General features: G+C 49.8%; 1 protein-coding gene across 1 annotated transcript; it reads right to left on the bottom strand.

Moving 5' to 3' along the window:
* Positions 1-19,817: 19,817 nt before the first annotated feature.
* On the bottom strand, positions 19,818-51,337 carry CDH5 (cadherin 5). Its single transcript, XM_059383944.1, has 12 exons — positions 51,207-51,337; positions 40,692-40,910; positions 36,171-36,459; positions 35,113-35,229; positions 34,045-34,209; positions 32,777-32,964; positions 31,152-31,402; positions 27,706-27,848; positions 26,020-26,144; positions 25,545-25,653; positions 23,339-23,584; positions 19,818-21,965 (listed from the first exon to the last, which is right to left on the bottom strand). The coding sequence occupies exons 2-12, from the start codon at positions 40,890-40,892 to the stop codon at positions 21,448-21,450; spliced, it is 2,352 nt and encodes a 783-aa protein (XP_059239927.1). The 5' UTR covers positions 40,893-40,910; positions 51,207-51,337; the 3' UTR covers positions 19,818-21,447.
* Positions 51,338-70,597: the final 19,260 nt, after the last annotated feature.

Here is a 70,597-nt window from a genome sequence, read left to right as displayed (position 1 = left end):
TCTCTGCTGAGAGCTTGGAGGAGTCTGTACTGTAGCCCCACTTTACAGATGAGGAAACTGAGGGTTCTGAATTCAAGTGACTTTCCAGAGTTCCACATCCCAAACCCAGTGAGATGCTGAAGCAGTTTAAAATAGGCCAAAAAAGATTACCAGGTATCTTTTATTATTTTTTTACATATATATATATATATATATATATTTTTTTTTTTAACCAGGTATCTTTCAAATTAAATATTAGGCATTGCCTCACCAGTGGTTGTCTGTTTCTGTGGGAATTTGTGCCTTTCATGGTCTGAAGTATATTCCTGTTTCATCATTTGAAGAAAGCTGATTGAAATGCAGAGTATTTCTGGCTACTGAGAAGCACATGAATATTTTCAGGTGGGGTCAATTGTGGGGTCAATTGATATCTTAGCGGTGGCCTAAAAGCTATACACGTGGCTGTCTTTGGATTCATCTTTGAATTATAGTATAACATCTTATTCGTTCCCTCACTGATTAATGCGTTCAAGTCTTTGATGAGCGTTCATTTATATTTGTATAACAGTCATGATTTTATCCTTTAAAAAAATGTATCCTTTATCTGTAGTGAGCTTGGAATTGTATCCAGATGGGTCTTACACCAGTGCTTTGTCCTTAATTGGAGGCACCAGGGCCTTGGGCTTCATAAGAGAGGGAAATCAGTGTAGGCTGGGGCAATCCTAGGGAGCTTTCTGGAAAAGAGACTTTCAAAGAGGGAAAAGGATTTATAGAGGAAGGTTTTCCAGGATGGAGGGCAGGGCCTGGGATCAGAAAGGAGTAAGAAGTCTGGTCTCTGGGTTTGTAAGCTCTTCTGGGGATTTAATAAGGCTTGAACACCCTTTCTCCTGGCTGGAGGGGCTGGGGTAGGCTGTCCCTTTCTGTCTCCCCTTAGGAAGAAAGTCATCCTTCTGGGCCCCTGAGAGAGGTCACCAGGTGCTGACGTATAAAAGGCAGCTCCCCCTCTGGGCCACCTCCTCCTCATTCTGGGCCTGCTTGAAGATTTGTCTTCAAGGTAGAGCTTACTTCGGGGTAAACTGGCTGAGGAGTGAGCAGGGTCTGCATACAGACCTTTCTGCTGCAGCTCGCAGCCCCATCACGACGTGCCTTCACGGAGACCAGCCCCTCTGTTAGCCACACTGCATGCATGATTTCATTTCATTCCAATGTTCTGTAGAGGGGGAAAATATCTTCTTATTTTTCAAGCACAGCAAAGAGGTTTATGGAGGTCAAGTAACTTGCTCAATGTCACATAACTCATTAGGGGTAGAACTCAGATTTGCTCCCTAGCCTGTCTGTCCCAAAACAAGTACAGCCAAAATAATCATGGTCTCTCCTTTGTAGGGCTCACTGCCTAGAGATGGTGACCGACATGAACCACTGAATCCCAGAGACAGATGTAAAGTTGCAGTGATGGGACATGCCACAAGGAACCATGAGAGAGTGTTACAGGAGGTAAGACCTTGTGAGGGTGTGGGATGAGGCAGGAGAAATGGGCAGAGGTCAGGATTACTTTTGATCCTAAGAGTAATGGAAGGCATTCGAATGACTTGAACAATACTGGAGGAGTGGTGGTGGCAAAACCAGACTTGCATTTTGAAATGCCAGCTTTATTGGCAGTGTGGAGGTTGTTGCAAGGGAGGGGGTCAAGACAGAATGGAGGTGGGACAGCTGGAGACATGGTGATCACCCTGGCCCAGGAGAGAAGTGACCCTGGAGTGGCCCTGGAGATGGAGGGAGATGGACCAGCTGGCAAGAGTTGCCAGAGGTAAAATCAACAGGACTTGGTGATGTCTTGAGTATAGGGGTTGAGGGAGTAGATAGAGTCAAGGATCATCCCCGGATTTCTAGTTGTACAGCTGGGTGGTGGTGGTGCCAGTCACTGAGGAGCAGAATACTGGAAGTTTGGGGAAGACGAACACGCATTTGATTTTATATATGTTTATTTCAAGAGTTGTTGGCAGGCGGCGGAACTCTGAGAAGAGTCTAGGCCACAAAGACAACCCAAGGACTGAACCCTAGGCTTAGACATGCAGGCTTGAAATTGATCGACACATCCATCCCTTGGCTCACTCATGTCTCCATCTTCTTCCCATGAATCCATGTGTCCTTTGTCCTACCCTCTTACCGTCTACCCATTTATCCACTCCTTCACTCCTCTGTCCCCTCACGTAGCCACCCATCCTTCCTCCTACCTTCCTGACCACCCATCTGTCCATCACCCAGCCAACCTTCCTCTCATCGGTCCACCTCCCTATCGTCCCACCTCCCTCTTCTCCTGCCTTTCTGTCCATCCTTCCATCCATCCACCGTCTGATTTTCCTCTGATCTGTCCACCTCGCTGTCGTCTCAGAGATCCATTTATTTTTCCTCCTCCCCATGTGGCCACCCATCTACTCCCCTCTACCCACCCACTCACCCCGCTCTCTTCCCCATCCCCATCTAAACACCCATACGTCCCATACGTACTTATTGATGCCTACTACAGGCCCGGCACTCTGCTGTATACTGGTAGGAAAAAAGAATGATGTCGAAAAACCAAGGCCTGGCTCTTAAGGAGCCCGCAGTCTGTGAGGAGAGGCAGATGTATAAACCCATGGTCACAGAGCAGTATAATTTCTGTGCCAGAAGTGCACAAAGGGGAAGGACCCTTAACCCAATCTGGGGAGGTTTGAATCGGCTGTTTTTAAACTCCTTGAATTGAGTTTAAAGTTCACTTAAACTCTCAGGGATGCAGCGACTTGGAATATTGGGAGCGAAGTTGAGTGTGAGTGAGCAAAGACAGTGTGTTATGAGCGAAGACAGAAAACGACAGGTCCACAGTGTTTTCTAACACCAATAACCAATTCTCCAACTCCCCAGATACCAACTCGGTGTCCAAAAATTCAACTCAATTCTGATACTAACTACCTGATGATTGTATAGACACTTACGGGCTCAATACCACAAGATTGCTCATGACTCTTGATCCCAATCACAAAGCTACAATTCTGTCTCTAAAATAGAGGTTTCCCTTGATTGCTTCCTTGGATTCAATAATTTCACGGAACTCAGGGAGACATTTTGTTTATGTTTATCAGTTTATTACAAAGCATACAACTTAGGAACAGCTGGGTGGAAGAGAGGCAAGCTTTTGGGGGTTAGTGTGTAGTGTTTCTGTGACCTCTCTGGGATCATCTCCCTCCCAACACTTTGACATGTTCACCTACCAGGAAGCTCATCAATCTCATTGTTCAAGAGTTTTTATTTATTTTTATTTTTTAAAGATTATTTATTTATTTATTTGATAGAGATCACAAGCAGGCAGAGAGGCAGGCAGAGAGAGAAGAAGGGGAAGCAGGCTCCCTGCTGAGCAGAGAGCCCAATGTGGGGCTTGATCCCAGGACCCCGGGACAATGACCTGAAGAGAAGGCAGAGGCTTAACCCACTGAGCCACCCAGGTGCCCCTGTTTAAGAGTTTTTATATGGCTTAATTTCCACCCCCTCCCCTTGCCCTGCACCCACTTGCCCGGCTCCTCTTCCTGTAGATCACTGGGTGGAGCTGAAAGTTCCACCACTTGGTCTTTCTGATGACCATACCCATTCTGAGGCTATGTAAGGGCCCCATCTGAAATCACCTCCTTAGCATAAACTTAGGTGTGACCAAAAGGGCTCTTAATGAATAACAGAAGAGTCTCCTACCACTAGAAAATTCCAAGATTCTTAGGAGCTCTGCACAAGACCCACGATAACAAAAAGATGCTCTTAGCAACCTTAAGACCCTTCAGATTACATGGCTTTTAGGAGATTTGTGCCAGGAACCTGGCCAAAGACCAAATCTATTTCTCACTGTACCATAGCAGGTCATAAAGGCCTTGTTGGGGGCCACATGAGGATTTTGTGGAAGGGGTAACCTGATCAGTTTGGTGTTCCAGAAGATCTCTCTGGCTACCTTGTAGAAGATGGGGTAGAGTAAGTGTGTGCAGAGGGGATCAGATGGTCCAGTCTCTGCAGAATGTGGACTCTGGCCAGTGATGTGCTCTGAGTTCAGCCCCTGGGGTTGGCCAGGCCCCCACATTTGGCCTGAACCCAAACCCAATTCTCAGTTCATTTATTTGGCCAAGAGTGAACATAAGGCGGCCAGACTGAGGTTTGTGGCACGAGGAGGATTTAGGTAGTGTCTGTATTCCAGGGTGGCGTACTGTACCCTCACGCCGTCTTCAGCTGTGGCTGCAATGGACTTGCATCAGTTGCTTGCTGGCTTCTTTGTCAAAGTCATTAGGAGGTGCCTAAGTTCCATGCCCCACTTTGCTCCCTCTATAAACTATATTCACAAAACCCATTAACTTCCCATCAGTTACGCCATGATGTTTCCTTTGGCCTCGTGAAATCTCCATCCTGGTGGCTGGCCACTGACACCTGACAGTGTTCAGTCCAGGTAGAGATGCCACAATGAGTCAGATGGGGCCCTGGCCTACAAAAAGCTTCCAACAGGGATGAAAGATTGATCTGGGGGCGTGGTCGTCCCGGTGATTTGGACCAAGGAACATCAGTGTGTGGAAGAGGAAACAGCTCACTGGATTGTGAGTCTGGGCAAGTCATTTTACTTCCCCTGAGCTTCAGTTTATTCATATGTGGAAAGAGAAAGAGAATATTTACCTATCAAAATCTGGGCTTTTTGAGGTCCTAGAGTGGGGAACAGAGAAGGAGGTGGGAACCCAGCAGGACTTTGCCTCTAGTCTCTGCACCTCTCTCCTCTTTCTCTATTATTCTATAAAAAGTCCACACTCCAGCTTGGGCGTGAGTTCATAGCACCTCAATTCTGGCCATAAGAGAAACTGACCGACCATCTTTCAATGCCAAGTCCACATTCCCTAGAGAGAATCTGGTTGGCTGAGCTGCATTAGGTGTCTACGTCTGGTCCAATCAATTGTAACCAGAGGGTTGGGGTCATACGGCATTAATGTGGCAGCTAGTGGATGTGTGCATGAGCAGCGGGCAGTTCTCAGAGAAAGTGGGGGGATTTGTGAGGTGTGTCTCCTATGTTATTTCAGTTTTTTTGGAAGATTGAATAAGATAATGAATGTAAACTTTGGGCACAGTTTTTGGCATATACTATGGGCTGTATAAATGGTAGCTGTTATCATTCATTCACTGCCTTGCTTAATAAGCACTTACTGAGTGTCTGGTTTGTACTAGATCCTACGCTTAGTGCTGAGGACAAAGCTTGAAAAATGACAGTAATAAAAGTGAAACTATTCCACAGGGTTGTTGTCAGAGTTGAAAGGAATAATACAAGCCAAATGTTTAGCAGAGTTCCTGACACAAGTGAAGTCTCAGTAAATGTTGCCTACAAATTTTGAATGTCTAATTGCAAAAGAGCAAAAAAAAAAAAAAAATTGTGTGGCTTTTCTATATGTTTTTTTGGTTCCCTGGCCACAGGACTGAGACATCTTTGGTTATAAAAATAGACTTCAGTGATCAAAATAATGACAGCTGCCAGACTGACAGTTTTCAGATGGTGCATTTGAGTCTAATTTAAAAGTTTAGAAAAATAACATTGGCATCTTCTGAACTCAAGTACTTAAATTATTAACTAATTATGAACTTAATTAAAAATAGCCACGTGCAACCTGTGATTGTCTTAATTTTCCTGACCAAGAATGGATGAACCTGTCCATCAACAGGAGGATAAATTGTAGATAACTGCATGACAGAATATAGCAATGAGGATAAACATACTAGAGCTACAAGAAATGTATGGGCAACTGACAAACAGGGTTGAACGGGAGAAGCCAGACACTGAATGGTTCTATTTATATAATGCTCCAAAATGAGAAAAGCACATCTATGGTGTTAGAAGTCCAAGCACTTTGCCCTTGGTGAGGTATTGGCTGGGAGGGGGCTTTAGGTGTGCTGGTAATGCTGTTTCTTGCTGGGTACACGGGCATATTTTGTTTGCGAAAATTCACTGAACTGTACACTGATGTGCATTTTATTTATTTATTTATCTGACAGACAGAGATCACAAGTAGGCAGAGAGGCAGGCAGAGAGAGAAGGAGGGAAGCATGCTCCCTGCTGAGCAAAGAGCCTGATGCGGGGTTTGATCCTAGGACCCTGGGCTCATGACCTGAGCTGAAGGCAGAGGCTTTAACCCATTGAGCCATCCAGGGGCCCCACTAATGTGCATTTTAATGTATGTATATTATTCCATAAGAAAAAGGTCTTTAAAAAAGCAAAAGAGAGCCCCATTTTTGTGTGCATCTGCCCAGTTGAGGCTCCCAGCTGGAAGGCAGAGGAGAGACTGGGATTTCAGGCAGAGGGGCAAAGCGAAGGACCTAGCATCTCCCCAGCCCATCAGTCAACTTTCTTTCCGTGCTTAGTAACAAATACAGCTCCGCTTCTACTTAATAACACTTTCCCCTTTATTTTTCCTTTATTTCCTTTATTTTTAGACATCCCTTGAATATTGCAAATCTTGCAACAGAGGGTGCTTCCCTGCAGTGGTTGTTACTTATTTTTGGGGGGTCCACCTCTGGAAAATGGAGAGATTGTGTCTCTCAGTGCCACCCTGAGCTTTTCGTTTTACTTCTTATCCTTATTTTTCCTTTGTCCCAATTCACCCACTTATTTTAAAAAAATAGTGTAATGCGTGTGTTTCTCTTGTCCTGATTCACTCACTTATTTAAAAAAATTGAGATGTGTGTATGTTTCCTTTGCTCCTAGTTACTCACTTGTTAGAGAAAACATTATACGTAGTATGTGTGTGTTTTTAAGTGGCTTTGATTCTCTTTGGAAGAAGATGGAGTATGAATAAACCAGTGGAGCAGAAAACATTTATAGAAAACCTGCCTATGTGTCAGGCATTTCTACCACCCTTTTTAGAGGAAAGTTCCAGGGGAGAGAAGTGGTGCTGGAGGGCCTGGCCTGGCACGGAGTAGGTGCCTGCTGCATTTGTGAGGCATTCGGCCCTGGGAGGTTGGGTGGAATCCTCATGGAGGATTGCATGAGCCTTTGCTCTAAGCTCTGGAAAGCATGGAGAAATTCACTCTGGACTGGGTCAGGAGCTCTGGGTTTGGAGCCAGAAAACCGGGTTCCGTTCCCACTCTGCCCTTGACCTGCTGTGCTTCCTGTAGCAAATTACTTGCTCTTTCAGTACCTCCATCCCTCAGAAAGGTCTTATGCAGGCACTGCTTAGGACCTGGGTCTCTGGCATTTTCTGCTTATGGCCCCCTCCTCTGGGGCACCTAACCAGTGTGAAGGGAACTCTTAATCCTGCTTCTCTTTTCTGTTCTGGTCCTCTCCATCAAGAATTCTGGTGACCCACACACATCTACAAGACTCAGAAGAACAGGGAATCCTAAACCCTATCTGACAGCTCTGGGAGGCTTTGCTGACCCCCGCCCCTGTTCCTCCTGAGATGGCACAGCAGCTTGGCAACTGAGGAGGGCTGAGACGGCTAGAAGCCCGGATGGTCAGAAAGAGATTGGGGCCCCTTATTTTCCCTCCCTTAGGAAACAGTCTGGCTGCTCTTGGTTTTGAGCTGACGGGGATGGATTTGAAATGCTGCCAGGAGAGCTCGTGCCCTTGAAGTATAGTAAGCGTGCTGTCTGAATGCAACACAGAGCACGGACCATTCACACCCCAGCATGGAACAGCTGAGCCTTTACACACGGGGAAGGGCAGGGCAGCCTGGTGGACAGCAGATTCTTGTGAATTCAGCCCTCTGGGGAAGGAGCTGTTTCTCAGCATCTCTGTTTGGACTATCGCCTTGTTCATTTTTCACCCTCACCCAGCATGCTGCAGGCATTCCGCCCCCAAAACAGGGCACACAGTGCCTTGATATAACTTCTCAATTCACTCTTGAAGAAAGGACACCCCGCCACACTGCAATCATGGAGGTTCCTTAAATCAACCCATGGCCTTGCTTGAAACTTTCAGTGGCTTCCTCTCCTCTTCCGTGTACCCATCAAGTCCACACTGGAAATGGCAGTCAAGATTCTTTTTGATTTGGTCTCTGCCCATCTTGCTAGGTTCCCTTCCAACCATTCTCCACCTGAACCCCTGGGCTCCAGCTGCCTCTAACTTCCAAAGACCCTGTTCTTCAGCAACTTCTCTGACCGTGTCTTCTCTGAGGTTGAATCAGTTGCTCTGTATTAGGGCTCTGGGGTTCCCTAACAGGCTTCACAGTTCAGAGTGATAGAAACTGTGTAATATTTTCTTTTGTGTTTGTGCCTATGGGGCTCCCCATTTGTGAGCCTTTGGAGAGCAGGAACCCAGTGTTCCCACACCAGGGTCTGGTTCAAGGCTCCAAAAACACTTGCTGCACAAATGGAATTGGACCCTAAAGACATTTGCGACTGAGCTGGAACAGGGAGTTGTCTCTGCAGGTTCAAGAGCACAGGCTGATCAGCCCGGCGCTAAATGGCCCCACTGCAGCACTTTCTCTCTCCCTGTGCATCTCAGTGTATCGCTTTCAGCCATCCTCCTCCTCCCATTTGATACTTCAAAGCTTCACAGAAGAACTGTAGGTTTCTTCAGAGAACCATCTCCATGACTGCTAAATAAGTAAGTTAGATACACAGACAGTTCAGCAAAACCAGGTTTGGCGAGCATGACTGCATTCTTACCAGAAGGCTGGTGGCTACGTACAAGACCTTTGGAAGGCGAAACAAAGCACACTTTTTATTTAAGATACTTTCAGACTTATAAAAAATATTGTAAAAGTAGAGTTCATTTGTATCATTCATCCAGTTTCCCCTTATGATAAAAACTTCCAAAATCATAGTCCAGTGATTAAGACCAGGAAATTATCAGTGGTACAATACAATTGTTGTACCTTCTGTGAATTTCACGGGTTTTCCTCAAATGTTCTGTTGGAGTATCTGCTCCAGAATCCCACATTGCTCATGGCGGTTGGTTGTCCTTAGATTCTTCCATTCTGTAAGAATTCTTGCTTTCATGACCTTGATATTTCTGATGAGTACTGATCAATTACATGGAAGCTTTTTACTTGCTTCTGGTTCCCGGTTGATCTCCAGATGATTGAAGTTCTCGGAGGTCTGCCTTTAGGATGAGTTCTGGACAAGTGCTTCTGTTTCTTTGACCCCTCTCATTCTCCTTGGTTCCCTGGTTCTCTGGAGCAAGAGTCAATTAGAGGAGGGAAAGCGTTATGTGGAGGTGATTAGTGTTTCTTGACCTTGGGTGTTCCCTGTCATATTCTGAGTTCCCAATCACATCTGCAATCAATTATGCAATTAGCCGTGCATGTTGACTTTGGAATGGATGCAGATTCCTTCTTGTTCCTCCTTGTCTGCAAATCATTCTCCATTCCTCCTCTCTTCCACTTGTCCTCTGTTGGTGACAGATTAGAGGAGGCTCCAGGGCTGACCTGGTGCACACACTTCCCTGGAGTCACGCTCTGGGACACCTCTGCTGGGTCTCTGCAGGGGGTGGGGATGTTAGTGGTGGATTGGGAAGTGGCCCAGTGAGCTGACCCTTACAGTGTCCTGCACTCATTAATGGGATCATGTGGCCCATGAGGTTGGGGACAGTAACAGGGGCCCGGGAGAGAAGTCCGCTAGGGTGACAAAGCATCAGCCAGCTCAGCCCCCATCACGTTTGGAGAGTTCTCCTCCAGTGATGAGCCTGGGCTTTCTAAGGGACAATGGAAGAACATGTTAGAACCCATTCACATTCATCCATTCACTCCCTCACAGAATGATTCATCTGTTTATTTAACCAGAACATACCCCAGTTGGTTATCTTTATTATTGTCTTTGAGGTTGCTGTCATTGAGATTAAGTCTTAGATATGGGGACATAGGGATGAATCAGATTCGGGTCCTGCCCTCACAGGGCTCATAGAGACAGACCACAGAACATCTCAGTGCCATATAATAAGGGCTCTGTTGAAGGGATGTATTAAGGTTGTGGGAACAGGGGAGAGTGAATGACTTAATTGTGACAGGGATATGTAATGATGGGACAGGTGACCCTAAAAGATTTAGAAGCATTAGGTTAGCAAATGGAGAAGGGACTGATTTTCCAGGGGAATGGCATGAGCAAAGGCCTGAAGTGGGAAAAGCCTGTGATTTCCTGAAAGAACTGAAAGTTTCCTACTCCTTTACTCCTTTATTCATTTATCCACCCATTTTCTCTGGGCCATGTGTGCTGGGCACAGGGCCACAAAGGGGAGGTGGATCTGGTCTTGCCTCAGGATCTTATAGGCAGGGCAAGACAGAATTATTATGAGAGCAGAAATATACACGGATTTCTTAGGGAGGGGAGAGTAATGGGCAGAGAAAGCTTCTTGGAGGAGGATATCTTTGAGGTTTGATTTGAGGAGGATACGGGCAAGTGAAAAAGCAGAGATGGTGACTCTTTACTGAGAGAACAGTGTGTGAAAAGGCCCAGAGGTCATGTGTTCATTCATTCACTGATCCATCCATTCATCCAGCAAATATGTACTGAGTGCCAGCCATGTGTCTGTACTATTTATAGGGGTTACAGAGTGAGCAATTCTGGAGCTTATGTTCTAATGGAGTGTTTCAGTCAGGTTAGGCTAAGTTATACTGTGGTAACAAGCAACCCCCCAAATCTCAGTGGCTTACAAAAATGAAGGTTTATTTTTCACTTATGTTACATGTTCATTGCTGGTGGCAGAGAGACTAGAGATGGTGGAGCCATGAGCCGGTTCTTAAAGTTCCTTTTTCCCTTCCTTCCTTCCTTCCTTCCCTTCTTTTTAAAGATTTTATTTATTTATGTGACAGAGAATGAGCAAGCACAAACAGGGGAACAACAGACAGAGGGAGAGGGAGAAGCAGGCTCCCAGCTGAGCAAGGAGCCTGACTGGGGCTCAATCCTAGGACTCTGAGATCATGGCATGAGCTGAAGGCAGATGCTTAATGACTGAGCCACCCAGACGCTCATGGTTCTTAAAGTTTCTGCTGCGAAGTGGCAAGGGTCACTTTCACTCATATTCAACAAATTGAATCACTTGGCTAAGCTTGACATCAATAGGTTAGGGATGTGTAGTTCTCCCACAGAGAAGGACAGTGCATATTTTGACCTATAAGACAACCTACCATTTGTCTGAGGAAAGGCTAACAGCTTAATATGACAGAGTGTTTGGCATGAAGGCAGATGTGTCGCTATAGAAATTAAAAGGAGAAGCCAGATTATGAAGAGCCTTGGGTGGTCGGCTGAACAGCTCGGGCTCTGCCATCTGACAGTGGAGAGCCATGGAAAGTTTGAAGAAAATCTATTGAGTTTAAGGGAGTGCAACATCTTATTTGCACTTTAGACAAATAATTTCAGTGACAGCAGAATGACTGGCGGGGGTTGAGGCTAGAGGTAGAACAATTGGGAATTTGGGGGAAAAACACAGTAGGGAAGGAAGAGGATCCCAACTAAGGCTGGCACAGTTTAGAAGAGAGGGCTTCAGGAGACATCAAGAGTAAAATCAGGGAATTTGTTCATTAGCATACTGTTCATCAGATATTTTAGAAAGAATAAACAAGTAAGCAAGTATATATACTTGGTCCTTGAGCACCTATGATGTGAGCAATAGGAAATCACTATTTTTAAAAAGATTTTATTTATTTATTTGACAGAGATGACAAGTAGGCAGAGAGGCAGGCAGAGAGAGAAAGTGGGGGAAGCAGGCTCCCTGCTGAGCAGAGAGCCTGATGCGGGACTCCATCCCACAACCCTGGGATCATGACCTGAGCCAAAGGCAGAGGCTCTAACCCACTGAGCCACCCAGGCACCCCGAAAATCACTTTTAAAATGAGATGGGGGGCCTAGGTGGGTCAGTCAGTTAAGTCTGACTCTTGATTTCAGCTCAGGTCATGATGTCACAGTTCTGAGACTGAACCCAGCACTGGGCCCCACACTGGGCATGGAGCCGGTTTAAGATTCTCTCCAGCTCCCTCTGCGCCTGCTCATGCACACATTTCTCTCTCTCTCTCTCTCTAAAAAATAAAATAAAAATAAAATAAACAAAATAAAATGAGATCCTGATGAAACATCTCTCCATTTAAAACAAATGTTGATTTTAAAAAATTTACTCTAGGGGTGCCTGGGTGGCTCAGTGGGTTAAGGCCTCTGTCTTTGGCTCAGGTCGTGATCTCAGGGTCCTGGGATCGAGCCCTGCATCGGGCTCTCTGCTCTGCAGGGAGCCTGCTTCCTCCTCCTCCTCTCTCTCTCTCTCTCTCTCTCTGCCTGGATGTCTCCACCTACTTGTGATGTCTGTAAAATAAATTAAAAATAAATAAAAATAAAAAATTTACTCTATATTTACAAACAGTAGTATTCACTTTTTGGGGAGTATAGTCCCATGATTTTGAGAAATAGATTAATAAAACTACTGCCACAGGTGAAGATACTGAGTTGTCCTGTCCCCCCCAGAATCTCTCTCATGCACCTTCTGTTAGTCAGATCCTCCTTCCTTGCCAACTGCTGGAAATCCTGATCTGTTCTCTGTTGCTCTGGTTTTGCCTTTGTCAGATATTGTATAAATGGAATCATAGCATATGTCGTCTACGCAGTCTACCTTCTTTTATTTAGTATAATGTATTTGAGATCCATTCCAGTTGTTGTATGAATCAATTTGTCCTTCCTTTTTGTGGTTCAGTAGTATTTCATTATACGTCTGTACCAGAATTGGTGCGAAGAAAGAAAGAAAGAAAGTAAAAAGCCCCGGATCGCTTTTCACTCTTCTCTGTGCTCTGCAAAACGTTAGCTGCTTTATGTGGTGCCCAAGGTGGGGCTTTTCTTTTCTCCTGCTGCGTATTTTCTGCCTGAAGGTCTCTCTTTGCTTCGCCAGGAAAACTCTTGAACTCAAAGGTAGAGCTTTGTTTTTTTCCCTTTGATGAGAAGACTCACTTCCTGCTCAGAGGCCCACCAAAAAACCAGGACTTCTGGCACAGCTTCCTGTGTAACATCATTAACCATCCCTCCAGCAACCATTACTCAGGAGTGTGATAAGTTAATTTTGCTTTCAACACCCCAAGCCAGAAAAGCACATTGCAAAGTCCTGTGAAATTCTTGAGTGTTAGTGCTCCTCAGCGTTCCCAGACATCCCCAGGTGGCCTCTGGACGAGCTGTGGAAAATTGGTCCCAGCTCTTTCTCATATTTTTGAGAAAGGGTAATGTAGGGTATTTCTATGCATTGAAGAATCATATGAGGATTACCTCTCTGGAAAACCAGGTTTTTCTCATTCCGTGGGCTCCAGTTGCTCTGATGCAGAAAGTTAGTGGGAATTTGGTGTAACAGAACTATAAAAGTTAGGAGGTGCAGATCCCACATGGCCAAGTCTAGAAAATAAAAACAAAACACAACACAATAAGATTAATAAACCTCCCAACAACAGTTTTGCCTGGTTTAAAAGCAATGGTTTTAAAAACAGTTTGGTTAATTTAAAAAACATAAAGTTTTGCTTTAATAAATTGTAAGCTTAAACATTTTTTTAAAATAAAACTCAGTGCTACAAAGATATGATAAACTTTATCATATTCACGGTTTTCCAATTAGAAGAAGGTAATTATCTATTAACATTAAAATAATATCCTTTCTGATTATAAACATACTGCATGCTGATATAGAAAATTTGGAAAACACAGAATTAAGATGAAAAGAAAAATTACTTATAATTCAAAAACCTGGAGATGATTATCTACTAGTAAAAAAAAATATTGGGATCTGACTATAAATAATGCATTGGATTCTGTCTTTTTGCTTGACTTTGAATTCAGCTTAAGATCACCATGTGACAACATGACTTTTAATGGCTGCCCAGTATTCTTTTTTCTTTTTATGGATCTTCCATAATTTACCTAGTCAATTTCTTGGATATTTCCACTGTTTCTGATTTTTTTTGCCTTGTACATTACCAGAAATTAACACTGTGACAGATGTACCCTATGTGTGACTCTCAAGCTAATATTTAGACAGGGGATTGCTGGGTGGACTAGGGTTTTGGTTGTAAGGATCAGAGACTCAATCCATCACCTTGGGGACAGTAGGATTTATTGTGTGTATTCTTGACCTGGGAGGTGCTTGAAACCAGGGCATTCAGGGATGGACAGTTTCTGGCCCAGAGTCCATGCTTCCGGACTGATTTGATGAAGAGCAAGAGGGCTGGATATGGACTCTGAGGCAGGGGTTGGTCCTGGGAGGGATTATGCAGTGGACTGTAACCCTTACAAGCCAAAGGCTCCTGCAGCCAGGCCAGCAGATTCCCTAGGAGTTGAAGTTCTCAGTGCCAACAGGACTGCTGGAGGCCATAGGTGTCCTATTTGCTTGGGAAGATGGAGAACTAGGTTCTTGACATTCCCATATCAGAGCCTGGCTGGAGGGGAGGGACAGAGCCAGAGTCTAAAGTGGGTTGCGGGGTTGGGCTTTTTGTGGTTGCCTTTCGGATCCATGTTCTCCGCCAAGGCCCAGAACCCTCAGAGCCTATGGTCCACATCAGGATATCTGGGTGCACAGCACTGGGATTGCGGCTGAGCATTTGTTTATGTCGTGCGCCCCCAAGTGGTCATTTTTCCTACGATCCGTTCAATAGAGATGGATAATATTTCCTGGTCCAGCTTTTGGTCCCCAGGTCTAGGAAAGTCTCCTGCAGATCCACATTTTTGGGGGGGAACCAAAAGGGGGGAATTCTAGCCCTAGTCTCTAACTTGCTGTGTGGCCTTGGTCATGTTGCACCATCTGGGCCTCACTTTAGTCTTCTATGAAGAGGAAGTTCATGTTAGCCGCAGAGATTTGACCTGGGGTACGGGGAAGGGCTCTGAGCCTATGCTGCTCCTGCTCCCTTTTGCCAGGCCCAGGGCCCAGGGTTCACTGGAGCAGTGTGGTTAGCTGAATCCAGGGAGCACTGGGTTTGTGCCCTAGGGTGGTGTCTGCCAGTTGCTCTAGATTCAGAGGCTAGCCACCTGCCTTCACAAAGTCACTCCTCCAACCTCAAGGTAAACAGGAACCAAAGAGAAGAGGTGGCCAGAGTGGCTGAGAGCTCAGAGCCAGATCCCACTGGAGGGATGGAGGGATAAGAGGTGACTTGAAGCCTGGCAGCCTTATTGGAGGAAAAAGTAGTGAACAGATCGCATGAGCTCCAGGGGTTGGGTAACTCGGAGTTCAGAGGGTAAGCCTCTGAATTTTTACATTTGACAGGTAGGAAAACAGAGCTCAAAAGCCACCCTAGGTCATGGTGGTAGGGTTGACATCCACAGGAATAAAAGAATAAGGAAATCCGGGGTGACTGGGTGGGTCAGTGGGTTAAAGCCTCTGCCTTCCATGATCTCAGGGTCCTGGGATCGAGTCTCGCATCGGGCTCTCTGCTCGGTGGGGGCCTGCTTCCTCCTCTCTCTCTCTGCCTATTTGTGATATCTGTCTGTCAAATAAATAAATAAAATCTTAAAAAAAAAAGAATAAGGAAATCCTGTTTTCCATAAAAACAATGAGAACACTGGAAAAAATTGTCAAAATCAACTTTCTCAGAACTCTGGGAATTAACCAAAGTCTTTCACAAATTCTGGGAGTATTTATTCACAAGAAGAGGCTAAACCTTGTAAGATTTTTGATCTTTGTGGTGTTTTAACTTACCCTAATTCCATTCCCCTCTCTTCAGCCCTGTAGTAGCCTTGAAATGCAACAGCCCCACAATCACAGTGAAAATCAGCAGCTTACAAACTTCTGGAAGGGGAAGAGGGTGCTGGAGATCCTCCAAAGCCCAGTAACTGTATCATTTGACCTGTCTGGTGGGCCTTAGAAGACCTCATTTTAAAGCTTGCTTTTATTTCACCTGACTTGAAATTTGCTCAATGCAAACAGCTCCCCCGCCCCAGGCATTTGTTGAAAACAATCATTGGTAATCCTTTCACATCACAGCGGCCTGAGGCAGGGCTAACAGCTCCGGCAAGCAGGAGGCTGACCAAAAATCTTTTTTAAAACTTTGAGAGTGAGCACAGGCAGACAGAATGGCAGGCAGAGGCAGAGGGAGAAGCAGGCTTCCTGTTGAGCAAGGAGCCCAATATGGGACTCGATCCCAGGATGCTGGGATCATGACCTGAGCTGAAGGCAGCCACTTAACCAACTGAGCCACCCAGGCGTCCCAAGAGGCTGACCAAAAATCTTAAAAGGGAAAGCTGAGGAATGAGCTGTCCACTCCTTTGAAAAACTCTGGCATATTCCTGGGAATCTAAAAGGCCAATTGCATGTGTAGGGCTAAGCAAGAGATGTCCAGGAGAGATCAGGGGAAACCCTATGCTCTCACTTATGGTGGACCTGGAGGCTCTGTGCCATCAGAAAGGGAAGGCTAAGGCTGAGTTATAAACTGCCTGCTTGAGCTTTGACGAAGTTTTCCAACATAAACACACACACACACACACACACACACACACACACACACACAGCCTTTTAGCAAGCACTGAGATTTATTGGTTTCAGGCATTTAAGGAGGTATCTGACTACTACCAAGCAGAGACTTCAGTGGCCACACACAACAAAGAGTACAAATTTTTTTTTTTTTAAGATTTTATTTATTTATTTGACAGACAGAGATCACAAGTAGGCAGAGAGGCAGGCAGAGGGAGAGAGGGGGAAGCAGGCTCTCTGCTGAGCAGGGAGCATGATGCAGGACTCTGAGATCATGATCCGAGCCAAAGGCAGAGGCTTAACCCACTGAGCCACCCAGGCGCCCCAAAGAGTACAAATTTTAACAGCAGTAGTTTAGGAGAGCCACTAAACAACTTGCATGTGTAACAAAAACCAAAACAATTAACCTTGGCGGGCAAGGGTCTGGTTTCCACAGTTGCCACATTATATTATTTAAAATACCCAACTTTCTACAACAATTAGGAGACATACAAAGAAACCAGAAAGTATAGCCCACTCGGAGGAAGAAAAAGCAATCAATAGAAACTATCTGTAAAGAAACCCAAATGTTGGACTTACTAGACAAAGAGTTTAACTTAGTTATTTAAAAGACATTCAAAGAACTAAAGGAGACCATGTCTAAAGAGCTAAAGAAAAATGTGAGGATTATGTTTCACCAAAGAAAGAATATCAGTAAACAGGTAGAAATTATTTTTTAAAAAATGAAACTTTGTAGTTGAAAATATAAATGAAATGAAAAATTCAGAAGAACCCAAGAACAGATGTGAGTTAGCTGAAGAAAGATTAGTAAACTTGAGGATTGATCAATTAGGATTATCTAGTCTGAGGAACAACAACAAAAAGAATGAAGAAAATGAATAAACCTTAGATAGTTATTGGATATCATCAGACATACTCATGTATGCACAGTGGGAGTCCCAGAGAAGAGAGAGAGAAGTGGGGGGGGGGGGAGAAAGAATATCTGAAGAGATAATGGCCCCAAACTTTCAAATTCGATAAAAATATTAATCTACATATCCAATAAGTTCAATGAACTCCAATAAGATAAACTGTTAGCATTATCCTAGACACATTATAACAAAACTGTTGAAGATCAAAAACCAAGGGAATATTGAAAGCAGTAAGAGAGCAATGGTTTATGACATACAGAGTTTCCTCAATAAGGTTAACAGCAAGTTACTGATCAGAAGCCCGCTAGGCCAGGCACTGGAATGACATTCATAGTGATGAAAGGTGAAGGCTATCCATTAAAAATTCTGTATTTTGGAAAAATAAAGGAGAAATCAATGCCCAGATAAACAAAAGGGAGAGAATTTCTCACAACCAGACTTTCCCTACAAACTTACAAGGAGAGTCATTCAGGTTGAAATGAAAAGACACAGACAGTAATCATCAAAGGAATCTATATGAAGAAATAAAGATCAGCAGTAAAGGTAACTGTATAAGTAGCTGTAAAAATTAAATAGGCATATTTTTGTGTGTAACTTTCCCCTGCCTATCAGATTTAGAAGACAACTATATAAAGCAATAACTATAAATTTATGTTGATGGGCATACAATGTATGAAAATGTAATATGTATAACAAGGCAAAGGTGAGTGGGAGTAAAGCTATATAGGAACAAAGTTTTGTACAATATTTAAATTAAGTTAGTAAAAATTCTAACTGAATTGTTTTAAGATTTTAAATATAGTTCTCATGGGAACCAGTAAGGAAATTAAAAAAAAGTAAAAGGCATGACAAGAGAATTAAAATGGTACACTAGAAAATACCTATTTAACATACAAGAATTCAGTAATGGGGTGATAGAGGAACAAAAAATATATAAGATGTAGAAAAAAATAGGAAAATAGAAGACATGTATCTCACCTTATTAGATTAAATGGAAAAGGATTAAACAGGCCGATCAAAAATCAGAGATTGGTAGGGTGGATAAACTGTCATATCCAATTACATTTGGTCCACAGAACACACACTTTCTATTAAAAAAATGCAAATTTGGGGCACCTGGGTGGTTCAGTGGATTAAGCCTCTGCCTTTGGTCATGATCTTAGGGTCCTGGGATAGAGCCCCGCATCAGGCTCTCTGCTCAGCGGGGAGCCTGCTTTACCCTCTCTGCCTGCCTCTCTTCCTGCTTGTGTTTTCTTTCTCTGTCTCTCTGTCAAATAAATAAATAAAATCTTAAAATGCAAACTGGTTGAGAGTAAAAGCATGGAAAAAGAGACACTATGTAAACTAACTGAAAGAGAGCCAGAGTGACTATACTAATGTTAGATGAAACAGACTGATGCCAATTGTTACCAGATACAAAAATACATTTTATAATGCTAAAGGGTCAGTCCTTTAGGATAACAATTAGAAACCTATATGCCCCTAACAGCAGAGACTCAAAATACATGAAGCAAAAACTGATGGAATTGAAGGGAGAAAAAGACAATTCAACTATAACAGTTGGAGATTTCAGCACCCCACTTTTAATAGTGCATAGACAAACTAAACGTATCTGTGAGGGAATAAGAGTTGAACAACAGTACAAACCGTGATATCTAACGGATAGCTATAAAATACTCCACTGCCAACATCAGAATACACAGTCCTCTCAAGGGCACATAGAATATTCTCCAGGACAAAACATACATTAAGGCATAAAACAAGTCCGAAATAAGTTTGTAAGGCTTGATATCATAAAAATTATGTTCTCTCACCATAAGGGAATGAAAGTAGAAATCAGTAACAGTAGGAAATTTGAAAAATTCACAAATATGTGAAAATTAAATAATGTGTTCTAAATCACCAGTGGATGATAAAAAAGGAAATCACAAAGGAAGTTAGAACAAAATTGGAATTAAGACAAATTGACCCGAGAGCTTTACAGACACCACCCTTGGAGACCATAGTCCCCAGGAAACCCTGCTGGTAGGGTCAAAGAGCAGGAGCCTTGTTGACGTGAATAACACTTACCTTTTCAACTCCAGACCTGAGTCTGACAAGGAGGTTTCCTCTTCTCATTTTGATCATGAGATTTTCTAGGCAGGACTCCAATGTTGGGGCCACACACCCCAGTACGTGCCCGCTGCTCACTCCTGTCAACCAGCTAAGTAGAGGTTGATTTCCTCTTTCGCTGTTCATGAATCTCACCCGCCCTGGCTCATTTGCCAAATGTAAATGGTGTGTCGACTCCATCTTCCAGAGGCCCTGCCTATTGTGCAGGGTGGAAGTGGGACCGGGAAGCACACTCAGCTCTGGGAAGAAAGGGGGCTGGACTAGGTGTCCAGTGTTTTTTCTCGGCTGCAGTGCAGACCGAGTGTCTCTGAAATCCTAATTGCAAATATCCCCCCATGTCCAGGGTTCCTTTGATGATGATGGTGGTGGTGGTGGTTTGTATGTGTTTCACGTGAGCTTTCTCAGCTCTAGAAATGAAAGAATTTCAAGATTTTTCTTTATTTAGGTATTAAAAAAATACAGTACATCCCATGCACCAGTGTGGCCTACATATAATCATTATTACTACAGTAAGTACTACAATGATAAGAAAAAGAAGGTTACAGGAATTTGTTCATCCAACTAAAAACCCTGAATTAAAGTTGTTAACCTACATAGCAACCCGCTTATTATGCAAAAACCCTTATTTATATGTTGGTGAGCGCTAGAAATATGTAAGTATTATTAGTAAACAAAAAAGTACAAAAGCTAGATATTGGTTTAAAAAAAAAAAGTCAGTGTTACCTATAATCTCCTGAATTGTGAGGGCCCTTGTCCAGAGGGGAACCTCAGTTCATGACCAAGGGTGAGCTGGATTTTCCCTCCTGCCCTGCCCCCTCCTGTTGAGTGATGCCATTTCCCCAGGACATGTTTGCAATCAAATGGTCCATATTTGGCTGAAAGTGGGAGATGCACAGATGACCACAGGACGTGGGCGGGGCAGGGTGACTTCTGCAGGGGGTGCCTGAGGGATGGAACCCTGCAGGGGTTTCCTGAGATGTGACAACAATGAGGTGTGTAAAATCAAATGGCACAGTTTTATAGTGCAGTCATGTTTGGGTTTGCACTTCAGCCAGAACGGCTGAGGGTCAGATCTTGAGGGCCTTCAAGTCAAGAGATTAAAAAGTAGATAGAAAAAGAGAAAGAGCATGAATGAGTGACTAGGCAAGGCGTATACAGGGAGAGGTCTTCTGTTCTGGGAACGTCGATCCACTTCCCAGGAAAAACTGGAGGGGTTGTCGATGAGTCTCAAAATGGGCTCACAGCTATTGCAGGCTCTTTCCAAAGGGTGTGGGTGTGGAGGTGTCCCTCACCATATGATCTGTCACACTTGGTCTTCACTGTCCCTCCAGGATGGATTCACAGTTGCTTCAGAATTCAACAAGCCATTTTCCTGACTTTGGTTGAATTTTCAGTGCTTAGTACAGAAGTTAGGGGTGTGGCAGGCCAGTGAGGTCCCTTTAGGACCCACCTTCCATAGCTGTCAAGGGGCCCTCTCCTCCTTCCTGACAGACCTGGGAAGAGGCTGGGAGTGGAGGGGAACTTGGGAGAGTGGAGGAAGTTGAAGCAGGGTAGGCTGATGGATGGTTCCAGTCTCCCACAGGACTGGGCTGCAAAGAGTTTTGCCCCACAGGCCATGCTGTGCAGCCCTTTGCGTCCAGGCAGAGAGGCACCAGGACCTCCCTGACCTCACCACCCTCACCAGGGGTTTCGAGGATTTCAAGGGAAGATCTCCCCCTGGCAGTTGAACATAAGCTGCTTTGAGGAGCCACAGAAAGGCTTTGAGTTGGACCCGTGGTTCCAGGCAACAGGGTTATGGGTATCCGAGTCCAGACAGAACCCCAGCCTGGATCTTCCAGCATTTAGGGCGTAGCTGTCACTGAAATATGTTCCTGGACCTTTCAGGGACCTGGAGTTTGCTACCCAAGGTGGTGAAGTCTCTGGGGCCCACGAGGAAGGGCTGCCGGACTGGGGTGTCCGTGCTACAGTTTGCGGGCTCAGTGGCTGGTGTCCGGCTGGCCCGAACTGCAGTGCTTTGTGTCCCCAGACCTAGAGGCCCATGGCCCCCCCTTAGTACATCAGCTCCTCCTGGGGGTCTGAGCGGTACAGCTCGGCCAGCATCTTGAACCTGGGCCCCCAGTCGTTGAGGAAGTCATAATCGATGTCCGAGTCGGATGAATCGGTGCCCAGGGAGCTGAGGGACTCGGCGATGGACTCGGCGCCCTCGTAGCCGTAGATGTGCAGCGTGTCGTAGGGCGGGCCGCCGCCGTCATGGTCCGCCTCGTCCTTCTTGACCTCGATCATGGCGGCCATCTCCCCGGGTCCGCCGTGCCCCGCGGGCGCGTGGCGCGGCGGCTTCTGCACCTGCACGTACAGGGACGGCCGCGCGTCCAGCGCGGGGCGCGGGGGCTTGGCGCTGCCGTGCCGCACCGAGTTGAGCACCGACACGTCGTAGCTGGTGGTGTCCATCTCGCCGCCGCCCTCCTCGTCGTAGGTGACCAGCTGCTCGTGGATCTCGGGCACGCTCTTGCCGTGTGCGCGGGCCTGCTTCCGGAGCCGCCGCCGCAGGAAGATGAGGAGGGTGATCACTGCAGCCAGGCAGAGCCAGTCAGACCCGGCCCTGGCCAGGTGCGCCCCGTCTCTGCGGCTCCCCGGCGCCCTCCCCTCCCCTCCTCCCAGGAGATTCCCGAGCCCCCCAGCCTTGCAGCTGCACCCGGGCCAACGCAGAGGCTGGTTCGGTCTAGACACCTGGTGGGTACGCGCGTGCCCCCTCCTCCACAGTCCGTGGGTCAAGGCCAGCCGCCCTCCCCCCACCTCCGTGGGACAGACCCAGGATGACTTCAGTGCTTTTTATATTGAGTAAGGTAGTTGGGAGGTTAAGTGTAATTGTGGTGGTGATGTCATTGTCATTATTATCACTAATTATTATTAAAAAGGGGGTCTGAGTCTGGACTCTCCACCAGGGAAACGCCAGGATGGTGGCACACCCAGAGGGTCTCTAAGGGGGGAGCCACTGGCAGGAAAAAGCCTGGAGCAGATAATGCAGGTGCTCCCATAGTATCTCTCAGGGCTGGTCATTTCAGTCCCCAGGGCGATCTTTAACCTTCCTCTAAGGGCGGGTCCCTGCTCCATTTCAGAGCTGGTGAAGTGCAGGAGAATTTATTGCCCTGGGAGAAGCCCCCACACGTCAGCTGAGGGGAGCTCATGTTTGGATAAACATCTGCTGTGAGTGCCCCACTGCTTCCGTGTCCCAGGAGGCAGAAGGCTCCCCTGGCCCACACTGACAACTTGTATTGACTACTCTCCCCTCATCAGCTGCCTCCCTTTCCCCTTTCACTCCCCTCTTCCTTCTAGAGCTTTCTGGGAGCACTTCTAACGTAAATCACTGGCACCCCAATCCTTGTCCCAGGGTCTGCTCCCTGGGTAACTCAAAACAAGGCAAGGACTAAAATACTCCTAAAATTTTTGAGGGCCCCCCAAAAAAAGAAAAAAAAAAAAGAAATCAAGGTTGGAGGGATTCAGAAAAGGAAAGCAAGCCACTGGGGGTGAGGTAAGCTAGAATTTTCAAACCTTTCCTTTTTCTTGTTCCCCCAAAAGAAATATATATACGTATTTTTTTTTTTTTCAGAATAGGGTTCATGTCAATAAATGCCTAGAATGGTGTCTGGAATGTAGTTAAGTGCTCAAAATCTATAAACTGAATGAAGGAATGTCATAAATGTGAAGTCTTTTAAAGTCGGGGAAGGGCCTTGAACTTCCCTTGCCCCACATCTACCCCCACCCTTAGGCATCCCAGCGGGGCAGAGCTTCTATCCCTGTGTTCTACTATGGAACCCTGAGACCCAGGGTGGGATATGGGCAGGAGGCAGGGTTGGTTCTTGGATCCCTGGTCTCTTCATCCTCCTGTGAACCCCAACTCCCTTTCCCCACCAGTCCCTTCCGCATTCTCCTGGGCACTGACCTGTGATGGTGAGGATGCAGAGGAAGATGGCTACCAGTGCCTGGATGCTGACACCTGCCTGGCCTGCCATCTCCTCACAGTAGGTGAACTCGCCATGCTCATTGCACTTGCAAATAGTCACGACCAACGTGTTGGTGCCTGTAAGGCTTGGCTTCCCGTTGTCTGAGATGAGCACAGGCAGGTGGTGGACCTTGGCACGCTCCCGGTCAAACTGTCCATACTTGACTGTGATGTTGGCCGTGTTATCTGGAAACACCAGGGCTGCAGAGTCAGGCTCAACTCTCCAGAGTGCCTGTTTGCTCATTCACACTCACCTGTGGCCTGCCTCCTCCAGGGAGGCCTCCATGACCATACCAGTCTGGGGGGCAGACTGGGGGACTTCTCTGTTCTTCGTATCCCCTGCCTCATGTTCCAGCCATTTGAGTGTGGGTCTGTTTCTCCAGAGAGGGGACATTTGGGGCAGCTGTTTCGACCTAGCCCCTAAGAATGGTTTGGCCAAAACGTAAAATCCTCACTTTCTGTTTCTGTGAGCAACCCGTAAGTCTGGCTCCCACCTCCTCTTCCTTAACCCCATTGTAAGAAAGTGAAAACAATGCACATGTTCCCTGAGGCACTGAGGGAGTGAGGAAATGTGTAACTGAGGATTTCCTGGGCAGGTTGGAACTGGGAATGTGCTTTGGCCTAAATTTTGGCTCTCTCTCCCAGCTTCAATGAGTGGTTCCACATACAGAAGAACCCCCTGTAGAGCTATTTAAACATGCTGATTTTCAAACCCTACTCTCCCTTCCCCTCCAGATCCCTTTCCTCTCCTCACCCACCCCCCCCCCCCCCCATTTCAGATTCACTGGCCCTGGGCAGAGGCCAGATAGTGTCTACGTTTGCAGGCTCCTGGGGAGTTACAGTGCCTGTGGTCAGAGGGTTGAGGGATCCCTGCTCCAGGATTTATCTAGCCCTGTAGGATCAGCTCATTCGGGAAGCTGGCCAAAAGCACAGGAGACCATTATTTACATTTCAAATGAAAGCTAATTACATTTTGTTATTAAGCAACCATGTCTATTATAATAAAAAATAATAGCTGTCTGGCCATTGATATTTTATGAGAGAAATGAGAGTTCTCTCACTATACTCATTTACTTTCATAATAGAACATTCAGGTTGTAAGTGAATGTGGCACCCACAGGCTTGCCTCCTGGTTGTACAGGGGGTGCTTCTGAGGTGGTTCGTAAGCATTCTATTCCAGTGCAGACCCCCTCTGAGGTGGGATTGAGGTGAACATGGGGCATGGGGTGATGGGTATTTTGCCACATAGTTTACTGCGAAAAGACAGCTGAGCATTTGAATGGTCTGTCATTGACTGCTGGCACATCATGGCCACCTTTCCAGTTCCACAGAAGGCTCCTTAAGGGTGGGTCTGTGGCTGATCCCCTGGGTCTGCCTCACACTCTCAGGGCCTTGACTCTCCTCACAGGTGACAATGGCTTTTCAGCACCAGGATCCTCATGCACCACAGTTTGGCCCACTAGAGATAGGCAGCTAGCTCTACCTTGTGCTGGGGGGAAGGATGACTCTGTTGAGACCCAGGAGGGATTTTTCTCTGTTTTTCTCAGGAAGCAGCTGAAGCCATGGTAGCCTGTCTACTTTGGGGAGCTCAGCCACCTCAGCATCATCACTCTTGTAAGCACATCCTCATCAGAAGCTCTCATCAGCCACTACTGACATTATAGACCCTGGGCTGCGAGGAGTGGACCAGATGCTGTCCTGGGGCCACCTGGTGGTAAGTAGTCATTGTGGCTGAATCAAGACAAAGTTCACTGTATTCTTGGCATTTGGGATTTCACATTTCCAATTTAGACTCTTTGGTAGTGACCTCAGAGCTCATAGAGAATTTGCAGTTGTGCTGAGCATAGAGATCCAGTGTGGGAAGGAGTCTGTTGGGTCGTTAGTGAATCGAGCAAGTCTCTGCACTCTGTATCTGTTCTTTGTTCCTTGCTGACCTGACCATCTTCTGGGGAGTATGGACTTGGCAATTTGGCCTGGGTAGCTCTGACTGTAGCACAGACCAGTAAGGAGTTGTGCAAAATATCCTGTAACTGCCCCCTCCCCCCCTGCCGATTTTTGGCTTGGTCTTTGGCACTGGTGCTTCCAGACCCGAATCCCCCTGCCTCTGCCCCAGCCAGTAGCCAAGGCTGACTACCTTGATGCATACCGTGATTATCTGTGAGGGTGAAGTTGCTGTCCTCGGTGCTCAGGGAGAATTTGAACTTCACGTCTCGTGGTGTGATGTCCTTGTCTGTTGCCGAGATTTGCACGACCAGCTGGAGTATGGAAAATGGGGGGTAGTCAGTGGTGGTGTTGGGGTGGCCAGGAGTTTAGTGGTGGTGACTGTGGGTTTAGACCTGATCATGGCTGCATCTCACCTGTAACATTAACCTAAATGGTCTCCACAAAGCCACTCTTTGGACCACCCTCCTCTTCAGTCTATTTTTCACACATCCACTGTGAGCCTCAGTTTCTCTGTCTGTAAAGTGGGGCTGTGGGGATAACGACACCTTTCCTCAAGGCTCTTGTGCCTTTTACATTAAGCTCAGTGAAATGCCGGCTGGCCGTGGGTGGAAGAAGGTGCTGCCCCTCAGCCTGTCCTCATGGGGTATGCCCTGCCCTCCCACTGGAGCCAGACTCACCTTGCCCTGGGGAGCATTCTCACACACTCTGGGCTCGTAGGGCTGGGCGAACTCTGGAGGGTTGTCGTTCTCATCCAAAATTTCAATGTGGACTTGCACAATGGACTCTTTGCCTGTGGAGTATCCTACAGGGAGGAAAGAGCTCATGAAGCCAGCTGCAAAGGTAGAAGGTATGTGGATGGGGAATCCTGGAGGGGTGCCCTTTTTGCACGAAGAGGGGCCTCTGGAAGAGAGTCCGGGGAATGACGTTCTGGATGAAAAGGGTGAAAGAGGAGTGGGGGTGGACATCAAGATTCACGCAGAGGGATGTTTACTAAATAGTTACTTGTAAGAATCAAAAAGGTAAACAATGCAAGCCAATTAAAGAAGGTTTTAATTAATTTGACAAATTATCAAATTGATCCAATAGTTTAAGTAATTACCAATAAAATTCATTAATCACAAAATAATTAAAAGGTAAACAACCTAAGCGAGATGGGGTCAACAAATTAAACCACTTTAAAAGAATGGAATGTGTGGCCATTTACAGTGCCAGTGGAAATCACATTTTTAAAATGTGATAAGGAAAAGATATTTTAGCACCATGAGAAAATGGTTCTGGAATAAGGTTAAGTAAAAATGCAGGGTATGATTTTTATATAAATATTATGATCTCAGTTATATAAAAATATGTATAGGAAAAAAGACCAGAAAAAGTACACTATTGTTAACAGTAATTATCTGTGTGGTGGTATTATGCGGGGATGATTTTCTTCTCTTTTTCCATATTTTCTCTCATATTTTAAAATGAACAACTAACTATTACTTTTAAAGTTTAAAAATTGTGTGAATGAGATTAGATGAGCAAGAAAGGGGCAAAGACTGATTTGGAAACCACACGGGAGTGCATTGCAGTCAGGGCTTGGCTGCCATGCGAGGGGGTTGATGAGTCTCAGAGATGCAGCAGGAGGCAGGGCCCCTCTAGGGTAGCACCAGTAGGGTCTTGGTCAAGTCATCTACTCCCCTGGGCCCTGGTGGCCTCCTGGGTAAGGCAGGAATATTAATCTGGATGGCAGCTGCGATTTTTCTCATGTCAAGTTTTGTAAGGATGCAAAAGTCCAATACTTGCCTTTCCCTCTGGCAAAAGTTATACTAAGCTGGAGAACCTAATGACCTTGAAGCTGGAAAGTGCTTCAGATTTTGAATTCAACCCACTGACCGGCATATAAATCATCACCTCCCCTCCCAGCTAACAGTCTTTTCCAAACATCCATGATAATGAGAACCACATAGTACTTGAGTGATGCCCACTCCTTGTCCCCATTTCTGGAACACTGGGCCAGAACCTCCAGGGAAGGCTTTATGTTTAAAAGGTGCCTTAGGTGATTCTTATCACAGAAATGTCTAGCAGGCTGTTTTATGATGGTGCTTCTTAAACTGGAATGTGCATGAGATTCTGATTCAGTCTGGGAGTGGCCCAAGATTCTACCCTCCCCACAAAGTCTCAGGTGACGTGAATGCTGCTGGCCCATGCCCAGTGTAGGGATCGAGGCTTTCTAGTATTGCAGCCAAGTGGGGCTTCAGCGGGTGCTTATAATACCTCTAGAGATTGAGATGACACATTGTGCCTATTTTGAAGGAATGAGGAAAAGTTAGAAGAATGAGAAGAAGAAAAGCCCAGGGCTCTTGGCATATGGGGCCACTCACCACTAGAGTCCAGTTCCTTGGCCTCCACTGTCAGGTTATACCAGGGGTAGATTTCTCTGTCCAGTTCTTTCTCATTGTAAATGTCACCTTGCTTGGTTATGCGGAAGAACTGGCCCTTGTCACTGGTCTTGCGGATGGAATATCTGCCAGGGGAGAGAAATCAGGGTTTTCCATTGTTCTTTGCTGAGTGCATGTTTCTCAGCGTGACTGATGAGGCTCTTCCCCAACTATCCTTTGCAGCCCCTCCATCGTCCTCTCCCCACTCATTGTGTTCTGCCTCCCAGAGGGATTCAGAGGTGGGGGGATAATCCCTTTGATTTTAGCAGGGCTACCCTGGCTGAGCTGAAGGTGGGGCCTTGAGACTCTGTCGGAGTACTTTGAAAGCTGAGGCAGGAGGCTCTGTAATCCAGTGCACCAGAGCTGGGTTTGGTTTTTGTGATTGATGAAAAATAGCAGTAGGTGATATAAGCAACTAATGAATCATTGAACACTATATCAAAAACTAATAATGTATTATATGTTGGCTAATTGAACATAGTAAAAAAAAAAAAGAAAGAAAGAAAGAAAAAAAGAAAAGATAGCTAGAAGGGAGCCAGGAAGAAATAAAAAAGGAGCTGGAATAGATAGGAAATAATAGAAAATAAATTTATGAAGTAAAAATTTGGAAAGTTCTTCCAAATCTCAAGAAAAAGGTGTAAAGAAATGAGACATGAATATGTAAGAGATATAGAAAATGTAATAAATATCATACATATTTGCTGCTAATGAGGAAAATCCCAGAACCAATAGAACAGAAGAAATAACAAAAGATACACTAAAAGAAAACTTTCCTGATCTTAAGAAAGGCTCAACTGTACAGATTAAGAGAGATCATTAATATCAGGTGTAATTTTCAAAAGAGATCAACATTTACATATATTCTGATGACACTTTTGAATTTCAAGGTTGTGTGAGGCAATGAACAGAGTCCAGACAGAAAAATATCTTCTTCTGAAAAAAATTAGATTCACCCCAGATGTCCCCACAGTATTAAATGCTAGAAGCATTGATAGTATTTTTGAAGTGAAGTGCCCCTGCTCTGAGGGTTATAGGAGCACATGTGGTGTTATTAACATAAGAAGGCAAAGGAACTAAGGTATTTGTAAACATACCAGAACTCAGGAAGTATGTCACCCATAGAGATGGGTCCTGATTTTTATGAAAACTTAACTTCATCCAACTAAGAAATGTAGAGATATAAAGAAAAAGCCTTCTTTGGGAGGCATTAATGTAAAATGAGTTATTTCCTTATCATACATAGGAAAGCAATTGTGTTTGTGTGTGTGTGTCATTTTAAAGTAGAAAATGTCCAAGAAAACATTTTTAATTTTACAGGTAGAAGTAAGTCTCATTGGTAGAAGTAAAAATCAAGGTATTCCTTTCAAACATCCAGGAGAAAAAAAATGGAAAAAAGATAGACTCTATGGCAAACATAGGGGAAAAGAAAAAAAACCATTAAGTTTGAGAAATGAGAAATGTATAACAAGATAAAAAAAAAGCAAGATCAAATGTATCATTTATGATGATAAATGTGAATAGGTTAAACCCAAAGCATCTCAGTTTAGATTAAAAAGCAAAACCAACTGCCTTCTTTTTTTTGAGAGACAACTTAATGCCAGGTGAAAAGCAGAAGTTAAGAAAGTTCAAAGTAAAGATTGGAAAACTTCTTCTTCTTCTTCTTCTTTTTTTTAATATTTATTTATTTATTTATTTATTTATTTATTTATTTATTTAACATACAGAGATCACAAGTAGGCAGAGAGGCAGGCAGAGAGAGAGGAGGAAGCAGGCTCCCCGCTGAGCAGAGAGCCAGATGCGGGGCTCAATCCCAGGACCCTGAAATTGTGACCTGAGCTGAAGGCAGAGGCTTCAACCCACTGAGCCACTCAGGCGCCCCAAGATTGGAAAACTTCTATCATGCAAAGACAATTAATATGAAAACAGGACCAGCAAACTTAACATCAGGCAGTATTGAGCTGAAGGCAAAGTGTTTAGCAGAACAAATATAATAATTTCATAGGGATAAAAGTTACAAGTCATAATGAAGGTAAAATAGTTGTCAACCCTTGTGAATAGAAAAATTAAAATATGTAATGCAAAATCTTAGGGATTCTGGAAAAAATGAATGCAAACACAGTTGTATTATATCCCAGAACAGGTTAAAGCAAAAACAAAAAATACCCTACCACTGGTAAAAGAAAGTATAAACATCAGTGTCTAAAATAAATTCTTGGATCAGTAAAGAAATAAAAATTATTGTTACTGTCTGTTTACAATAGAGTGGTCATGAGAACTTTAATAGTCCCAGAGCTCCTGTGATGTGGCCCAACTCTCCATTTCTGGGGACATGTTTTTTGACTTTAATAAGAAGACCTGGTACCCTAGAAATATCAGTTCTCCCTGAACTGGTATAACATAATTCTCATTCTCATTAGAATTCTAATGTTAAAAAAAGAAAACAGAAGAATTTTATAGTTCGTATGAAAGGGTGAATGTTTGAGAATGTGTAAAAGCTAGAGAAAGTAAAATAACAGTGGGGGAGGGACTTGGCTTGTACCTACAAAGTTCTAGCCCCTGCAATGAAACAGAATGGCTTTGCCACACACAACAGTGGACAGAACAGAGGATTCAGAAATAGATTCAGTATAGCATATAACAAAGGTGGGAAAATGAGAACTTATTTAATAAATGGTGCTAGCACAATTCCTCTGCAATAAAAGGAGATTGGGTTAAAATCAACCGTTAGATGGCTCTAATATATGAGGTAGAGCTATATTTTTCATCCCTGAGGGCAGAGGCGAGGAGTCTACTGGAGATAGAACAGGTGGTGAAGAAGTGGGCGTGGTGTGATCCAAAAAACTGTGAAAGCATTTAAAACCCCCCAGACAGACAGACAGACAGACATCAAATCCGCCATAAATGTACATCCGTGTTTATGTGGTCATGAAGAAAAGGCAGGACAGGACGGCCTCAAATTGTGAACGTGAGTTGCCTGGGAGTGGGGGTTACTGATGTTTTCTTTGTAGTTCTTTGTGTTGTTTCACTGTGAAATGAACACCTTTTACTTTTGTGGTTTGGGGAAGGCCAGCTTATAAAGTGAAGGACTTTCTCGGGTATCCTCAGTTGCTTTCCCTCTTGGCCATCAGCTCTCCCTAGATGGACCCGTGGAGACCATTGCCGGTGGAGCAGCCATGGGGAGCTCTTATGGCCAGGGCCACGTGGGCTGGGGTTGCCTGGGCAGTACAGGATCCCACCCGACCTCTAGTCCTGCCTCTGCCACGTCCCATATATGTGCCCGGAGAAGCCCTTTGCTGCATTTGGGTCATGGTGTCAGTGCAGCCGGTGTGGAGGACCTCACGCAGGGGTTGTCATGGTCATCGTCACCCTTACGCGCTCTACGCCCTTACCCAATACTCCGCCGAGCTGCATCAGGGTCTATGGCCAGCACAGAGCCGATAATAGGTTTCTTCTGGTTCTCCCGCAGCTGGAAGTGGTAGAAGGGCTGCTTGAAGGCGGGGGGCTCGTCCACATCTGTGACGTTGATGATGACGCGGGCAGTTTTCCGGACGGAGATGCTGCTCAGGTAGTGGAGGTTGATGGTGGGGTCTGTCGCCTCGATGGTGAAGACGTACTGCTGAATGTCCTCGTAGTTCAGAGGCTACAGAAAGGATAAATGTGGCGAGTACCTGCTCTGAGCCAAGCCCGTGTGATAGGATCATCACAGCAACCCTGCACGTTTGCCCTAGGATGACACCCATTTTACAGCCATTTTACATTTTACCCATTTACAGCTTGTGGCCTGGACAAGAGATATTTCTAGGGTCATCAAGAGAATGTCAGGGGCTGGCTGACTGTCTTTGGCTGCCCCCCAGCCTAACTCTGTGACTGGCCCTGTGCTGAGTATTGAGGACACACAGTGGGTGAGCTATAGTCCTCTCTAGGGATCACAGCTGGTAGTTCAGTCCACAGCTCCTTAAGCATGGGCCCTTTCCTTATGTCTTTGCTCAAGATGCTTCTCCTGCCTTTGCCTGCTTACCACACTCCTACTCACCTCCCAAGAAGCCAGATCTGAAGGTCATCACATCTTCTCAGATTCCATCCTGCCCCCCCCCCCCCGCCCCGACACAGGCAGCTGCTCCCCGCTTGGGTAGCTGGAGCACTTACTCAAGGCTGCCCTGTTTGTCTATGTGCGTTTCCCCACTCGCTGCCAGAGCTTCGCTGCTGGGGAGGCTGTGTGATTCCCCTGGGGGCCTCCAGTTCCCAGTGCAGGGCTGGACCAGGGACAGCCTCAGGAGAGTGCTCCTCGGGGAATGGCTGTACTCAGGCTCTCAGGGGTTCTGGAATGTCCCATTTGAGTTGTGTCGTCCCTGGCCCGTAGCCCAGTACTCGGCATGGGTATTCTAGAGGCATTTTGTGTCCGTTGCTTCCTCTTCCAGATTCAGTTGCTCTGACTGCTCTGTCTGTCCACAGTAGCCACCGCCAGTGACCACCCGCATCCTCCCGCACTCTTTGCTGCAAGTGACTGTAACACTCCTAGGGCTGGGCGGGAGTCAGGGCAAGCCAGAAAGTGCAAGAGTGGACACCCCCTGGAGCCCTCAGCTGACCCAGCATCTCCCCCCAACCCCAGCTCCTGCAGCTCTGAGGCTTCTTCCACACTGTTCCACAGATGTCCCCAGTGGGACTGTGTCCCCCTTGCCCACAGTGACAACCTGATAGTTAAAGAACCTGTGTTCTTCCTTTTATGTGGCCCTGCCCCTAGGCCTTCCTGGCGTCACTTCTCAAGTAAATTATTTACATCCCAAATCCTTGCCTTAAGGTCTGCTGCTGGGGTAACCCAGCCTAAGGGCTTCTGTCTTGGCTCCCCTTTCCCAGCTCTAGTGTCATGAGCTCTAAGAGCACATGGCCAGTTCTGAGCTGACCCAGAATGTACATCTTTGATGACCTCCGACCTTGGAGCAGCCCCTGGGTGAGTCCTGGGAATGCATGGAACCCCAAACCCCACATCTGATGTCACAGCTGCATGCACACAAACCTTCATGGGTTTGATGATGCCCTCGTTGTGGTTGGGGTCCGTCTCAATGGTGAAGGTGTCCCTGTATTCACCCTGTACGATGCTGTACTTGGTCATCCGGTTCTGGGGCTCGTCTGGGTCCTCAACGAACAGAGAGCCCAAGGAGCTGCCTACACGGATGTCTTCAGGCACGGCAAATGTGTACTTGGCTGATGCAAATAGGGCGCCCCCAAGGGCATTGAGTTAATGAGATAGACAAGATAAATGTCCCTTATACTATCCTAATACATTTTATACAGGAATTATACATGATAAAATAATAATAATAGTAATAGCACCTCTGGAATTTGGGGTCCCAGGGCAAAGAGGTTCTGTTCTGTCCATCAATTTAACGAACAGTAATTGAGCACCTACTGTATGCTAGGTACTCTACTAGGGGCCTGTCATTTTTTTTTAATTTTTAAAAAATATTTTATTTATTTATTTGACAGAGAGAGAGATCACAAGTAGGCAGAGAGGCAGGCAGAGAGAGAGTGGGAAGCAGGCTTCCTTCTGAGCAGAGAGCCTGATGCAGGGCTCAATCCCAGGACCCTGAGATCATGACCTGAGCCAAAGGCAGAGGCTCTAACCCACTGAGCCACCCAGGTGCCCGGGGGCTTGTCGTTTCACAAGAGAGACAAGTCATACCGTTAGCAAGCATCTCTCATGTACACTGAGGCCACTTCAGGCTATCCTTGGGATGACCGAGCCTCTGAATTACACATCAGCATTGGAGGGTATAAGTGATGAACCGTCTGACTTTCCTCCCAAGCCCTAACCAGGGCATTGGAAAAGCTCTTGTCAGGCACTTTTTTTGGGGGAGAGAACCAGTCTGTGGGTGGGCTCAGGGCTCAGCCTCAGCTCTGGATATGGAACTTTGCCGTACCCCTATTCACCAGCTCCCAGGGATTCTCTAGCTAGGGCCTGGACTTTTCCAAGCCCATAGAAACTGGGTGAAACAGTTTCACTCAGGGCACGGTGGGGGGGGGGGTGGGCACAGCAGGGAGCGTGATTTCCCTGGGGCCTGTGAGGGCACTGTGGCAGATGGCATTTGGATAGCCTTGGGAATGTGCACAGGGGTACAGAGCAGAGCCTCTGCCAAGCACCAAAGTGACTTTACTGGGCTTGGGCACCCCCTGGGTTCAAGGGAGAGGTAGATGGACTGTGGGCTTCTCCACAAGACACTGCGGTCACTGAGTCTGGATTCTCCCAGCCCTCATCCTCCCTAGGGCCCTCGGGGAAGAGCTCACCCTGGGTGAAGATGGGGAAATTGTCATTGATGTCCTGCAGAGTGACCAGTACCGTAGCTGTGCCTGACTCCCCACGGAGGCCCTGGGCATCTCGCGCTTCAACCACGATCTCGTACTTGGCCTGCATCTCTCGGTCCAGGGTTTTGGTTGTCGTGAAAATGAGTCCTGCAAAAAGTGTCCCAGCAGGAGCCATGTTACTTGGAAGGTTTTAGAAAATACTGGTGCGTGGGTCGCACCCCTGACTTAAAATCTCTCAGGTGATTTCACTGTGCAGCCAGGGCTGCGAACCACTGGCTGACCCCCCACCCCAACCCTTCACACCCGGCACTGCTGGACCAAAGCTGCCCAAGGAGTCCGAGCTGTGTGGAGCATGGTGTTGAGAAAGTGTGAGGGCACGGCTGGGCTTCGAGGGGGAGGAGTGCCGTGATGGATTAGTGGGGTCTGCCGTGATCATTGGTTGTGGCGGTCTCTGTGCTGTGTTGTACTGGCCGTCCTTCCGAAAGATAGTGTGCCCAGGCCTGACCACCTGGACTTCTGGCTTGCCCCCCAAACTCAGTCCTCACGGTTTTTAAAGTTACCCTGAGTGGATACTTACAATGGGCCATGTGTTCTCTATACTTTATTTCATTCAAACTTCACAGCTGCCGTGCAAAATGGATATACATTTTCCCATCTTCAGGATGAGGGAACTAAGGCTCGCGGAGGTTAGTTGACTTGCCTGAGGTTTCCTTAGAGGGTGTGAGCTGGAGTAGCAGGACTGGGTTGGGAAACTGGATGGGTCCTTCCCTACACACAGAGCTGCTAACTAGCATTCTCTCTGCTTCTTGTGTCATGTCTGGGTCCTGTGTTTGTTTCCTGGCTTGGAGTCCGTGTTTGGGCAGCGGTCTGCTTCCTTCTGCCCTCACCAGCCACCTTGTCTAAACGGGTATAAGCAACCGTTTCTGTAGGATGGTGTGCTTGGGTGGTAGGTGACACCTCTGTGACTAGATCCCTCAGCGGCTGCACCCGGAGTATCCACCCTACCCCGCCCCAAGCCAGTGCCCGCCCCAGAGGGTTAGTAACACAGACCGGAACCATCGATAGCAAAATGTTCTTCTCCCTTCAGGATTTGGTACATGACAGAGGCATGGTCTGCCACAGTGGGGTCATCTGCGTCAACGGCTGTCACACGGATGACAGAGGTCCCTGAGGAAAGAGCATCCAGGGGTTATTGCCTTGGGTCTGCTAGCCCCTCGCCCTGTTCCCAGATGAGGACAGTTAGGGGGCCCAGGCTGTTCCCTGAACCCACCTCCCCCAGAGTCCTGGCTGGGAGAAAAGGCTGCTTTATGTTCTTAGGAGCCTGCATGGGCACTGAGTGCTGATAGTGCTAGAGGTCGAGTTTGGTCGTCTTTGAAGGAGGCAGAGAGCAGGTGGTTTTTAGTCATGGGAGAAATGAGGGAGGGGACGGACAGGTGGGTTTGTGAGGAGAAGTAGAGGAGAGTGGCGTGGAGAACAAAGGAATGGGACGGTGTCCCTCGGGTGAGTGCCACATCTCTGTTTCTCTTGAACTCCAAGATCTCCGTACTTTACCAGAAGATCTGTTAAGATCTCCCAGGTTCTTGGCTGGGAACCTTGGACCAAGCATTGGGGAAGGGAGCCTTTTTCTGGTACCTACTAGAGGCTGAGGGTAGAATTGAGGAAGTAGTAACTTGGAGAGGCCTGGGGTACACTGGTGCTGCACTTGGGGTGAGGGCTGTGGTCCTCCCCCCTCCACTCCTGCGTGGCTCCTAGAGGTGACTTCTTACTGTGGTGGCCAAGTTGGTATTCTTCCTGGGTGAAGGCTATGCTTTTACAGTGCTAGTCCTGAGCCAGAGCAGGGGGTGGGCTTTGCTCCGAAGAGTAGTGAAACATGTGTCTCTGATGGTCAAGGCTCAGTCATGATCAGGGTTAGGACTCAGTCCATGATCAGGATCAGGGCTCAGTCCATGACTAGGGGCCAGGCCAGTGTTTCTTTCAAGCCACGTAAAATAGCAGTTTCACTGAACTCACTAAACCCTGACCCCAGGCAGTGAAGTTGCGGATGGGAGAAGTGCCTTCATGCCGCGGATGAGTGGGAGAGGAGGGGACTGTAAAAACAGGGCACATACCCACAGCGGACATCTCCGGCACAGATGCGTTGAACAGCCGGTGCGTGAATACAGGCCAGTTGTCATTCACGTCGTGAACTTTGATGGTGAAGCTGGAAGGAGACTCGAGGTTCTGGTTGGTATTCTTGTCTACCACTAGGGCAGTGAGGTGGTACTCAGGGATCTTCTCCCTGTCCAGCCTCTCGAAGGCATACACGTCCCCTGTGTCCTCCCTGACCCGGAAGACCTTGCCCACAGACTCTCCTTTGAGCACATACTTGGCGTTCTTGCGGTTCACACTTGATTTGATCTAGGAAAAAAGAGTTGCCATGAGCGGAGGATGGGCGGGGTGGCTATGTGCACGAGTCGATGCACGTAGGTACGTCGGTGTGTACATGCGCACCTGCACGGTTGTGCCTGTGAGTGTACACGTGTGTGGTGCTGTCCAGGGAGCCTAAGTGTAGCACCTGCAGCTTTCACAAGTGTCTCCAACTGGTCTTTAGTGCATGTTCTCAGCCAGGTCCCTGCAAACACTACACCCACGGGGCTTGTCCAGCCTGCTGCCCTCCTACGCCCAGAACAGCACTCGGAATGTCGTAGGCGCTTACAAAAAGATTTTCGAGGGAAAGAATGTTGCCAATGGGAGGCAAGGGATATGCTGCCCCTTACTAGTCACTTAAGCTCTCTGAGTCATGGTAACTTCATTGTAAAGTGGAGATAATATTGCGTTTATATGTTGAGCTCCTCTGTTGAGCAGAACGGTGCTTTCAGAAGTGAATTCCAGGAAGCACTGATGTCTTTTGCTGTTCCACACGAAAATTCCGTTCCAGTGAGCTGGGAGATGGCTGGCACCGGCTAGCCAACTTACATCTTTCGGAAAGTTTGTGAGCTAGTGTTCAACACAGCCGTTCTTAAAAGTTCAGTTATATAAACTTATCAGTTAAATGAATCCTATTAAAAGCAAAGATAGCCTACTCAAAATTCATTGCTTTCTCATGATTGTACTACATTTTACTATGGTCTTGAGGTTATATCTGTTTTGAATGATGGAAATACTACACGGTGCGGTGTTAATATGTATCTGTATCTTTTCACAACTCTGTCTTTGGTGCCATTAAGTTAGGACCTTGTAACAGACACAGTAAAAGTATTTACACATGGAAATGAGCAAATGTGGTGAATCAGGAGTTTTTTTTTCCTGGAGAACCAGTTGTCAGACATTTATCAGCAAACTACTGATTCCAGTCAATTTAGTCTTGGTACGGTACATAAAGTATTCTCTTCTTGGAGATTTACAATGCATAGCCCTATAGAAGAAAACTAATGAGCTTTAACTTAGGATTCCCATTGTAATAAGAACATTTTTCCTTTGTAACACATAGTATTAGTGCCCTAGAGACTAAAATTTATTATTTATTTATTTATTTTTAAATTTTTTTTTTTAAGATTTTATTTGTTTGTCAGAGAGAGAGAGGTAGAGAGAGCGAGCACAGGCAGACAGAATGGCAGGCAGAGGCAGAGGGAGAATCAGGCTCCCTGCTGAGCAAGGAGCCTGATGCGGGACTTGATCCCAGGACGCCGGGATCATGACCTGAGCCGAAGGCAGCCGCTTAACCAACTGAGCCACCCAGGCGTCCCCTAAAATTTATTTTTTAAAATAATTTTTTTTGAAGATTTTATTTATTTGAGAGTGAGAGACAGGAATGCCGTCTTGGTGGCTCAGTGGGTTGAAGCCTCTGCTTTTGGCTCAGGTCATGATCTCAGGGTCCTGGGATCGAGTCCCATGTCTGGCTCTCTGCTCAGCGGGGAGCCTGCTTCCCTCTCTCTCTCTGCCTGCCTCTCAGCCTGCTTGTGATCTCTCTCTGTCAAATAAATAAATAAAAATCTTAAAAAAAAAAAAAAAGAGTGAGAGAGAGAGAGCGCACAAGATAGGGAAGGGTCAGAGCAGGAAGCAGACTTCCTACTGAACATGGAGCTCAGCATGGGGTTTGATCCCAGGACCCTGAGGTCATGACCTGAGCTAAAGGCAGACGTTTAACTGACTGGAGCCCTCCAGACGCCCCAAGAAAACGATTTAGAAAAAGATTTGGAAGCTAATGTACGTAAAGCCATTTGCACAGGCTCTCAATAAATACATGTTATTATTCATGGTATATCCATATGTTGAAAGATATTAGGGTAGAAGTGCTAAACATTTCATTTATAGAATCTTAGAAACAGAGACTTTAAGGAACACAAGAGAATCATATTTCATGCATGTAAAGTGGTACTCTCATAGATGGTTAGAATATTTAAGAAAATGCAGTTCAATTCCATTAAAAATGTATAAATCAGTTGCCTAAAAGTTGCTAGGCAGAATGCTGGAAACACAGGGGTAATCCAGACCCCGTTCCTGCTCCCAGGGTTGAGACTCCGAGACAGGGCCATATGGGTCCAGGGAGCAAGAGCCTTGAGTAAAGGTGTCTGATGAGGAGAACCAAGAAAGAGTGGGTGTCAAGACAGAAGAGGGAGTGTCAAGAAGGGTGTGGTCAGATCCCGTGAGGCTAGAAGGCATCCCTCGGATTGAGCAGCAGTGCAACCCCGGCGCCCTGGTTGAGAGCAGCATCAGGGCGGAGGGTGGGGTGGAAAGCCAGAGGACAGCTTGGAGAAGAGTCTGCAAGGTGAGGAAGTGGAGACAGGGTGTGAGGGCCTCCGTCTTGGGTGGAGCAGAGCCGGGTACTGGGTACCCGGTGTACTGGGGCCCGGCAGGTTCATGAGGGGGTCCCAAGACCCAGGGGCCAGGATATATGATGAACAGTGGGTCAGGAGGCAAGAAGCAAACACCCCAGCTCTGCAGCCTGTGGCTCGGGGGAATAGTGGGGGTTCAAGGAGAAGGGTCAGTCTGGAACTCTGTGCGAGTTGCTTAGGGTTAGTAGGTAGTTCCAAACTTGGTTCGGGGTGGGGAGGTTGGTGCATTAGGACCCACATGGGCAGGGTTAGTGGTGGGGAGAGATTGAGCTTTGACCTATTTTATTGGAATTCTGCACAAGATTCCATTGGAGTATAAGCTCCTTCCCTCCAACACTTTATTTTTTAGAACAGTTTTAGCTTTATTAGAAAACCGAGAAGATAAGACAGAGAGTTCTCATGCATCCTGCTCCCAGTTTCCACGATTATCAATGTTTTATGGTGATGTTATGTTAGTATGGTGCCTTTGTTCTCACTAGTGGACCAGGACCAATACATTTGTAGTGACTGGGGTCCATCATTCATACAGAAGCCCTCAGTTTTTGCTTCATGTCCTTTTCCTGCTCTAGGAATCTATCCAGGACACCCCATTACATCTAGTCATCATGTTTCTTTGGGTTCCTCTTGGCTATGACAGTTTCTCAGACTTTCAGTGTTTTTGATGACCTTGACAGTTCTGATGGGTACTAGTCAGGTATTTTGTAGGATGCTTCTCTACTGGAATTTATCTGATATTTTCCTCATAGTCAGACTGGGAGTATGGGTTTCTGGGAGCGGTCTCTCTCTCTCTCTCTCTCTCTCTCTCTTTTTTAATTATCAGTATATTTGGATATAACGTCTTAATGCTGAAAGCCATGCTGACCTATATTTATGGATTCAGAAAGCTGCTCAGGGCTCACTCCCATTGTCCAACCAGTCTGTAAACAAAGGCTCCGGACTGTGGCCTTGATAAACAGGGATTTCCTTCCCTCAGATTACGTCTTTGGGAGCCAGGAGGCGATCCTTGGAAACTTGTCCTTGCCTCTCCCAGGCACCCTGTTCCTTCCCAGGGTGGGGACTGCTTGTGGCTTCTCTGTCCCCTGGCCCAATGCCAGGTGCCAAGCGAACACTCTTGGCGGATGATGGCAGGCCTGACGCTCTTCCTGCTGCTTGAAGACCCTTGGGAGAGGAGAGCCTTCTGAAGGTTTCCATGTCAGGGCTACGCATGAGCCAGGTGGCTTCCGCTTTCTGCGGGCTCTCCCTTCCTCGCACCGCAGATTTTCCTCGGGGCTGGCCATCCTCATCAGTGGCTGATTCATGGCACAGTTATCCCATTGGGAAAGATGTAGGTGGGTTGATGACATTTTCCTCTGTGACGCAGAGTTCACGTTTGTGTTGGAAGTCAGGAACCCTGCGCTTTCCTGGGGTTTGTTCTCCTCGGGCTCTGTCTGAGTCTTATCATGTGACCCTGGTCAAGCATCTTTCTCTCTGAGAGGCCATCCTGAGGCATTGACATTTCCCAGCCATTCTAGGGAGCCCGAGGAGCCCGTGGGCACAGTCAGCCTGCTGGTCTGGGCAGGCTGTGCGTGGAGCTTCCCTGGCTGGCCCCACCCCCAGCTGCTGGGGCACCACCTTCCCTTCCCTGTCACCACCACCACCTTTCCCTTCAGTGTCGTGACCCCTTCCACCAGCTCTGTCTGCTCTACCACCATTACCTTCACAGCCACCGGCCACCCCCTGGCTGCCAGGACAGTGTGTTACCAGCTGTCCCGCTGCCACCATCATTGCGGGCCACCTGCTGCTGATGCCGCACCTGCTCTGGGGCCCGAGGCTTACCTTGCCCACATAATGGGGCAGTGAGGTGTTTTTCTCTTCATCGATGTGCATCTGGTTCCAAATCCAGTCTCTCTTCTGGCGCTGGTGGGTGCGCAGCACACCGGGGGGGTCCGGTCGGACAGGGCTGGGGTCTGTTGCCACCACCACCAGCGGGTCCAGGCAGGTGCCCACCGAGGTGAGCAGCAGCACAAGCATCTGCATCTTCTGAGAGGCACCGATCTGGGGAAAGAGGGGGGACACCGCCAAGGCGTGGCGGTCATACTCCGGCGTGTGAGCAGCTGCCTGCTGTTGAGGGAACTTCCCTTATGTTCACTCTGCGGTCCTTTCCTCTCTGCTCCTACGGGCACAACCAGACACTGTTCCTGCCCCGCCCCCACTCGCTCCAGGTCTGGGGGAGGGAGGCAGACACAGAAACCCTTCTCCTGAAGTTCATGTGCGCTGGTCTGGAGGCGAGTGCCGGTGACCAAGGGACCCCCCGGAAGGGCTGGATGGAAGGTTTTTCTGGAGGAGGGGGTGATGTGGTTGCTGATGGGAGCTTCCAAAGCCCTGTGCTGTGACACCCCATAACCCTCCTTTTACACACAAGACGTTAAGATCCCCCCCGGAGCAAGTGGTGGGGCTGGGGATGGAGCCTCCGTGTCTGACCTCAACAGCTATCACTTATCAAGTACTTATTACAAGCCCGACACTGTGCAGCTGCGCTTTACGTGTGTCATCTCATTTAATTTTCCTGGTTACTCTCGAAGTGGATTAATTATAACCCTCACGTGACCAACAAGCTGAGGAGCAGAGGGGTTTAGTTAACATTCCTGAGATCCCAGACTGTGAGCTGCAGAGTGAGACTCGAACCAGGTCTGCCTGGCCCCAAAGGTCGTGTTTTCTCCCACTGCCCTCTCTTGTCCTCACAGCTGCTGTGGGGTGGGACTTCAAGACGCCTCTGAGCAAACATGCCCTCCCCACCCCCGCCAGCAGGAGAGCCCCTGTGGCACTCTTGCTTTGATGCTGTATTCAGAAAGTCCTTAGGAAACCCCAGTGTCTTAACCTGGAGGGTCAGGCCCTCACCAGGCCCAGAGCTCACAGTTGGTGATCAGTTTAGTAACTATTACAAGGACAGGAGTGGGGGAAGGTGGGGGATTGAGAAGCTGGGCTCATAGTTTGTGGGGCCCAGTGTAAAATGGAAGTGTGGGGCCCTTTGTTCAAAAAGTATTAAGAATTTCAAGATAGAGATAGAAGAGCATGAAAACGGGCCTTAAGAATAGGACCCAGTGTGCTTGCAGACCCTAAATGGCACCTCTTGGGACAGGAAATCAGCCTGGACCAGAATCTTGGGTCACCCAGAAATCACAGCCTGGTTTCATCCTGAATTCCAGGAAGGGGGGTTTTCCCCCAATCCCCTGTGGTTGGTGAAGGCTCTGACTCTGGTTATCATTGTGCTCTCTCAACCCTGACCCCATTAGTCTACTCATGCTGGGTCTCTGCATCACTCATCTGTGGCTCCTGGGTAAGTTCAGGGTCAGAGGTCATATGGGTGGGAGTGGGAACCAGGGTTCCTGCTTGGAGAGAGACAAGGACCACAGGATCCTGGATAGGAGGCTGCCACCTGGCTTGTCCCCCATCTTGGCCCGAGGGAGAGCCTGGATTTTGCACATTACAGGAGTTTTGTAAACTCTAGTAACATTTTCTCTAAGACGCTGGCACCAGGCTGTCCTCAGTGAGAGCCCGGGATGTCTGCGCTGGGCTAGCCTCGCCTCTGGGTCTGCTGATCTTAGCATCTGAGGCCCCCACCCTGTGGCCCCTGCTGCTGGCCCAGGAGGAAGCAGGCTCCCAGGCTTGGGTGGGACAGAACACTGGAGCTTGTCAGTGAATGAATGTGCCATGTGCCTGGGGAGAGGTTCTGGGTCTCAGGTTCCTCAGTTATGAGGTGGTGGAACTGAAGGAGGCTTGGTGTCTTTTGAGGGTAGGACATGGAGAGGATAGCCCCTCTAGGTGGGAGGAAGGCAGTGATGAAAGATTTGGGGATGTTGGGAGTGCTGGCCAGGAAGCTGGTCCTGACTCAGGGGACGTGGCCGGCATGCCTCTGCCCCAACATTGCCAGACTCAGGCCTAGCGGGTCATTTCCTTTTCTGCCTACAAAGGGACTTCGAGTCTTGGTTCTTTCTTCCTCCCAAGTGAGAGGTGACTCAAATATGAAAAAGTAAAACAAACAGAAGTGAAACTGAGAAACGGAGAGAGAATCCTCAGGCCTTTAGACAAGGTGGAGTGCGAACCCACGCACTGAGCCAAATGGGTACTGAGTACCTACTATACGTGGGTTCCATAATGGGCACTGGGGCACAGCAGTAAGCAAAGCACATGGGATTGACCTCAGGGAGTGCACGCTGTAGTGGGAACACCAGGAAAATAAGCAAGTTAAGAAAACGCCAGCTAGTGTTACACTGGGGGGTGCAACTCAGAGAGAGGGTGGCTAGCTGAGGTCAGGGGAGGCCTCTCAGAGAGATGACACTTAAACCAGCACCTTAGTGTTAGTCTTAGGAGTACCAGGGGAAAGAAAGTCTTTCTAGGCAGAAGGACTAACATGTGCAAAGGCCCTGAGGTAGAAAAATGGGTGGGGTGCTTCAAGAACCAAAAGAAGCCCTGGGTCAGGTAGAAATGAGCAACAAGGGGTGAGACATAGGAAGAGGTGATGAGGTCAGTGTGGTAGGCTGAGGGAAAGCCCCCCAAAGAGGTCCGTGTCTGAATCCCTTGGAATCTGTGAATATGTTACTTTCTATGGCAAAAGGACTTTGAGCAGATATGATGAAGTGAAGGATCTTGAGAGAGGGTGGTGGGCCTGGATTATGTGCACCATGTTATGCATAATATAATTAGAGTGTCCTTAAAAAATGAAGGCAAGAAGGTCAGAACCAGGTAAAAGGAGATGTGACAGTGGAGACAGAAATTGGTGTGATATGTGGCCACGGGCCAAGGAATGTGAGCGGGCTCTTGAAGCCAGAAAAGGCGAGGAAACAGATTCTCCCCTAGATCTCCAGAGGAACGCAGCCCCGATTTTTAGCCCACTGAAACCCGGGTCAGACCTGGCCCCTCCAGAACTGTAAGAGGAAAAGGAAATAACTTGTGTTGTTTTAAGTCCCACGTTTGGGGTAGTTTGTTGGCTCAGCCATTGGAAATGGGTGCCATCAGGTTGTGTGGGGGCAGCCTGGGGAGAGAGCTCTTCCTTAAGAGGGTAGGAGAGTGCCATGGTCTGATTTGCAGAGGTCGTAGCTGCGGTGAGGAGACAGGCTGGGAGGGGGAGACCCAGAGGTTGGCGGTCACTGTCACCCAGATTGGGGTGAGGAGGGGAGGGCCCTGGAGTATGCTTCTGAGGTGGAGTGACTGGAACCTGCTGGAGCACGAGATAGAGGAGAGATGAAAAGGGTCCCTGGGCTGGTCCCCCATCCTGGCCTCTCCCAGCGCACCCCCACTGCAGCACAAGCTTGGGCCTGGTCCCAGTGTTGATGGCCAGCCCCGCTGCAGTCTCGAATCACAGCTCCCTCTCCTTCCTGGAGAACATCGAGCCTCATCTGTGTCTTCCCTCCTCCCCAAGGCCGGCCACAAGTCACACATGGATCTTTCCTCTTCAGGCTCAGGCGGCGCAGGCTGGTGGTGGTTGCGGGCTCAGTGGGCTTCCTGCACCTCAGCTACACTGTTGCACCACTGCATGACTGTGCACAAGACGCTCTACTGCCCGGAGCCTTGCTTTCACCATCTGTACAATGCGAGCACTAGCATCTACCTGTCAGGGTGGCTTTCAGGCCTGAATTCCGAAGTAGTTGCAAAAAACACTAGCTAACAGTGAACCCAAACGTGGACAAATACTCTGTCACAGGAGTCTGCTTCACCGAGTCGTCGAGTTACCACTTTTATTCCTTAACACCCCGTCATGCCAGCTCATAGGGCGGTGAGAGATGGAGCCAGGATGTGAACGGAGGCTGCCTTTCACCCCAAATACTGCTCTCCACACTGCACTGCCTCCCTCTCGCTGGGGACCCTCGCGTGTAATGATGATAAGCAGCTGTCCATGCTTAGCTTTCGGAGATGCTGTCTCATTTGGTTTTCATATTATTCCCAGGACATAGGAATTACTGCCCCCAATTCCCAGAGGGAGAAACTGAGGCACGGAGACAAACAACTCAGAAGTGGCAGGTCTAGAACCCTTACCTAGCTCTTTTTCTGAATCCTGGGCTCCTTCCTCACCCAAACTCAGAGGGACCTGAGGGATTTTTCTATCTGAAAAGCCTCATTTATTTGGGTCTTTCACCTTTTGTGTTAGAAATTTGGCCTCCAAGATGCAGGCCAAGAGGAAGGGTTTTGTCGATGATTGTTTCTCCCCCTACTGCTGTTGGAGAGGAAGTCAGCCGTGCCCACAGCTGGAAGCAGAATTGCCCTTGGCCACACCTCTGGAGGTGGGTCTGAGCTGCAGCCGGGGTCAGGCTTCCTTTAGCTCTTCACCTTGCTATAAGCTGTTTATCTTCACCAAGTTTTCGGAGGGATCAGAATGCTGCCAGGTGGATTTGGGGTATGACCGATGAGCAGAGGATCTGAGGAGTTTGGAAGTGACTTCTCTGCTCAGAAAGTCTCAGCTTAGGAGCCCTGGGAACTTGCCTGACAACAGCCTTCAGGGGCAAGGGGACCTGCTTGGCAGCTCCACACAGAGGCCAGATGCCTGACCTGGTCCCTGTCATGCAGGGTTTGTGATGCGGCCCCACCCCTGGAGCCCTGCTAGAGGCTTTTGGGGGGCAGCTCCAAATGCATTCCTGGAGGAGGGTGGACCCTCTGTGCCCTTGGTCAATCTGGGAAGGTCTGGGGGGCCCAGAATGAGAGGACGGGGTGTGTGGTCCAGAGTGAGCAGGCATGGAACCCAGGAGAAGGGGCCGAGGAGCCTCAGAGAATCTGGGGGACAGCGGGGCTCACCTATGCCCAGATGGGAAGTCGGGGCTGGGGAAAGCTCTGGCTCCACGTTTTTGTCCACAGCGGGTGGGGCCCTTCATCCAGATGCCTGGGCTGAGCCTGAGGACTGAGGGGTGCTCCGAAGGTTGAGCCAAGTGTGGGGACCTGTGCCTTGTCTGCTCTTCTCACTTGTCTCCTCTGTGGGTCTGGGGTTGCTTGGTGGGCTTCTGGCAGCAGCCCAGCCTGCAGGACGTTGACACCCACCAGGCTTGGTCACTGCTTCCGGGCCTCTGCACTTGGCGTTCTCTCTCTTCGGCCTGGACTTTAGGCCCATGTTCCCACTTTTCGGAAGCCTTCTCTAGCGCTCAACAAACATTCATTGAGCACCTGCTGTGGGCCCCGCACCAAACTACATGTGGGGAGCCAATGCAGTCTGTACCCCCACGGGGAAGGATACTAACCATTTGGTAAAAAATACCCAGTTTTAAATTGTGTGGTGTGCTGATGGAGGAGAGTGAGAAGCTGGAGGTGGGGGCCAGAAGACCCTAGAATGTTCTGAGGGTCTCAGTCCAGGTGGGAGTCTTACTTTTCTCTGACCTACTGTGGGACATCAGGCAAACATCCCTTTGGTCCCTTTCTATTTGTGGCCTCCATCTGTCACTGAGGTTTGGTCTTGAAGGCGCTGTGAAATCTACTCAGCTCTGTGAGTTTAAAAAAGACTCGGGGGACACAGAGGGAGACAAAGGGAGGGGAAAGGAAGAGCTAGAGCTGCTCCTTTTGTAGCTACAAAGACCCTAGGAAGCCTGGACCCCGCTGGGAGCCTCTCAGTGGGATGGCCTGGCAGGTGACCCTGGGCTAGCCCTGTCCCCAGTACCAGCAGCCCCCTGCTCCTTGACCTGACCAGAGCAATGCTCAAGCCTGAGGCTTTAGGGGCTGAGTCTAGGCCTGAAGGGGTTATCAGGCAGGGTGGAGGGCCCTTTGGGGTGGGGCAGAGGAAGCTTGCGGGTCAGGAATACACATGGATGCACAACACCATCAACGGAGTCTTTGTAAGTACACACCCCTGTCCCCACTCACCCACCCTCCCCAAAGAGTAGCCCCTCTGCTCTCATGCAGTACACCCCCTCCAGCCGGGACAAGATTGGGCAGCTGAACCCAGCCCCAGGCAAAGCATCAGAGGGCGGACAGGACGATCATTCCTAGCCCAACCTCCCACAGGCTCTGGACTCTAGCCCAGGCGCCCTGGGTCAGGGATTTGGGGCCAGGCTTTGGGAGGAAAGGCCCAGAACATGTGGGGGCTGTGCCTATTGGAAGGGCAAGTGCTGGAGCCCTTGCTCCCTGTGTGGCCCTGGATGGCTCTTCTCACTGCTTCCCACGCCACCACCTTGAGCCTCAGTCTGGGACAGAGATTGGAGCCAGTGATCCCCGGATTCCCATATTGTCCACTGGATGCCCAGCATTTGCAGCTGGGCCTTGGCAGCTGTTAGGTACTGGGAGGATGAAGGGTGAAGCCCTAGGAGCCTCGGGATGGGGTGTGTTGGGGGACAGGATTGAGCAGCTGTGAACTGACCCCTTTGGGCTTTCTCCTTGTTTGTGCTTAATTCAGGCTAGGGACCAGCTCCTGTGGGTCCCAGACCTAATCTCCTTCCTGTAGGGTTTTGCTGACAGCTTCCCTCTCTCCACTCCCCTTCGTGCTGACTGTGCTACTCCCCTGCTGACCACTCCTCCCTGGCTCCTCCACCCCACACCTTGCAGGATGAAGCCTAGTTCCTGAGCCTGGTTTCAGGGCCCAGCATGGCATAGCCCCTGCCCATCCTGCTGGCTCTCGTCTTCTCTGTCTCCGTGCCCCTTCCAGCCATGGGGAGAGCTAGACATTTCTGGAACACATGTGGCTCTTCCTCTCTCCAGCAGGCCCTTTGCACAGGCTGTTCCCTCTGTATGGAATGCTCTTTGCTGTGTTCCCTGGGTGAATGCTCTACTTCTTTCCAAGCCCCAGGCTGCCTCTTTGATGAGGTCTCTTTGACTCCTGCCCCTAGCACAGCCTCTGCCTCCTGGCCTGAGTGTCTCCGACCTGGTGGGTTCTGGACTGGTCTCCACTTTGACCCAGCATCATGCTACATGAACTCAAGGCCCTGGACGTTGAGGTGTCAGTGTCCCCACTGCTCCCTGTCAGCCTGCCTTGGTCTCCAGTTCTGGTCTTGTCACGCTTTCCTCCTCACTGACAGGATTTAAAACACAAATTCGCATACTTAAAGGCAAGACCTTGGGTGGTCAGAGCAGGTGCAACCCTTGGTATAGCTCAAAAGAATCTCCTCCCCAAATAGCATCGCTAGTGGCCCATCATATTAGACATACCACCAGTAGGATTTTGATTCTTTGAGGACAAGTTTCTTTGTGTCCTCTGATGAACATTCCCTATGCAAGAAACCTTTTATGTAGACCTGGCCAGACAGAGCTCACAGGCTGTCACCCCTTTCCATATCCATGGCACACATCACTGATTACAGTATTACAGTATGTATTCCTACTGAACTTGAACTCAGTCCCTGAATCTTCAGTAAAATCTTATAAGTAGATACTAGCAATTCACCAGACTTCGTCTGTGATTTCAAACAATTTTGTGCTGGGTTTCTGGGCTCTAGGATTATCCAGTCTCCCCCCCATCTTCTAATGGGGGCAGCTCCAAGTTTCAAGGAGACAACACCCCTCACCCCCCAGCAGGGAGGTTTTTCCAGTCATCTTTGGGCTTCCTGACTTTGACTGAGGCTCTGAGACAATCATTGGGAGCAACAGAATGAGCCTCACATGCTTGCCTATTTGTACTGGCCGAGCTGCCCAAGAGCTGTGTAGCCTTAGGCCCATTCCTTGCCTCTCTGAGCCCCAGATCCCTCATCTGTAAAGGAGGCAACAGTAGCTGCCTCCTTGGTCAGGAGGATTAAATGAGATCATCGGTGTGAAGCCTGGTATACAGTAGGTGCTCAGTAGGTATGCAGTTGTCTTGACTCTTTCCTACCCACCCACTCCAGCCTGATGGCTGTGGGCCTGGCTGGCCAACTCACACCTGACCTCACTTCCTGGTTCTTCCCTGGGCCCACCTCCTATACCCCTCTGTTCCTCTCCACTGCCTGCCTGGCCCTGGGCTCCATGTTTCCCCTCCTCCCAATATCTGTGCCTGCCAGGATCTGAGGGTTACTGTGACCCAAGACAGATAATCTGGAAGTCCCTGAATGAGTTTAGGGACCATTTGGTCCATCCCCTGCCCTAGAGAGAATAGAAGACTGAAGGTCAGAGAGCAGACTTAAGACCTCTCAGTATTCCTCCTCTAGGAAGCCTTCTGGGATTTTTCCACCCAGTATCGGTTTGGACTTGGGTTAGGATGGACTTTTTAGAATCTCTAGCCAGAACCCAAGCTCCCCAGGGCAGGACCTGGCTCCTAGAACATTCCTTCCAGCATCATTTGGCTCCTGACTTATTCTCATGGCTTCTTCTGTGGCTTAAACTGTCAGGTTCAACCCTCCCTGACTTTTCCCCTCTCCGAGCTTCACTGTGGAGTGTGGTAGGGCTACAGGGTCAGAAAGAGGTGGCCTCACTCCTAGTTTGCTCCCGTCTCATGCTCACTGTGTAACCTGGGACTGCCTGCTTGGTCTCTTTCAGCAACCGCGGTCCCCTCTGTCAAACGGGAATTCTTTTAGTAGCTTCAGGAATGGTGGGGAAGGGGCTGGTGGGGAGAGGTGCTGGAAGTAACTGGGGTGGATCCCCATAGGCAAGAAGCCCAAGATTGTTCTAGAGTGAGTGGCTGCCGTGTTCACCTTATGTCCCCAAGGCAGCAGCAGAGCTGTGAGTCAGCCAGCTCTGGAAGAAAATACATGTGGCCCCTCTGGTTTCCTGCCCCCACGTCCGGCCCTTGTTTCGCAGCACAATTGGTCAGGTTGAAACTGCAGGGTGGGCAGCTTAACCCCTGCCAGGCCAGCGGATGCCTCCTCTACTGCCTTACCATGGTAAGCAGCAATCGGCAGGGCTGCCTGGGCCCCTTGGGGATCACCTGCTGCCCCCCAGACTGGGGCCCAAGATGGCAGGTCTCTGCTACTCCCCACCACCTGAAGGGGAGCCAGAGTCCCTGGTCCTGGCATTCATGGCCATCACTGTCGCCAGCCTTCCTGGCACTTCCTGCTCCAAAAAACCCTGTGGCCACAGCAGCCTTCCTAAACCCGCTGAGTTGCCCAGGCTTCCTGCCTCCCCCAGAGTGCCCTTCTTCTCTTGTGGGGTCCTGTCTGTCCCCTTCACACAGCAGCATCGTCCACAGGCTGGGGAACAAGCTCGGCCGGAGAGCTTGCCAGGGGAAGAGCGGAGCCCACAGCCTCTCATGTGCACTGCAGCCCCACCCCCCACCTGCTGGGGACTGACTGACCTCAGGGATCAAAAACTCGATGACATTCACAGCTCTGGGGTAACGGCTACATTCAGCTGTGATTTCCTGATGACCCCCTTCTGTGAGCCATTCCTGGGTGTGGACACGGCCTCCTATAATTGACTCATGGTTTATAGATGAGAAACCTGAGACATGGAAGAAATCCTTGGTGCTAGAAAGAGTCTGGGCTTTGGGGTGCCGGTCCTGGTTCAGATCCTCACTCCCGATCTTACTTTGCCCTGTCCGAGTGGCCTCCCCTAGGAGCAGAGAAAGGATGCATCTAAACTTATGGGTTCGTTGGCAGTGGTAGAATCATGAGCTCCATCTTTAGAACCTTTTAACCTTACCACCTCCAGTTCCCGTAATGGCTGGCGCCATGAGTCCCTGTCTCCATTGTTCTAGCGAGAACATGTAGGTTTAGAGGTGCTGAATAATCTTCCCAAAGCAACATGGGAAGGAGGGGTAGATCTGGGGATCTCACCTTAAACTGCCTGCCTTTAAGTCTTTTGGGGGGCTTCCCTGAGATATGAGGGCTGTGGGATCCCAACCTTGGGGCATATGACTGTAGCTCCCATGGCTCTAACCTGGCCCCCGCGGTGTCCAAGGCAGGGAGGAGAGGGGAGGGATCCATAGGCAGGGCCTCAGGTGCTGAGGGCCGGTCCTCAGCATGCCTATTCTAAAAATGGGGGCAGTGGCTAAGAGAGCCCTGGGCTCAGGGCTCCCCTTCTGGGGCTCCTCAGAGCCCAAGGCCAGCACAGAACTTGGGCAGGAGGGATGATGTCAGGCCTTGGTAAGCCCTCTCCCATGGGGGAGGGCCTCACAAGGGGAGGCTAGGCCTGGTGCCCATCCTCTGCCTCTGATGGCAACTCAGACAGACTCCCGCCCTCTCTGATCATGGCGCCGTGGAAGCCAGTGGGCCTTCAAGTCACATGGAGTTGGAGAGTCTCCCTGTGGGAGAGCACGGCCTTCTCCCCAGTCCTGAGAAGGCCCATTTGTGCCTGTGCCGCCAACACGAGGCGCACTCTCCTGGCCCTGCTCTGAGCCTGGAGGAGACCTGGTCTGTCCCCAAGGAATGACTCTCCCCTGGGACCCCGACAACAACCGCACTATACACGGGGAAGCCGAGCACCCTCTCTCAGTTTGGTTTAGGGTGAAGTGGGGTGCGGGCTTTCGTCACTCACTGTGCTCGTGGGCTGAGAGGTGTCCTCGTTCCGTCCGACCGTCCTTCTGGGGCTGAGCTGCTGTGGAGTGTGTGAAGCTCTGCCGATAGCCTTTGGAGGAGAGCCACACCCCGCCGACTAGGGAGGCCTGGCTGCCGCCCCTTCAGGTTTTCCAGCTGGCCCTGGCCCACTTCCCCCTGGGATGGTTTCCTGTTATTGTTCCTTTGTGAGGGCCGGGCTGGCTGTAGATAGGCAGGCTCTGTGGTGGGCGGTTGCCTCGGCCCGGCCAGGCTCTCCCCACAGAGGCCTAGGCCTGGATCTGGCCCGGGATGCTCACCTCAGACCCTGGTCCCAGGCCTCAGCTCTGGGGCCCAGGCCCAGCACCCGCCAAGGTCCTTAGTTCATCCTCCTCGTAATGCTCAGGGCAGGTGTCATCACCCCATTCTATAGCTCAGGGCACTGAGACTCTGAGTTTAAGGGGCTTATCTACCCAGCTGGGGTGTCCAGAGCCAAAAATCCAGCCTGGGTCAGCTTGGGCTTAGACCCAGATCTTCCCAGGTGGCCCCCTGACTTGCTGAGAGGGGTCAACTTGCGGGCGATGGGGAGGTTTCAGGGGTCTCGGGGGTGGGCGGGGGGGGAGATGGGAAGCAGGCAGCAGCCCTTGGCTCTGGGGGGCCAGATTGCCTTTTCCCTGGTGGCGGTGGACATGGGTTCTAGATTTAAGGTAGCAGCTGGGGTTTGTGGGGGGCATTTGGGTGTGGGAATATCTAGTGCAGTCAGGTGCCCTAGCTCTGCTTCTGACATAACTGTGGAGTCAGTCGTGTCCTCCGATGTTCCGTTTCCGCATCCGGAGATGGCGATAATCAGAGCCTCAGCCTCGCGTGACTGTTGAGAGAGCCACAGGAGCCAAGTGAGTCCGAACGTGGGATCAGTCCATCAGAACCAAGCAACTGGGGGCAGGAAGGGCTCAGTTTCTGTGAACCCTCAGAGACACAGGAGGATCTTTCGTAACCTGCGGGTACCCTGGCCCCACTCCAGCTCAGCTGATTGGGATTCTCCCCGGGTGAGCAGTGGGAGTCCGTCCTCTCAGTGGTTGCCTCTGTTTCCCATGGGTGAGTGGTCGGGAAGTCCCACACGTGATCCTTTATTGGACGGCGCAGACAGACACCTGAGAGGGGGAGCGTCTTGCTCAGAAGGGCCCTGGGACGGCCTGCGGACGTGAGTAGGGAGGTGGGGAATGGGGTGAAAAACTATTTTCTGGGAAGGGGAGGTACATGTTTCTCTGTTTTGGGCACAGTGAGCTTGACATGGCTTTTAGACACCCAGGTGGTGAGGCCAGGCTGGCAGTTGGAGAGGGGTGGTTACGGGTGACCTAGGGATGAGGTTCAGAAGCCCCGAGCTGATTTGTGGCTTATTAACCTGAGGCCCTGGGAGTGGGTTGGCCTACCAGGAGGGAGATCCCAGACTCCCAGATTTGTAGATCTTCCAGGAGAGCCCATCCAGGTAGAGGGAAGGCTGGGAGAGAGCAGGGCTGTGGACAGTCGGCGAGGATGAGGAGAGGGTCTCGTCGGGGCAGCCTGGGTGAGGGGAGGGCAGATTTGGAAGCTGGACGTCATGGGCCATTGTGGGCAGAGCAGGTAAAATGGAACGGAGTATACAAGGCCGATTAGAGGGGTCAGCAGAGGGGGATGAAGGGGGGAGATGTGTGTGATCACAGCTCCTTCCTAAGACTTAGAGTGAACAGAGCAAGAAATGGTGTGTGTGTGTGTGTGTGTGTTCAAAGCTATGTTTGCGCTGAGGGAACGTCCAGCAGATGGGGAAGACAAGCGATGCTGGAGAGGGCGGAGTGACCTGTGGAAGGGGGCTGTCCTGAGGTGGGCCTCTGCACAGGATCCAGCACATTCCATCACTTTTGGCAGAATGAAAAAACAAAGGCGCAGCGTTTTCTTGTTTTCTTCTCCAACAGGCTTAACTGTGCCTTCCCCTGCTGGAGGGTGGGGGTGGCCCCAGAGGAGCCAGGATAGGCCAACACTCCATCTCTGGTCCCTTGGCCCGATTCTCCTGGCCCCTCACCCCTTCAGCCTGTGCCAGCTGCCGGCTGTGTGGTCTACGTGCCATGGGGCCGGGCGGGGCCATGCATCACTTCCTGCTGGGTCTCGGATTTGGCGCTGGTGGCAGATGGGGACAGGGTCTGTCTTGGCACCATCTGCCGGTTCCCTTTGTGGTCCCAGTCCACGGGGAAGTCAACCCTGCCCTGAAGGCTGCTGTTGCTGTCATCTGTGTATAAGGGGATGGCCATCTGGGCACGTGCCCCGGGGCTGGAGTGTGTCACTGTGCAGAGGTAGTCCAGGCCACAGGAGGAGGACTAGTGCTACTTGGGGTCCCTGGGGATCTCATGCCCAATGTCTGCCACCACCCAGACCCTGCTCCAACCACTCCGTAGGCAGGGGAGGTCCTGGGAGGGCACAAGGCCAGGAAGTGCCATTGGGAGCAAAGGAGACAGCCGGTGGTCCGGCAGGAAACGGGATGGTCTGTGAGACCTGATTAGCAGTGGAGGAGGAAGCGACAGTGGGGGTTTTGGGGCAGACTGGGGAGTGTAGCAGGGAGGGCTCGGGACACCTACCTAGCGTCTGCCAGGACCAAAGATGATTGGCGGCTTGGCGTGTGATGCTCTGCTTGGAGAGCTACAGACCTGGTTCAGAACCTACCTTGGCTTCTCACTGGCTGTGTGACCTGGAGCAGCCGACATGCCTCTCTGAGCCTTTCCTTACCTGTGGAAAACATTACCTGTCCACACTTTGCAGGGCTGTCCAAAGATAAGTGAAGACGACACAATTGCATGAGCACAACAGCAGATCACCAGGGGAGGGTTTGCTGAGAATACAGATTCCTGGGCCTCAGCCTAGGTGGGTGGAGTCAAATGGCTGGCAGAGGCACCCGAAGGCCTGGAACACACCCGCAGCCCTCCCGGTGCTCAGGTCTGGGGAGCACAGCCTGTGTGTGCGGGCAGTAGGTGGGCTGTTTCTCAGGAGCTCCTGTTTCAGTCCTCAGCGCCCCTGGGGGCGGGGCTGTCATCATCTCCACCGCCTCCACCGCGGGCTGGGGGAACAGAGGCTGGGGATTGCGTGCTTTCCCACATCAGAGCTTGTCAGGGATGCAGTGGATCCCCTAGCCAGGCCTGCTTCTAGACGCTGCGTCCTTGCCCCCGACGCTCTCCTGCCCCGCTGGGGCTGGCACTCAGTAGGGGCTCCTCAGTAGGAGCACTGTGCCTTCTTCCCCTCAGTGCTGGAGGCCCAAGCCCTGCACAGAGATGCAGGCAGCCTCTCACCTCCGGGCCTTTGCTCATGCTCTCCCACGTCTGGCGTTGCCTTCTTTCTGCCCTGTGGCCTGCTTACAGAGCCTCTATCATCGCCTTGTCCACCCAGACCTCTGGCCTCTCTGCCACCCCGCCATCTCCCTGGGCTCCTGGAGCACCCTCCAAGACGCCCTGCATGGCCCGCCGCCTTGCTCATCTGGCCTCCCTGCACCCACGATCAGGATCGTGTCCCCTTTGTGTGTCCGTGGTGAATTCCTGTCCCAGGGCCAGTGCTGCACACAAGTGGACTTGAGACCGTGGCTTGCAGCCCTGGAAGCAGGGACCGCACGGGTGTGCAGGGCTCTTCAGCCCTGCACCGAGTGACCTGGGCACTGTGCAGAGCCCTCGCGGGGTGCCGTGAGCACGCACATAGGGTCACGTGGGCGGGGGACACAGTGAGGATTTGCGGCGAGGATGTCCCTGGGTTGGACTGCATGGATTCTGTCGGTAGCCTGCTCTGGTTGCTGAAGTATTTCTCATTTCCTTCCTCTCTTCTCCAGATAATCGCTCCAGACACCCACAGCAGCTAAGGAGCGTGGGTACCCGTGGGTCAGACTTTCCCTGGGTGGGGGTGGGGTGGGGGTGGGGTGGGGACAAAGGGGACAGTCAAGCGTGTTGGCCTCCCAGGCTGCCTCTGGGCTCCTGGCTGCAGGGGAGACAGGGCAGTGTGGCCCATGAGCGATGAGCACAGAGGGCTCGCGAGCCAGCCCACTTGGCTGCATGTAAAGGAAGAACCCTCTCACTTAGCAGGGGTTTGGGGAAGGCTCCCTGGCTGGGGCGGGGGGTGAAGGTGGACACAGCCTTCAGGGGAAATAGCATGGGGTATTTCCCATGCGGAAATTTCCCAGTGTGGGGTAGGCTCCCGGAGCCCATGGGGGGAGCGGAGCAGGAAGCAGGAGCAGGGGAGTGGTCTTTCCCTCAGCCTGTGCCACAGGGAACAAGGAGAGCTCTTCGGGCAGGGACAGGGCTGGGTTCAACATTGGGTGCCCAGGGTGGGCACCGAGCAGAGCTCACTGAGTGAAAGAATACATGAGTGAGGGACTAAATGGGTCGCCAGCCACTGGCATGTGGAGGCAGACCCGTGGCGGGGGGCCGGGTGTGCCCCTGGGTTCTGTGGTGTATTCCTGCGCATAGTGGGTCCTGTTCCCAAAGGCTTCAGGGAGGCACCAAATCGGTCAATCCGTCCATCTCTCAGCCCTGCTGAGTGCCCAGCTATGTGCCAGGCTCAGGATGGGCACCCAGGGAAGTAAGAGACCACCCCTTGATAAGCTCTGAGTCTGGGGTAGACTTTGGCAGTCACCAGCGCTGCCGTGAACTCAGAACTGGCTGTGTGCCGCCTCTGCCCAGGCCCTGTACTTTCTCGTCAGTATGCACGGTGACCGTGTGAGGACAGTCTGCCCATTTGATGCTCTTTGCCTCCTACCTCTGCCAGCCCAAACCGTCCGAGCCCTTCAGTGCCCAGCTCAGACACACCCCCCTCCATTCAGCCTTCCCAGGTTCCCGTTCTGGGAAGCATCATGCCCCCCGGGAAGCTTCCACTCCACCTATACCCCCGTTGTTTGGTATCAAAGCCTAGTGGGTCCTTCCCCTATTTTTTTGTGTAGTGATTCCTCACTACAGCCCTGGAAAGGTCAGTACTATTCATATTTCCTTTTTTCTTGTGAGGGAGCCAAGGCTCAGAGAGGCTGAATAGCTTGCCCAAGGTCACCCAGCTTCCAAGTAGCAGAGCCAGGATTCTTGTTCTTGTCTTCTGTTCCTAGTTTAATACTCACTTTTACATCATCCTACTCCTGACAACCTGTCATGGTGTAATAATTTCGTGCTCATTTATTATTCAGATGTCCTGCTAATGGTGCCCAGGCTTTGCCTAGCTTTGTGCTGGGCCTGGGGGTTGCAGAAATGACCCAGGCTGGGTCGATACCCTTCATGTGCCAGATCAATGGTGGTGGCACTGGGTGGGGCCAGGTTGGTGAGCTCTCTCATGTGTCCTGTGCTGGGGGTGCTTAGAGGTGGCCTTGGGGAGCTGCCAGAGGATAGGGTCCCCAAGATGTTGAAAGTGTGGGCAGGAGCTTCCCAAGCACAGAGCTGGAGAAAGGACCAGCCAGGCAGAGGGAACTGCAAAGTCAAAGGCACAGAGGTCTGCTTGGGAAAAAATGCCATCCCATAGGGGGCAGCACCGAGCTTCTGCTAGGATGCATTGCAGCAGGGTGGGGTGAGGCAGGTGGTAGAGAGCTGCTCAGGGAGGGCACACCTGGAGCCTCATGCTGGGCAGGGACCCCGGGAGCCCTGAGTTTTAGGGAAATTACCTGGCCCAGGCTCACGGCCTGTGGTCAGGCCAGGGAGAGGCTGCAGACTAGGGAACCTCAAGCCACTGCTGCCGTGCAGGTGCAGTCCCTGGAGCTGGACTAAGGCCTCCCCTTGGCCAGGAAAGGCCTGGCTGAACAGGAATTGAATTCCCGACAGGGAGAACAATACCTTATCTGCCGAGCACTTTCGCAGATGTGTCTCACTTTTCTCCCACAACATCCGGGCCAGTTTGGTAGGAAACAGTGCTCCCGTGCTGTGGGGCTGAGGGGACCGTGGAGTGGCCAGGAAGGGCTCTGAAGGGGGTCTGTGCTTATGTCCTGGGCATGCCTGCCACTTACCGTCCACTGATCCTGGACAAGCCTGGTGCCTCAGTTTCCGCATCTGTAAAATGAGAACGATTGTATGCCTTCCTCATGGGGTTGTTGGAAGGAGTGATTGAAGAGCTTCAAGTAAAGTGCATGGCATGGAGCAGTCACTGGCATACAGTAAGTGCTCAGTAAACATTAGTCATGAGAATGACGTCCGCCGAGGTGGATGGTGGGGCGCACGTGAGTGTGTGAGGAGGGCACCTGGATACACGTGAGGGTGTGGCTACCTGTGTATGTTCCAGCGCTCGTAGAGCATGGAAGCTGCCCATGGGGACTGACTGTGCATGTTTATGGGTGTGTTATGGACTGAGGGGTCCAGCTGGGCCAAGGGAGGGCCAGCCTCAGGGCAGCACCTTCCTTCTCCATCACCTGGAGCTGTCTGCCCCTGTTACTCCACTGACCAAGCCTTCCATACCCTTGTCTCCTACAGAGGCCCAGAGAAGTCTGAGCCTCGCTCCAGGGTGGCCCAGCGAGCTGGGGCAGGATGAGACTAAAACTTCTGCTTCCCTGTCTGGAGGGCAGGCCTGGCAGAGAACTCTCCCCTTGAAAGCCAGGACTTCCTGTCTCCAGGCCCCACATTCCTTGTGTCTTCCGTCAAAGTGTCTCAGAGAACAATGGGTGGGAGCCTTTGCCATCTGCAGGGCAGGAAGGTGGGTCAGGGCGGGTCAGTCCTGGCTCTTGATGGGGCAAACAGACAGGGCTCCGGCCCCAGCCCTTGGCATGGCCATGTGACCGCAGGGCCAGAACCTGACAAGCCTGGGTCGCCTGCTTCCTGCCTGAGCTGGTCCATCCCTTCTTCAGACCGTCTCCAGACCCCTCAGCACACTCTGTCCCCTGTTCCCCTGCCTGCCCCTATGGCCCGAGTCAGGTCTGCTGGGCATAGTCCAGCTCGGGGAGAGAAGTCTGAGCTGGTCCTGGGGAAGGAAGCTGCCATGGAGAACTCAAAGCAGATGGGATTGACCAGTCACTCAGGCTGTCAGAGATGTTGGAGATCCCCCACTTCACCCACCTGTCATGCCACTGAGAGCCAGGAGAGAAACGAGAGACTCTGACCAGTCAAAAGAAGTCCTCCCCCGTCCTGTGCTGCAGCTCATGCTTGCAAGGAGGTCTCCGAGCCTGTTACCACTCAGTTTATGGGCAGGTCTAACAAGCCCAGGGACAGGAAAGGGCCAGGGGAGCGCTGGGGCACTCCTGAGCTGCGCCTGTCTGCAGGGGGAGGGCGGCCAAACCAGTGGAGAGGGAGAAGCTGGGGATCTTGGTCTGCGTGGACAGCTCTTCAGAGCCTCGGGCTGCTTTTGCATCTCTGTGGGTCTGGGAATCTGGCAGCCATCCGGGGTTCCTCGGCCTTGGGCTGAGGGACCATCCTGAGAACAGTTCAGGACTCCTGGGCTTGTTTGTGCTTCTGGGAAAGTTTCCTTCCACCTCCGAGTCCTGGCTGGGGCCACTTGCAGGAAACATATGGTGGTCCTTGGCTGGGGGGAGGGAGGCCTGGGGTCAGGGCAGTGGGGTTTGTGGTGTGGGGGTGGGCAGAGTCTGGAGTCCTGGGACTAAGAAGACTGGATGGGGGCTGTCTCATAGGCCAGCCCTGCAGGACCTTCATAGCCGCGAACCCTCCTATGGCCCTCCCTCCTGCCTCTGCTCCCAGCATCCTGCTGTTTGGAACCAGATCCTGCATGGCAGCGGCTGTCTTTTTACTCCTTGAAATTAAGTCCAAGCTCTGCAGCCTGGCATTCAGCACCCCGATGCCCCCTGCAGCCCTACTCCCCAGTCCTCTGCTCCAGGCATAAGGGAGAATTGAGTTCCCTATAGGCACAGTGCTCTGCTGGGCCACAGGGCCTTTTCATGGGTCATCTCCACTGCCTAGATTCCACCTCTCCAAGAATCTCTAGCCCCTCCAGCTCTCTGAAATGGAATCAAAAAGTCATTTTGTCCATGACAAACAGTATTAGTAAAGAATATAGGTATTTCTATTTTTAAAATAAGAGCTTTATCAAGATAGAATTAAATATCATAAAACTCACTAAAGCATGCAGTTCAATGTTTTTTCCCTTCATTTTCGTATATTCACAAGGTTGTATTTCAGTCACCACTGTCTAATTCTAAAATGTTCGCATCACTTCAGAAGGAACCCAGTACACATTAGCAGGGACTGCCTGTTCCCCTTCCCCCCAGCCCTTGGCAACCACTGCTCTTCTTTTCTGTCTCTGTGGACTCACCTGTTCTGCGCGTTTCATACAGATGGGATCGTCCATCGTATGCCTTTCGTGGCTGACTGCTTTCACCCAGCATAGTGTTGTCAAGGTTCATCTGTGTCGTAATACGTATTAGGACTTCATTTCTTTTTATGGCTGAATATTGTTCTTGTGTATAGATACACCACATGTGTTTATCCATTCAGCAGTTGGTGGACATCTGGGTCGTTTCCACTTTTTTGGCTGTTGCGATTGAGACTGCTGTGAACACTTGTGTACAGGTTTTTGTGTGAAGATGTCTTGAATTCTCTTGGAGTATATAGTTCAGAGTGAAATTGCTGGATCATATGGTAACTTGGAATTCAACCTTTGAGGTATTGTTGAATTGTTTCCCCAAACAGCTGGGCCATTTTACCTTTGCTTCAGCAATGTGGAGGAGCTCCGATTTCTCCACATCCTCACCAACACCTGTTAATAGCTGTCTTTTTAGTGACAGCCGTCCTGGTGGGTGTGAGGTGGTACCTCAGTGTGGTTTTGATTTGCATTTCCCAAAGCCTAATCCTCTTAAGCATCATATCATGCTTATTGCTATTTGTGTATCTTCTTTGGGAAAATGTCTGTTCAGATCACTTGCCCATTTTTAATTGGGTTACTTGTCTTTTTGCTGTTGTGTTGGAAGTTTTACTTATGTGTCCCAGATCCAAGTTCTTCAGCAAACATATGGTTTGTGAATGTTTCCTCCCATTCTCTGGGTTCTCATTGCTTCCTTGATTTTGTCCTATGAAATACAAAAGCTTTTAGTTTTAACGACATCCAGTTTATGTCCATTTTTTCTTCTGTCTGTTGGACCTTTGGCATCAAAGCCAAGAAATGATTCCCTCATCCAAGGTCAGGAAGATTAGCTACCACTTCTTGAGATCTACCCTGTGTCAGGTCCCAAACATAGATCATCTCACATCACACCCTGGCAAGAAAGTTTTCACTCCCATTTTATAGATGTGAAATTGAGGCTCAGAGTTTAATCCCTGCGTATATAGCTAGTAGACGGTGGCGTGTGTGGCATCAGAGCTGGGCTCAGGAAGGTGCCAGCGTGACCCACATATAGCCTGGAAACCCAGCAGTGGGTTAAGAAAAAGAGTAAGGAGTACCCGTTGGAGGACTTCCTCTGGCCAGGGGTAGTGCTCAGAGCTTGGTGTGTGTTAGCTCACTTTTCCCCTCCATGGCAGTGGCTCTCAGCCCTGACCAGCAGCGTCGGCCAATTCTTGCGCCTCTCCTAGATCTGCTAAATCAGAGAACTACTGCCCTAAAGTATTCTCCCTCCCCTCAATCCCCAACTGCAGTTTCCCAAGGAGCTTTTTTTTTTTTGGTTTGTTTTCTGTTTTCTAAGTACTACCTGGGGGAAGGGCACACCTAGATGTCATTTAAATGGTCCCAGTAGGGGTTGGACTTCACAGTTTTGAAAAGCTCTCCAGCAGGTCCTAACTGTGCACCCAGGGCTTTAATCACTGCCTGGGGAGTACGCCCCCCCCCCCCCCCCGCAAGCTCATTGTATCGGTGCAGAAGCTCTGGGAAGTTAAAGGACATGTCCTAGGTTATATAGTCACGCAGGAGGAGGAGGAGCTGGAATCCAAAGTCCCTGCTTTCCACTTCCCCTCCTTCCTCCCATTCATTGCTTTTCTCCTGCTGCCTTAGAGCTTGTGTGCTGGTTCTCAGAGCTGCTGCGCTTTTGGAAAATTTTAACTGATGCGGGATGTCGCCATCTAGTGGCCATTAGTGAGAACTAATGAGCATCTTCAGGATTTCCAGTGACTTCATTCTCAGGGGACACATACGGAAAGAGGAAAGGCCACTGTTTACAGTTACTTAAAACAGATGCTTTTGGGAGACTTGGACTGCCGGTTTGTCCAAAAGGTGTCTTTTGAGAAATGGGGGAGTGGAACGATGGCAGGTCTCGTGCTTAAGCACCGTTGTCGAGAGTCCCTTTGCGAACTCTGAGAGAGGCTTGGGAAGAGGACTGTCTTCTTGGTCAGACTTTGGGCAAGTTCTATAACTTTCTCTGAAGCCCATCTGTGCACTTCTTCATAAAATCTAGTTTTAGTAAGAACCCTCCTAAGTCAGCTTAACCAGAGCCCACCCCCCCACCCTGCCCCCGCCATCCCCAGGAAATGTCTCATTTCCTGGGCCTGCCTCCAGCAGGAATCCTGGTAGGTCAGTTTAGGCAGAATCCCCCTCACCCCTCACGTTTCTCTTAGTCAGTTTCCATCCATTGCCCCCACTCACCTTGCTTGGCTAAGTTCCCTCTTGCCCATGGCATGTTTGGGGTTGAAACTTCTCTCCCGCCTTGAGCTCCAGTGCAGTGGTCCCTGTAGCTATGATCCCGAATAGAGTCTGCCCTACCATCTTTAGCAAGCATCAGAAATGTATCTGTAACCCTGGGAGGGCTGGGTCCCAGGCAGGACCGGAAGGGGAAGCAGAGAGAAATCTGAAATGGTGGACATTCACTGGGGTAAGAGAGCCGAGCCCACCCAGCCTTGGGGCTGTCAGACCTCTGTTTGGGCACTGGTTCATTCAATAGATGGCCACTGTGGGTTAGGTCTGAGGTGGGTGCTGGTTTCAGCCATCAGGGGGAGAAGCATGGAATATTTGAGGTGCTCCATTTCTTGTGGTGCAAGCAGTTCTGTTCTTGGTCCTGGGAAGGGCTCTGGCAGAGGCAGGTGGGGTGGGGGTGGTGCCCCCAGATGGGGGACCTGAAGTGGCTATGGTGGGGGGCAGCTTCTAGAAGCTGGTGGCCAGGGTCTGAAGAGGAGCCCACAGAAATGAGTTAAAATTGATGGCTGCTGGTAGGGGCATTGAGAGAAATAAAGCATCTGGGAAGGATGAGAGGGAGTGGCTACACAGGGCTTCCATAGGATGGCCACACAACAGGGGACTGGCCATTTGAACCACTTTAAGTGTGTAGTTCAATGACACCAAGTACATTCACACTGCTGGGCAACCTTCACCACCTTCCATTTCCGGAACACTTTCCATCTTGCAAAATGGAAAATCCATAGCAATTAAACAATAACTTGCCTTTTTCCCTCCTCCCAGCCCCTGGCAACCACCATTCTGCTCTCTCTGTGTACCTGGCTACTCCAGGCAGCTTCTAGGAATGGAATCATACAGTGTGTGATCATGACACCCTCTGTTTCATTCATATTGTAGCATGAGTCAGAATTTCTCACCTTTTGAAGTCTGAATAATGCTCCATTCTATGTATACACCATGATTTGCTTGCCAATCTGTCTGTCCATGGATACTTGGATTGCTTCTGCCTTTTGGCTGTTGTGAATAATGTTGCTGTACCACTGTAAACATAGCCGTACCCATATCCGCTCGAGTCTCTACTCTCAGTTCTTTCAGGTATATACTTAGAAGTGGAGTTGCTGGATCACACGGTAATTATATTTTTACTTTTTTTTTATAGAAATTTTTTAAAAAAGATTTTATTTATTTATTTGAGAGAGAATGAGTGAGAGAGAGCATGAGAGAGGAGAAGGTCAGAGGGAGAAGCAGACTCCCCAAGGAGCTGGGAACCCGATGCGGGACTCGATCCTGGAAGTCCGGGATCATGACCTGAGCTGAAGGCACTCGCTCAACCTACTGAGCCACCCAGGCGCCCATATTTTTACTTCAATAAATATTTTATTTATTTATTTGACAGATAGAGATCACAAGTAGGCAGAGAAGCAGGCAGAAAGAGAGAGAGGAAGGGAAGCAGGCTCCCCGCTGAGCAGAGAGCCCAATGCGGGGCTCAATCCCAGGACTCTGGGATCATGACCCGAGCCGAAGGCAGAGGCTTAACCCTTTGAGCCACCCAGGCGCCCCTATTTTTACTTTTTTAAGGAACCATCATACTATTTTCCATTTTCCATCTCTGCCGACAGAGCATGTGGCTTCTCATTTCTCCAGTGTCTTCACCAACATTTGTTATTGTCTGTGTTTTTTTTTTTAAATTTAAATTTAAAATTTTTAGTAGTGAAGATCCTGCTGAGTGCGAAATGGGATTTTGTTGTGGTTTTGATTTACATATTTGTAAATGATTAGAGATGCTGAGTATCTTTTCTTGCAGCTTGAAATTCTTATATAAAATTGAATCTCGGTGGACAGGGACACCTGGGTGGCTCAGTCAGCTAAGTCTGCCTTCGGCTCTGGTCATGATACCATAGTCCTGGGATCGAGCCTCATCCCTGCTCCATGGGGAGTCTGCTTCTCCCTCTCCCTCTGCCCCTCCCCCCTGCTTGTGCACAAACACGTACTCTCCCTTTCTGTCTCTCAAGTAAATAAATAAAATCTTTAAAGAAGAATCTTGGTGGACAAAACAGACCTAAGGGTTCATGCTGCCGTAAGGGAAACCATCTAACCAGTAGATGTTGTGTCTTTGCTTTGCGTGCGAGCGATGTTTTAACATCTGTTGTGTGTCAGCCTCATCTGATCACAGGCTCTTTTATTCCCAAACACATATTTGTATCTCAGGGAAAGTATAAAGATTCTGTGGGACACAGTTTCGGAAACACTGACCCAGAGGCAGCTCTTCAGTGGTAAGCCAGAGGGTTCCATCCCAGGCCCATCTAGATCAGCATTTTTCATCAGTGACTTAAAGGAAGACCTTGATTTTCTGCTAATCCGCACCGTGAGCTGTTCCGGCTCTGTTGGACCGGGGAATGCTTTGGGTGACAGGGTCAGGCTGTCTTGACGAGACAGAGAAATGATTCAGAATAACCACAGGTAACATCATAAGGATGAGTGAATGCCTTGCACTGATGCTTAAACAACAAATCAGGAAACGGCGCCCCAAGATAGGGCGACATGTATGAGAGAAGCTGAGGACGCTTGGTCAATGGTTGGGATAATAATAATATTAACAATAGTGTTTGCTAACATGGAGATAGATACTATCAGTGCCCATTCAACAGGTGGAGAAATTGAGGCTCATGGGGGTGAAGTACCTTGCCTAGGGTCACATAGCTAGCTAGCTGGCAACAGAGGTTTAATCAGTGACAGGACCTCCCCTGAGGCCTGCTGGCTCCACGCTGGCCAGACCCCCAGGGGAGTGCTGTGTCCCTTCCTTTCACGCCACGGTTGGATCCATGGGGAACAGCCACAGGGAGGTTTGGCCTAAAGCAGACCAGGGGGCCCTGTTGATGGTGAGCTCCCTGTGCCTGGGATGTGCAAGCAGAGGCCAGAAGACCCTGGTGGGGCCGTTGGCGGTGAGGATCCCGGCATGAGATGGAGACTAGGGTAAATACAATTTATGCTCTCTCCTTCCTCTGCAATTCTATAATTCTGCCGTGGCAAGTTCTTATTTGATAGTCGAGCGTGTGATATGGGAGAACTCTATTTTTTATGCACCGCGTGTGTTATTTATAATACTTTGGGGTTTCTCCTGTGACAGACGGGTACACTGTATTTATTCCCACGTTTTAGGACGTGTGACAAATTTTACATGACCATTTAGGCTTTACATTTCAGCTCATTATTGAGACATTTGTGGTTATTGTACGCTTGTATTTATGATACAGGGTTCGTCGTATTTATGAGGTACGGGGTGCCCAGTCATTGATCAGAAACCCAAGCTGAATATCTTACATCATTCCTGTGGGGAAACCTGTCCTGCTTTATGACAATTCATTTTATCATGTGGTTTCAGAAACTCAGAGAATTTACTTGGGGGGAAGTTCTCTCACTTGCCAGGTTCAGAAAAGTCCCGGATCTTTAGGCATAATGCCAGGTGGCGTGGGTGGGTTTCTCAGCATTTCTGTGTCTCAGCTTCCTCATTCATGGCGAGGGGGAGGCAGGCCCTCCCCCCTCTCCCGGCCTGCTGAGGCGGGGCTCCCCCCCCACCACACACCGGGTGTTGATGGCACTGCCCTGGGAGCCACCAGCCTTGAAGGCTTGCCTGGGGGTGCTCCAGCTTTTGGGGGTTCTTCCCAGGAATCCTCTTGCCAAGCAGCTTCTTTTCAGTAAATTTAGGATTTTGCTCGGGGCCTCCAAACTAAACTGGTTTTACCTTAAATAAAAGAAATCAATCTTTGCAGCTGAGCTGTTGCTACGACATTGATTTGGCATAAATTTTAAGACAGCTTGGCTAATAAATAAGGGGAAGGCAGTAAACATCAGAGAAAATGATCTGTGAGGGGTTCGGGGCAGGCAGCCAGGGAGGGGGGACATTCCTGCCTCTCTCCACTGCCTTCCTTCTGCTCCTAGCCCGGGCCCCTTGCTGGTGGGAAGGCGGCAGCAGCCACAAGACCGGGCTGTGCTGCCTGACGTATGTGGCGAATTGGGAGAAGTGGGGAGCCTGAGGGGCCTCCTTGAGACTCTTGGGTGCTCAGACCCGCCGGGCAGAGCAAGGAGAGCACCTGTCTCTCTTGTCCTGTGTGCCCGCCCCGGTAAGGATGAGTCTCAGCCCCCCGAGCTGTGAGCATGGGCCAGTGAACTATTTGGTTTTCCACCTGGGGAACTGGGGGTACTTCTGGCAGGCATCGTGTGAGACCCAGGGACAGTGCCACCCATACTCAGCGTACTAGTACCGGTCAGCTACGGCGATCACACTGCGGGGGGTTCAAACGTGCTGTCTGCCAGGTACCCAGCACACAGTAGGTGCTCTGTGAACACGTGTTACTATTCTGGGGGGCACACTAATGAGCCACAAGTCCTGGGCCTGTCCTCTTCTTCACCACACTTGGGTCCTGCTTCTAGCCCGACTGCGGCGCCAGGAGGATCCATTGTCCCCTTTCTGGTGTCCCTTGAATTCACCAGTTCCCAGTCTAGAGTGCAGGGTCCTTGACTTTGCTGATCAGCCCGTTACCCGCTGCTGGCCTCCCTGGGTTTGCTGGGCCACCGTCCCCAGGCGGCAGAGGTGGGGCATGGTCTCCACCCAGTTCGGCCGCCTGATTTGTCTGTCCTGAAGAGGGTGCTCTCACCTGCGTAACTGTGTTTTTCATAGTGCGTTAGCAATGAAATTACTGGCTAACAGGAACCTCGAATAAATAACTCTTACCCACATCTGCTTACTGGTAGGTGATGAGGAATAAACAAAATGTGTTTTTGAAAAGTAATACATTTCCCCCAACATGATTTCTGTCTCTGGTCATAAATGTCAGAGATAAATGAATCTGTTTTATTAAGAATCAGCACATTGGTACAGGGAGGCATCTGCTGGGTCATGAATCATGGAACCCCGGCACCCCTTGCCCCCCACACTGTCGGTGCCTGCAAGCATCGCCTTCCTGCCTGAGTACTGGGATACTTTGAAGAGCTGGGTCAGCCTTCGGTCCTTTCTGAAGCCAGGCCCTTCCAGAAGCTGTTGGTGCAGATGGCTTTTGTGCCCCAGCATGACCTTCCCCTAGATTCTGACGCCAGCTGTGCACCTCATTCTAGAACTCCGAGGCAGGCAAGGCTGAGCTGCCATCCCAGCTCCATGCTGTGTGACTGCTAGGGAATTGCTTGCATCCTCTGGGCCTCCATTTTATCATTTTATAAAGGTGGGAACACATGCTCAAGGCTGATTTTCCCATTAGGCTCAGCAGGGACAGTGCAGGGCCTAAGATACTAAAATGGGGGCTTGTGGTCGGCAGAATAATGGCCTTCCCAAGATGCTCATTCTTCATCCCTGGAAACTGAATATGTTATACTATGAGGCAAAGGGAAACTAAGGTTGCAGAGGAGGGTTGCTGGTGAGCTGCACTTGAAGTAGAGAGCTTAGTCTGGATTATCCTGGGGGTGTGTGTGTCCAGTGTCATCCCACGGGTCCTTAGATGGGCGGGAGAGTAGGTGGGCTTTGGAGGTAACGGTGGGGCCATAGCAGGAAATGTGGGTGCCTCTGGAGGCTGCGAAAGGCAAGGGACGTATTCTCCCCGGCAGCCCCTGGGAAGGATTGCAGCCCTGCCACACCTTGATTTAAGCCCATGGAGACCCATTTCGGACTTCAGACCTCCAGAACCATAAAATACTACGTTTGTGTTGTTGGAAGCTACTAAATTTATGGCAGCTGGTCATAGCAACAATAGAAGACGACTACCGGGGCCAAAAAAAAATATTCTGATTTCTTTTCAAGTCAGAAGAAAAGTAAATGTGATCCAGACCAGATTATATTCATCTTTGTACCAATGGAGTTGTGAGATAAAATTTTTAACAGCTTGTTTTCTGGAGGAAGGCGCCCACAAAGGCAGAAGCACTGAGGGCCCGTGAGAATCAGAAGGCATCTCTGACCCTTGTCGCCTCGCAGCCTGCAACAGACTTAGATCAGGGGGTGTTAGTTGGCAGGACACCTCTTAGAGCCTGTAGGTCGCCTGAGGGGGAGTCAGAACTCTTGGGGGTGGTTTTTCCAGTTAGGGGCAGTTTCCTTTGGTAGCATGCAGGATCCCCTTGGGGGGCTGCACTGTCCTCAAGCTTTGTACCCCACTGCTGGGACCCTTCATCTCCTGTCTGGCACCTCACTGACCTAAGAGGCCTGAGGGGGACCAACCCTGGCTTGCTGCACAGCTACCTGGGGGCCCTTCCTCCTGGTCCTGTCGTGCCTAGATCCATTGCTGGGTCTCCAGCAGTTGACCGAGCACCTGCTCTGTGCTTGGCCTTGAGGTTAGGGGTCTGAAAGTTCGCTAGCACATGCCCCAGAATAGTAACATCTTTGAGTCCTTGAAAGAACCAGATAAGAAAGGTACAGCCATCCCAATCCAGTATCCCACCCAGAGCCTGGTGACTCTGTCTTGCCCAGCAGAGTTGCCCTGATGCCTCCGATGTGGGAGTCCCTAGGGAACTTGTGAAAACACAGTGCCCCAGCCCCACTGAGCCCCAGTCTCTTGGGAGGGCCTGGGAGGACGCTGCATGGTTAATAAAGGCCCATGATTCTTTCCTCAGTCCAAGGGGCCCTGCCACGCTAGTCAGTTTGCAGGGGAAGGGGGCAGACCGAAGGGGACAGACATGTGGACTTGGGCACATTCTCTATGCCAGGCGCCAGGCTAGGCATGGCCACACTGTGTCCTCACAGCCAAGGGGGTAATGCCCTTTATTTTAGAGGTGGGAAAAGCTGAGAGGCCCCAGGAGGCAGCAGCAGAACTGAAGCCATGGAGGTTGAGGCAGGGGCAGGTAGAGTCCAGGGTCGTGGAGCCGAGACCCGTACTGGAAAGTGGGGCCACACCGCAGGCGGCATGCCTTGAGGAGGAGGCGGAGGCAGAGAGGCTGGGTTTCTCTTCCTGACCCTGATGCACCATCCTCTCCCTCCTCAAGACCAAAGGCACGCCCTGCCGTTCAGCCCAGCCAGGCTGTGTTGTGTGCACGTGCAGCGCAAGCAACTGAGGGTCCCCTCGGCGCTGGGGTGGGGTCCCTCCTCCCTTAGAATGGTTCCTACAGGATCCGTTTTGTGAGTTCCGCTGGGGCTCAGGGTCGCCCCACCCACAGGGATGCAGGCATGACAGGACTAAATTGGTGGGAAGAGCGCCCCCTGCCAGGGTCCGGAGGTGTAACACCAGCCTTCCTGTGCAGGGAGGGTCCCCCACCCCCACCATCCTGGGCTCTGACAGACTCAGCGGCTGGCCCGCATGTCCCCTCTCCCGTCAAACAGTTGTCGGAGTATAACACGTATACTGAAGGCCACACAGCTGAAATGCACAGCTCAGTGAGAAAAGAAAGAACTGAGTACTATTCCATCGCATTCCACGTGGAATATGCCATCTGTTCTTCGGTGGCTGGACATTCTGGGTTCTTTCCTGTTTGGGACTCTAATAGGAAGTCAGAACATTTGACATTTGTTTGCCCAGGGCATTTTTGCAAATGTTCGTGAGCTTTGGGAACTTCCCGTTTCATACCCAGCCTGATCATCTGCCCCTCCTCTTCCCCCTGCAGAACGCGGGGAGGCCCAGAGGGATGCTGGGCGGGCCAGGGCGCTGGACAGGCCGTGTGTTTGCTTCCCTGGGTCCTGTCATTGCCCTTCCCCACCCAGACCGGCACCTTTGGGTCCCCTGTTAGCACCTGGGTGTTCCTGCCCCGTCACGGTCCCCGTGCCCTGCGTTTCTGACTTGCAGTCCGTTTTTATGGCCTTCTGTGTGCTTCCGAACCGTGTCTGTGGAGGCTTGTGTCTGGAGCTTGGAGATTTATCCAAGAAAAAACTGGAAGGCCACTGCTTCGGAGAAACAGCTCTGCGTTAAATTGGGGCACACTTTCTCATCTGTGTTTCTGAAGTGCTTCAGGTGTGGACCCTGCAATCTATATGAAGAAGCTCCCGCGAGCTTGAATGTTCTCAACCGTGTGTGTGTGTATGTGTGTGTGTATGCGCGCGCCCGCGCCTACATCTGTATTCATCAGCATGTAGTGTGACTGCGCAGGTGAGCACCAGCCCGTATGTGTGCTCCTGTGTGTGAAAAATGTGTTCACGTGGGCTGCCATCAGGGAATGTCTTCCACGCTGTTTTCTTGTCTTAAAAGAATCCCTCCTGCCCCTGCTCTGTCCACTCTGGGCTCTTGGCCAATAAAAGCCAGCAGCTAGGGCAAATCTCCTCTTGTTGGTGGAGAAGAGCCCAGGCCACATCCTGGGTATTCTGCCTTTGACCTGGTCATGGTCATGGGCAGAAGGGCATCTCCACTTCTGCCATGTAGCGGCTGTCAGGACAGAAGCCTGAAGGTGGTCAAGCTGGGCTTGGAAGAGCAGGATGAGGGGCTGTTCTGTATTGTCGTGGGGGTAATAAGGAACCTGAGAGATGGTGAAGGCTTATGGGCCGGACATGGGTTCAAGTTCAGGCTTCAGCATTTGTTAGCTGTGCTGATTTTCTGAAAATGACTGTACCTCTGTGAGCCTCAGTTTCTCATCTACCAGATGGGGCTAATGAGACCTGCATGAGGAGGCAGAGAATGACCCAGGATGAAGCTGGAGAGGAAGGAACCTGCAGGCCCTCATGGGAGCAGGAGTTCCATCCCAGGTCCAACACTGGGGACTGTTGGAGCGGCACTACCCCTACAGAACTTGCCGTGATGACGGAAACATTCTGTGTCTGAGCTGTGCAACAGAGCACCCCTTCTCTGTGTGTTTTCTGAGCACTTGGAGTGTGGTTAGTTTTGTTTCATTTTCATTATTTTAAATTCAGATAGCTCCCTGGGAGTACTGGTTCCTCTATTGGATCCACCACCAGAGGGCAGCACTAGAGGATTTCCAGCAGGG

The sequence above is a fragment of the Mustela nigripes genome, chromosome 17 (genome assembly GCF_022355385.1).
Source record: "Mustela nigripes isolate SB6536 chromosome 17, MUSNIG.SB6536, whole genome shotgun sequence".
NCBI classification, from domain to species: Eukaryota; Metazoa; Chordata; class Mammalia; order Carnivora; family Mustelidae; genus Mustela; species Mustela nigripes.
The sequence above is the reverse complement of the archived record's forward strand: the minus strand, read 5'-3'. Positions and strand labels throughout refer to the sequence as shown.

Bases quoted from the DNA above. Each gene is read 5' to 3' on its own strand.
- CDH5 (XM_059383944.1), bottom strand. From the start codon at position 40,892: ATGCAGATGCTTGTGCTGCTGCTCACCTCGGTGGGCACCTGCCTGGAC. The intron at 34,210-35,112 runs GTCTGTGTTACT...CACTTTTTGCAG, and splicing joins TTTTGCTATCGATGGTTCCG to GACTCATTTTCACGACAACC. The intron at 23,585-25,544 runs GTATGCATCAAG...TGGTGTTTCCAG, and splicing joins CACCCTCACAGATAATCACG to ATAACACGGCCAACATCACA.